This window comes from Rhopalosiphum maidis, chromosome 3 (genome assembly GCF_003676215.2).
Source record: "Rhopalosiphum maidis isolate BTI-1 chromosome 3, ASM367621v3, whole genome shotgun sequence".
Classification (NCBI taxonomy): domain Eukaryota; kingdom Metazoa; phylum Arthropoda; class Insecta; order Hemiptera; family Aphididae; genus Rhopalosiphum; species Rhopalosiphum maidis.
Genome location: NC_040879.1, coordinates 18603248 through 18675336, shown reverse-complemented (window position 1 = coordinate 18675336; position 72089 = coordinate 18603248). Strand labels below are relative to the sequence as shown.

At 26.5% G+C, this 72089-nt stretch overlaps 3 protein-coding genes and 1 pseudogene across 7 annotated transcripts; 3 read left to right on the top strand and 1 right to left on the bottom strand.

The window, feature by feature from the left end:
* The first annotated feature begins 31122 nt into the window (after positions 1-31122).
* On the top strand, positions 31123-33229 carry LOC113557787 (annotated as a pseudogene).
* A 4480-nt stretch (positions 33230-37709) lies between these two features.
* Positions 37710-45327, bottom strand: LOC113556309 (zinc finger CCHC domain-containing protein 8 homolog). Of its 2 annotated transcripts, none has more exons than XM_026961170.1 (8): positions 44946-45327; positions 42843-43143; positions 41967-42169; positions 41551-41780; positions 40620-40738; positions 40381-40531; positions 39055-39182; positions 37710-38283 (listed from the first exon to the last, which is right to left on the bottom strand). In XM_026961170.1, exons 2-8 carry the CDS (start codon positions 43122-43124, stop codon positions 37924-37926), a joined length of 1473 nt encoding a protein of 490 aa, XP_026816971.1. In that variant the 5' UTR covers positions 43125-43143; positions 44946-45327; the 3' UTR covers positions 37710-37923. The 2 variants fall into 2 exon arrangements, with proteins under 2 accessions (XP_026816971.1, XP_026816970.1); XM_026961169.1 differs by having other exon boundaries at positions 37711-38283; positions 42843-43146.
* A 226-nt stretch (positions 45328-45553) lies between these two features.
* On the top strand, positions 45554-48860 carry LOC113556310 (protein C10). Its single transcript, XM_026961171.1, has 3 exons — positions 45554-45840; positions 46689-46865; positions 48613-48860. The coding sequence occupies exons 1-3, from the start codon at positions 45801-45803 to the stop codon at positions 48744-48746; spliced, it is 351 nt and encodes a 116-aa protein (XP_026816972.1). The 5' UTR covers positions 45554-45800; the 3' UTR covers positions 48747-48860.
* Positions 48861-57360: 8500 nt separating this feature from the next.
* On the top strand, positions 57361-71444 carry LOC113555550 (F-BAR domain only protein 2). 4 transcript variants are annotated; one of them, XM_026959967.1, is made up of 20 exons: positions 57361-57694; positions 60604-60695; positions 60801-61017; positions 61094-61351; positions 61433-61531; positions 61657-61753; positions 63084-63359; positions 64676-64765; positions 66233-66332; positions 66396-66520; positions 66583-66722; positions 66777-66850; positions 66926-67089; positions 67156-67277; positions 67977-68179; positions 69595-69750; positions 69821-69953; positions 70015-70220; positions 70287-70513; positions 70844-71444. In XM_026959967.1, exons 1-20 carry the CDS (start codon positions 57665-57667, stop codon positions 70915-70917), a joined length of 2883 nt encoding a protein of 960 aa, XP_026815768.1. In that variant the 5' UTR covers positions 57361-57664; the 3' UTR covers positions 70918-71444. The 4 variants fall into 4 exon arrangements, with proteins under 4 accessions (XP_026815768.1, XP_026815770.1, XP_026815769.1 ...); XM_026959969.1 differs by having other exon boundaries at positions 57362-57694; positions 63084-63266; XM_026959968.1 differs by lacking the exon at positions 64676-64765 and having other exon boundaries at positions 57362-57694.
* Positions 71445-72089: the final 645 nt, after the last annotated feature.

Genomic DNA, 72089 nt, shown 5'->3' with positions numbered 1-72089 from the left:
AATACTTCTTTGTTTTATTGCTTGTGCTTTCTCTTTACGACCCAAGAGTTTGTATACCTGCGTTATAACTGTTATGTAAACACGCGTTTAACCCGATGCATGAACTACTAGGAATAATAGTGATACGGGAAATTTATACAAGTGTCCACCGAATTGTTATAGATGAGAAAAATGATATATAGGTAGGTGCAAACGATGAGTCTTTCCTAAGAAAGTACAGGCGGGCTTATTCGGGGATTGGGAAAGAGATATTTTAGATTACCCGGAAGTTGAAACGGAAGTAGTTTGAATAAGTGAAAATATGAAATAGTAACGTAAACAATTAATCAGTAAATTAAGTATTAGTTAATTATTAAAACATTTTTAATTAGTTATATTGGTGTTTTGTAATGGAGAAATATCGCTTATATAGATTTTGTAATCACTGAAGTTATACCGATGAGGTGCGAAATACCGATCAACGAGTATAATGATCGAAACCTGAACAATAAAATACGGGTAGACGACACGGGAATTATGTGTTTTATGAGGCATGATATTAACGATAAACCATTATTTTTTATGAATAAGTATTGTAGTGATTTTGTTGACGATATAATTTAGCGAGTATTTCTACGCAAGTATAAGTATAGCTACAGAAACGCTAATATACTAGTGATGTTACGAACTGTTTTCAAACAAAACCTAACTAAATACTTGATAGATCTGAAACCCAAACCAGTTATTCATATAATGATAATTATTTATTTTTTTGTTAATGATAAAATAATTAAGGGGCTGGAGCAACTATTTTTTAATACATTTTAATATTTAGCTCATTATGATTATTGTCGTGATGAATTTAATATAATTTCGTATTTTTCACAACATATGACTATGTTATATAACATATGAGTATATCATATGTTTTCGGAGTTATTAAATTTGTTTAAAAGTTCGATTTGAGTTTGAATAAAAAATTACAAGTTTGATTCAGTGGTTCAAATTCATTGTATTTATATATAAAAAATTACCAAGAATCCTCAATATTATCATAATTAAAGACCCGATTTAATTGATATAGCAACTTATTTGTATCATCAAATAATTCGAATCTGATCAAATATGTACACGATTTGTATTAATTATAGTCTTTCTATTTAATTTTAAGTTGCATTGTAATTTTTAATGTTTTTGCAATTTTTTACAATTTTGTATATTTTACGTAATTAAATGTACAAACCAATATTTCTTTATTAATTTTATAATATAAAAAAAATAACATTATTATGGATTTTCATTATTGGTTAGATTATATGATCTATGAAGTATAAAGGTGTAATATAAGTATAGATATACGTGGCGATATTGACTTCTATGGGTCATTAATGGTATATATAACAATTATTTATTATTATTTATTTTTAAAATATTTTTATATTTTTTTATAATTAATTTACGTAAACAATAACAGAAAAATTATTATTTAGGTTTGAGTATTGCTAATTTATTAATTAGTAAATTAAATGGAAACCCAGGAAAATCATATTTAATTTCATGTAAAGAACTAGTGGATACCAATGAAACATGATTGATAATCAAACAATGATTCATAATCAATAATCGTATTTAAAATTATAAACTGCTTAACTTTGTATGTAGATATGTATTTAAATTGCATATCTAATTCATATCAAGTGGTAACTTTTTAATTCCGAGATGAGTATAAGGGAGCTATCGGATTTGGGTATAATCATGTGTAGAAATTTATATTCCTGAGTTGTTTCGAGGTGTAAGTCTCAAGAACCATATATTTAACAAAAATAATTTTTTTAAAAAATAATCATTTTTTTTAGACTAAGCTTTGCATAATGGCCTATAATTATTTTTTTTAGTGCTATAATTTATATATTTTTTTTGAATACGAAGATATTTGTTTCAGACACCTAAGCTGTATATTCTGTTTCATGTTAAAAATTAGTATATTATTATTAAAAATTAAATAAATACAAGTGTTCAGTAAAAAAAAATAGCAATACTTATATAGAACAATTTCTGTTCGACTATGAAAATAATGAGCCTCAAAACCCTGAAATCTACAATACTTAAAACTTAGCTCTAATTGTGGATATAAAATTAATCTAAAATATCAGTAAAAAATAATTCACATTAAAATTTTAACAACTTTTGAATATAATATCATTTTTGAAACAAAGTCTAACATTATTAATGATAATAATGTTAAATATAAAAAAAATTATTGACTATGAATAATTATTCTACATTTTTAAATTATCAGAAATTTTGAAATTCGCCGTTATCTACGTATGATAAAGATATAGACTGTATAGTGTGACGTATAATACAGTTTCGTTTAAGATAAATTCCTGCTCGGTTCAGATAAGACGATTAACTTAACAATGATCATACGCTAAAATTCGGCAGACGCAGTATAATGTGTTGGAAGTTTGAACTTCGTGATAATAATGTATAACGTCAATAAACGTAAATACGACACGCGTGATTTCCAATTTATAGAGATCCTATTAAAGTCATTGAAAAATGTCACGATGAAATACTACCACCACGTCAAAACGCAACCGTTTATAATATATATTTTATCATATGTATCAAACGCCTATCTGTGGCGGACGATGGCCGTCGGGGAGTGTTGGCGCGTCGGCGGTCGATATGCGGCGCATGGGGGGGACGTTATAAATTACCACAAATCAGTATACTTATAATAATTATAATTTATGAGCCCCTTGAAAAAACATATGCATCAAATATTATTATCGTATGTGACGGATAAACTTAACCAGACAACATCGGCGCCTCGACAATAACGCCGCAGTATACCGCCGACCGCTGCGGCCAATCAATCACGGACAACTCTCTTGGATAAACCTTGGTGTCAGTTTCGCGTCGGCGAACACCGCCAGAAACATTATTGATCTTGCTCCATCTGTTGTTTGTTGTGCGCCTGGTTGTAGACATTAAGAGGGTATAAAAGGTTTTTTTTTTTAAGTACTTGGTGGGGGGGAAACAATTGTATAGAACAAGCGGGACGAGACGAACAAATGTCTGTCATTTTGATTATACGGAATTCACTCGCCGGTCATTTTCGATAAAATGTAATATCAGGAATGCGCTATGCGCGCGATACGCCCGCACGCCATTCATAACGGTAGCGTTGACTGTAATTTGTCGCAAGTGTGTGTGTGTGTGTGTGTAGTTCTCAACAATGATTGTTTAATACCTACCAAACGAATTACCTAATTAATATCGAATCGAAATTAAATTTAATCGTAAATTACGAAACACATATAAATACAATATTATTTGCATGTACAATGAAGGTATCTTCACCTACACATTTTTTAGTTTGTTAATAGTATGGTAATTACGAAATTTTGGGATTTTTTTCATTACATTATACAACAATACTGCACACTACAGTAATATACTAATATGCATAGGTACACTGAAATGTATAATTTTAATGATCGTGCAAAAATACTTTAAATTGTTATATTGTTATATGTACAGTTTTATAATAGGTATTATTATTTATAAACACATAGCAACTTTTAAATAAATGCATTTTTAAGTGGTCTATATGAACTTTAAAAAAAGATCAAAAAACTCTGTGATAAATATGACTAAGCAATAATTCTATATTTTTTTACTTAAATAAAAATAGTACATTATGATTATTCAATTTTTGAAGAAATTGATCTTGATAAAAATGTAATTCTAGCATAGTGGTAAATATTATTTTAGGCTTCGCAGCCACCCATTTGAAACGCCAGTAAGATGCTTGAGATCTGACTATTAACCTTCATATAGAAATATGGCTAAATAGTGATAAAGTGCAAACCCTATGAGGTGACGGATGATTTCATGTGTTCCTATCGTTTCAGCTGTTTATGGTTGTTCGTCATTCCGGAAACCAAAAGCGTCGTAAATAGATTTATATTCTATAGTATATTGTACCATGAATGTAAATAACTACTTTCGGATTACAATTTATTATTATTCTATGTATAATATATTTAGTCAATAGCCTTCGATGACAATTAAATTAATATATACAGTTATTAGGTTTTGGATAAAATACATTTTAAGTCGACGTTATAAACATCCAAATGTCCTCATTTCATTCGTTTAATAATAAAACTCAGTGAATAAAAAAAAAATATATTTTATTATCATTAACTTTTATTTATTCTTTTTTTTTTAGATTATTAATGCTCACACATGGACAAATAAATACAAATAGATAAATATACTTCATGACCCCTATATATAAAGTCAGAGAGCCATACTTAAATAATAATTTCTTGACGGGGTCTTAAATAAAACATAAAATATCTTACCACAAAAACATTGAACAATACATAATCCAATACCTGAGTAAAATTTAAAATTAAAAACATAATTAAATTTATAAATTAGACACTTAATTTTCCATAATTTGATTTTAAACAGACTAAGAATTTGTATGCATTTGTATATATTTTATTAGAAAAATAAATATATAGAATACACTTTATTCGATACAAATTTTTTTTTATGATAATATCTGTAATGTGAAATTTAAAAGTTTTCAGTGCATATTTTCGTTTCTTTTTCTTATAACTGTATATTTTTAAGATTTTATTTTAAATCATTCACATTTATATTTTACACGAGAAATTTTAAGTTATAATTAAATAATTAAATATAATTGTCGTTTCCAAAAATATTATTAAAATACAATATTTAACATTAAAGCGTTACCCTGACTTGATATTTTTATTCTTAATGGTAAACATGTTGATTAAATCTATCTGAATTAGTTGTACTTGTTCTATATTTTTTCTCGGGTTTTTTTGTAATTTTTAACTTGACTATCTATTTAATTTTCTAATTAACTTAATAACTACTATACTAATTAATGTATCATATTTAATAACTTTTAGCTTTTTCCGAGTAATTTGAAAATGTAGGTATATTATGTAAAAATCATGTTTATACATATTTATAGGTACCTACTACAATTGTAGTCAGAACTAATTAATTAATTATTTTGTTTTATTACGCTGTTTATAATTATTTTTTACGATAATTTAGTTGGCATTAACGACAAACGTGTAATTATCTAAACTTACTTTAGTACTACAACAGCTAATGCGCAATAAGAATAAGGAATAGTTAGTTAGGTGCACTTTTAATAAAATGTTTATTTATTAGGTATTTAATATCTTTAAAAGTTGTACAATCACTATAACGTGCGTATCACTAGGCAGGTAGTTGGTAGGTAACTTAAATAAAATTATATTGTGTTGAGTTAGTATTTTTTCTTTATATTAAATTACGTTTTTAGAGTTAAATATATTATTATATAACTTATTAACTATATATATATATATATATATTGGCTAATCATTTAACGTTCTTAACGTTGACTTAAACTCGATTAAATTCAGTTATTTTTTTTAATTAACTTAAAATTTTAATATGCACGATTGGAAACAAATTTAAGGGGCATAATGATTGTAGTACTATATGCACTATATATGCCACCGTTCCCCACACACGTTTTCACACACACACGCGCGCGCGCGCGCAAACACAACACTGATTATAATATAATGATGTCGCGATAGTGCAGTGTAATCGCTCTGAGAAAATAGAATACGCGAAAAAAAAATACACTATCATCGGCGGCTGTCCCGCCGTTGCTGCAGATGACACCGTTTCGTTCCGGTATTATTATTGTGTATACGATCGACGGCGGCGATCCATCATGGACGCGCGCATTGTCATGCGATAATAATAATAATAATAATATGGTGGCGGTACGGCCCCAAAACACCTTGTATACCATTGAAAACGTATATTATTATATGAAATATATTATCATAGGTAGCTGTATTACAATATGTATTATAAACGTATATATATGTGCCCGCAACGGGTGTTTGTGCACGGCCAGAGATATAATATAATATGTATTCATTGCTGCAGCGGTGTTCGCCGAGAGGGGTCCGCGTGTAATTCTGCGGCGTGTGACAACGTGTCACGCCGGGAATAACCGAGTGAAGATAGTATATACTCGTTTATACATAAGTATGTATATGTGTGGTAAAAAAAAAATATATATAATAATAGCCGATGAGATGGGGCTCAGGGATGGGCGTAGGTGCAAAAATGTATCATAATGCGCTTTGGCTCCCATCGCGGCATATTTTAAAAAGCGCCAAATCGTGTTATCACCATCAGACGTTTATTATACTTATGTACACAGTATAATTATTTCTTTTATAAAATGTTTGCGTACCTTATATACCTATAACGCAACGTCACAAAAAACCTACCTGTTAAAGTGACTTTTTACGTACAATAATTTTAATTTTACTATATTAATAATAATATAACTGCAAGATAAATAAGTCTCTCGTTACCGCCAAATTATATCTCTATAACCCTCCTTCCACTCACATGCAGCCAACTTGCCAACTATAGTCATCTCTAAGAAGACGAATTACATGCTTATCCATCCCTACGTTATATTTATATATGTGTATAAAATATAACATCATTGATTACTTAACATTAACCCCTTACACCTTAATCATACTCGATTATATTAGACAATATACAACTGACCTAAGTATACCTAACTCACTCTTTACCGATTACTTCTTGTCATATATTTCAATGGTATAGATAAAATCAAATAAAAGTACAACAATCTACTGTTTTGACAAAATATGTAACTGATCAACCAATTCCCAGTCAACTGGCACTTATAGGCTCATGCCAAACCACTATATAAATACATTATTATGGACTTTATTAGCTAGTGAATGAAAAAAATAATTGTTGGTAAGACTTAGGGTACCCAAATTCAAATGCCTATATATTCACGCCAATGTTTTTATATGCAGACGTTAATGAAGTATATTTATTATGGGTGAGTGAATTCTATATACATGATGAGCATATTATTATATTAAATACGATAGTGCAGATATTGTATGCATATTTTATTACTTTAAAAATAAATACACTTTTAACTCTATTTATTTTTTTGATAATCAATAATCATGTTAAATTTTTTTGTACTTAGGCATATTATGTTTTTTATATTCTCATTAGAAAAAAAAATAATAATACATTGATCTACGCATTTTTCAATCTCGTCAAAATATGATAGAGATAACCTGTCATTACGAAAACTGTTGAATGAAAAAAATTCTAATCTTCATAATTATTATGGTAAACATTAAACAATGAATTACCTATCAGAAATATATATTATCAATAAATTTTGGATTCATTTTTCTTTTACGTCATTGCATTTTTTAGACTATGTAAATTCGTAATATAAACGTTTATTGAAATTTGTGAATTTGTGTTAAAGCATGTCGTATAAAGTTGCAAGATAGTTGCGAAATATTGTGATGGATAAAGAATGTGTAGCGAATGGGACCGTTTGTACTGACTTTAAAACATTTTAGGCAAAATTCACATTTGAAAACTGAGGTTTTTTGGTGGTAAAGGGTAGACTCGAAAATTTAAAAAATTGGTTTATAAATTATTACTATTATGACAATATAGACAAATAATAATAGATATACGAATACAATACCACTAGCTAAATATTTTGTACATTTTGCTACACCTCAAATGTTGTTCCTCGTCATATGATGATTGCTAATTAAATTAGGACAAAGTCAAATCGTTATTTCAAATTTATTGAGTTTAATTATTCGACTTACTTCATTATACTTATAATTATACTTATACCTAATAAAAGTTTTACGGAAAAAATAGTTAAATAGTGCTTTTCCAGAGCGTAATTAATAACCCTTGAACCGGGCCTTGTGCAGCAACAATCTAGATAGTAATTGAATATAACAGCATTAATCAAATCATATATAATAATATATTATGAAAAAATATCGCACGAGTCGACGAATACATATATATATATAAATAGAATGGATATATTATACATGTCGCGCGCGTGTGATGCGATACCGAATAACCGACTAGCAGATATCGCGTATTATATCAGTTACTATATATATATTACTATATAGGCGTACCTCTATATACTCGTATAGGTGCCGAGTCATATTGTGCGCACTGTGGCGGTTATTATTATATTATTATAATACGGTTTCGACCTCGCAACGATGCGCGTGTGAGGTGGTTTTTTTCTCGGTTCCATCACAAAAGGGATGTTTTGACAGCCTTTTCCGCGAGAGACGAGGGGACCGACAGATCGACCTATACCTACCCCCATCGGTCATACGGACTGACAAGCACTGCACGGCCCTCACAAGTCGCGACTGCACACGCGCATATATGTATTATTATTATTAATATTTCGCCGGTAATCGGTTCTTAATAGTGCGTATATATATATATATATACGTATATTGTATAAAAGTACCTATATTGTTATGTGTATGAAATACGCGTGTACCTACTACCTACGTGGCGCGCTAAATGCACACAATGCATATCGTGTTCCGCGAGTGTGAGATGGGGTATAACGACAACGGTCTACACAGCCAGTGTACGAGTATTTAATACTATAAATAGGTATATAATGTCACGGTAAAAGTATAGGAACCCCAAACTTATTGAACACTACTGCTGGCGAACGTACAATTATAGGTATATCCTAGTCTCAAGCTCTTACCGATTGGTTTTAAGTGTAAAGAATATAAATAATACATTCGGTCTGACTCAAATGATTACATTATTATAGTTTGGACCTTTATAAACGACAAATGATAAATATTAAAAATGTCATTGCTTAGAGTAAAATTCATAGCTCACGCAAAAATTATAATTTTAAACCTTCACGAATAATGTTTTTGAATTAAGCATAATCAAATAATTAACATTATTATTTTTTATTAAAATATATAATTTTGTCCAAATTTGAATTTTAAATGTTTATAAAAATTAATTGTTTTCGTATATTTTTTAAGTTTTTTCAGTACGAACTATACTTATTACAAATATTGTATATAATTTTTAGACCTCAGCTATACAATTTTAATTTTTTTATGAATTTTAGACTATAAATTACATTTAGTTTGTACTTTTCTGTGATTTTGATAAATTTTGTAAAAATTAAATGCATATTAAAAAAAAAAATGTCTCCTTTATACAAATATTAGAACAATTTATGTGGGAGCTTGTATTAAACTTCCAAGAATCTTGATTCATTAAGATTAAATAATTTTATATCATAATTTACAGAAAAAAAAAATAAAAAAATAAATGTTTATATACATAGCTTAAAAGTAGTCGAAATATTCAGAAAATTATATCATGTATAGACTATGAACAATAAATAGACAATTAGTAAGCAATTTAAGTATATATTGTCTAAAATTTTAAAGTTAAGGGGATTCCATCCCGTGATTTTACGTCTTTGTCTAACACACGCGTGATATAGTATTTTAGTCATTTTTTTTTGCCAAACATACCAATTGATCTAATGAAACGATAAAAATTCTGAAAACAGATTTTAATTTGTCGTCAAGTCTATTTGGAATTAACTTTCTCACAGCTTTGATATTTTCCTCCAAATTCCTAAAAAAATTATGTTAAAAAAGAGTAATTAAAAATTGCTGTATTTCAATTTTTGGAGAAGCTAAAATCAAAAAGTCAAAAATCTGGGAAAGTCAATTTTAAGTAGACTCGACGAAAAACTCAAATCTGTTTTTAGGATTCTTATCGCTTCATTGGATCAATTGGTATGATTGGCAAAGGATCCGTCTAAAATCTTATGTCGCGCTTGCGTTAGACAAAAACAGATAACCACGGTATCGAATCCTCTTAAAAAAGCGATTTTGTCAAAAACTGACAAACGTCCGTTTTTCTAGATTATATTAAAAAGTACTGAGAATTTTTACTTTTGATCCATTTAAAGTATAATTTAGATTAAATTGTCTATCAAAAACAACCATCAAAGTTGAAAATCAAAGTATTTTTTTAACAATACGTTTATATTTATCCTATATACCTATGAAATATACACACTTATCGTTGTAAAATTAAAACATTCATCATCCGCTTAAAATGTAATATATTAAATATATGAACTATACAACTTTGATTAGTACTTTTCAGTTAGAACCAAATGAGTTGTACTCAATGTACTCCAACTGCAATTGAATAAAATTAATTAAGAGAAAAAGTACAACATATTCGTGGACATTGGGTAAGAATAGTATACCTTTAATGATAAATGTTATTGATTAAAATTAAGTGTAATATCAGTGTTTTTCTATTTTCATCTATCGGTGAATTATTTATTAAAAAGTCAAAATTATTGATATAATACTTTCTATCAGATATTTTCTTATTGTTCAAGAAATTCTAATTAAATTCATACTTTTATTTAAATAAATATTTGTTTTATACAAAATATTTTAGACTTTAACTTATATTTAATAAAAAATTTAATTAGGATAATAAATCAATATATATTATAGTACCTGCGTATACAAAGAGTTAAATATTAGGTATCTTGTCATACCCCAAGTTCTTCTATTGTAGATGGAGATGGAATATGTTTTAAATTTCAGCAGTTCTATTGTTCGGTATACGGGTTGATTTTTTTTTTTTTTTTGATGTAAAGATTAAAGTTTGTTTAAAAAAATCCCCGGTCGTTAAAAGGTTACAGGAAAATATTATGTAGTTCTTATCGCGGGTAACACACACACAGCACGCGCTTTATTGCTCACACAAGCACACGGGTAGTACGTTTGTATAATATCACGATCAAAACGGTCGAAACCGTTCTTTTTTGTGTATTCAAAAGAAAACACACCGATAAGGCTAAACACTATAATTTTTTACGTACCGAACCTTCTTTTCGTGTAATAGATACGGCAACGTGTGGAATTTTCTTTGAGTTCCCGAGACCCGCCTCCGACGAACACATTATATACATCACCTATATACAGAACACCACGGCGCACAACCACCGTAAAATATACGTATATATATATGTATCGGGTGCGCCTATTACATTATAATACGATATTATATCGGATATTGTATATGTCATTATGATATTATCCTTTCCGCTATTAATTTGACGTTGCGGGACAATAGAGAATTAATATCGGGTTGGGTGAAATTTTCGTACAAAAGCAAAGTATATATACATATTCGTATACGTACCTGCCCATTCCATTCAACGAAATTATATAGACGTTGTCCGCCGTTGTTTGTATGCTGTAGGCATAGGAAGGTATGGGTGGGTATATTAATACCAGTCGGCATATACAAGTGGAAAATAACATTTTATTTGTTGAGCCGCCCGACAAAGTGCGTTTGTAGCAGATGGGTATACGGGGTATGTAATACTATTATATGATGTACATATTATGTAGGTAAGCGCGCGTGTGTGTTGCGTAATAACTACACACGCTTTTTTTTTACCCGTTTCATTATGTTGATTATTGTTATTATTATTGTTATTTTATTAAAAAGCCGGTATAGCCTATGATTTTTATATTTAGTCCGGTGCAAAAATATCCCCAGGGCGAGGGATGATCCATTCACACACTGCAGGCACACGGATAGTGCATCGTATATCTTATACACATGCAGTACATAATATACAATGTCTTTTATGTAAGTATATAGGTGGTACATCGTATAACAGACGGGTGTGAGGCGTGTATAATGGTAGTATGGCTGGTACGATGGTCGTGTTATTATTGCAGACGTCACGAACGTGAAATAACAGAACGAAGGACAAACGTGAAATTTCAGCTGAAAAGGATTATTTTGTGCCATACATTAAAATGCCAAATTAAAAGGTACCTATAGAACGCGTTTGCGTGTCGGCGCGTATATACATTACATCATATATAGTAGGAGGTGTCTTATGTGCAGGTATACAACACATGTATATATTTATACTTCTAAAGACCAACTGTCATATTATTATTGTATTTGGAATAATGCGCGGCGTTATTGGTGTGTATTATTAATTTTAAATGGTTTTTTTTCTTTAATAATATTTTTGAGATAGGTATAATATCCCAACATTACTGCCGAAGCCCGTCTTCCATTTCCATTGAATACATATACGGTGACAACACATGTATAGTGCTGCAGTGTGGATCATTCTTTAAACTTTGTGTTTAAAGAAAAGATTTTTTTATAAAATTAGTTTTAACATTATTTTCAATCGAAAAAATACACGGAAAACAACAGATCTTACAAAACGACTTAGTAGAAAATAATACATCGACAAAGACGTTTATCGAAGCTCTACTAAAATTCGTTTTTCGAATTTGATGACTTATCAACATATAAGCTTTCAACATCACATTAGTGTGTCACTGTTCTTCCATTAAACGAGTCAAATGCATTATGAATGTCTGATTTCTACAACATGCAGGTCGGTTTTTCAATATCGCACTTGTTTATTAATTGTAAGAAATTTTAATGAAGAAACTAGAAAAAACAGTTTAAATCAGTACCACTGTATTTATGATTGTGTAAAAAACTAATATATTTTGGAGACGAATTGAACACATTGTTCTTCTGCAGCAAAAATAAAATAAATATATACTTAATCATAATCAGACGGCTGAATTACTATGTATTATGTGTAATAATATGATATATTGCTACTTGCCAGTATTTTTATTTTTGTTTGAAAATAACGTATAGGTATAACGATATGAATGAAATTATATACAAATACATTTTAATCATAGTTTTGTTTAACTCGATTTGTCTAATGTCATATTATTTACGAGTATATACGTGTTATTTAATTGTTTGTATTTCAGAACTTACAAAATATGTTATCTACTGAACAGACAATATGTGTGATATACAAAGTATACACTTTCGGTATAATGTTTTTAAACGATCAATCTACCGTCAGAAAAATTCAACCTGTATCAGTGTAAAGATAAATGTTAATATTATTATATCATTTACATCTAACTCGCACTATAATGTATGACACAACGGTAGATTTCCTAATATTATTATTTTTCATTTAATGGGTCCAGTGATGGCAACAATCGAAATATATACACACCTAATGTATTGCTCTAGAGTACGGACGAACGGTTATACATATATAATAATTAAGTATACATAAAACATATTATTATATGAATATACATAAACGCGCGTACCTATATATACACATAATATGTTATCTTTAATGGTGTGTTTTCAAATGACACTTGACCGGAAGCTTACTGTGGAAACCGATCGTTAAATTCAATATCGTATACGTCATTACCTCCGATGAATTATTCAATAACGTAGTGTACAAGTGGTTCTTGAATCTCTACAGGAGAGAACGCGCACGCCACAGCAGCAACATCACGACGGCCATCTGTCTGTATACTATTTTTATTAATCGGCTTATCAGAAATTTGTTCAGCAAACGACTGTGCACGAGGAATAACCCATTCAGCGTTATAAAACCCGTATTTCTAGGCCCCCCACAAAGAGGTTTCAGGTGATTAAGTAGAAGAAGAAGAAAAAACAAATTACAGAAAATCGCTACCGATGGTTACCTACCCACCTCCTATCGGCTACGCGTTTGAGCTGCAATGTCATAACAGCTTAATGACAATATTCTGTACAGCATAAACGGAGTAGCTGCTGCACGTCTGCATAGCAGTTGTTTTAATCTTACATTCTTATAATACATCGAAGAAGTAGCTGCTTACTATTACTACCTAACGTCATGGTGTCGTATACTTCGTATTCAATAATCGCGAGCTTAGTAAAAATAATAAATACATTATTAATAATAAATTGTATGTTCAATGACAGCAATCGCTTGATGTCATTTTCGTACCTATTTACGTATATGTATAGCTATTAGCTATTAGCTATGCATATAGTGATATTTTCGACTATAAAAATTTGTTAAGTCCCATAAGACGATATACTTAAACGCGTTGATAGTAATATTACCTAAGTATACCAATACCATATAATATGTTCATACACGAATAATAAATTGTTATCAGTTACCACTCCAATAATATTATTATACAGTTAGGATAATCGCAAGAATTCGATAATATAGTCGTTCTTAAAAGTAAAATAAAATATTCTACATATAGAGCTATAAATTATTGTAGGTTAGGTACCTACTTTTCTCTTGATCGTAATAAATTGTAATTTGCTTTGACGTGTAAAGATACCTATTATACCTAGGTAAATATTTAAATATATTATTATAATATATAACCACGTTCTTACAGGTAATAAGATGATATAAACGAATAATAATAATAATAACACAATATATTATAATAAATACAGACTAATATGAAGGTCTTCGTCTGATAAAAAAATTTACATTTATTTCAAAAACGAAGATATGCATGACGAAGAGATGGGGACGGTTTGAAGTAGAAAATATTCTTAAAATAATCTAATTTTAATATAGTGAATTAATGTATAACTACAATTAACAACTAAAAACTTATGTTCAATATAACAGTGGAGGACTGGTCATATACCCGACACATGTCTATCGGTGAACGCAAAGCTTTATGTTGCAGTCACCATTTCGAAACACTAACAGTATCTATACCTAATTCGCTAATCTTTAAAATCGTTCACAAGACAAATTTATTAGCAACGAATATAAAACTAAAACTTACCGAAAATTAACCCAACTGTCTTATCTTTATAACGATAATTTCGTATTTATGATTTAACCGTTATTTTTGGACTTCGATAACTATTATGTATTCGTGTATCACAGCGTATTAATAAAGTGTAGGTTTGAAATAAATTATACGGTTAGGTATGTTTGATTTCCGCGTTCCAACAGTCGCATGATGGATATAATTTTTAATTTTAAAACTGTGAGCCGGATACAGAATCGGTTATTATCGCTTCACTCTCCTGTATATATGTGTAATAATATATAAAATGTGTTGTATGTAATTAGTTCTGAAAATTCGAAAGCAATAATTGCATTAATCGCGACGTTTTTAAAAACTATTTCGAGTGGATCTCAGTACTTATATTCTATTGTGTTCCGAATACGGTCTTATATAAACAATAGACCATTGTAACTGGGCAATCAAAAATCAGCCATGTGCTTGACTGTTGATTTTTGATATTTTATATTATATACATTTAGAATACCTATAGCGAGTACCTATAGTAAGATTGCAATCATTATAAACTATCTTCACAGGTATCATCTATTGAAGAGTTTTTCGATTGAAATCTGTTTATTGTAGAATATTTTATCATACACGATCTCAGTGTTGATTACGAAAAACAATGTCTTATATTATCCGAGTTACCCGTGTATTTTGTATGTGTATTTGTATATAATATTGTATTGATTATGGCACTTAATAATAACATGAAAACATATTATATTATATACCTACTCGTGAAAAATAATTTTATGAAATTGTAATAATCAATAAAGATAAATTGTGAATAGACTTCCTAATTATATATTTAAGTAAGAATAATAGTATAATATTTTGTAGTAGTTGAAACTAATACATATATTACAATTATACTTATAGTACTTATCATGTTAAAAAAATTGTTGTTCATTTTTAAAAAGTAAAAATATTTTAAATTACTAACTATTAGTCCTACTGTTACATACTCTATAGTCTATATTTCTCACAGCCGAAGAACCTGTAAGTATAATACATATCATGTACATAAAATAAATAATCCAAATTAAAATATACCTAAACTCAATAATTTTATAGAAAAAAATACAATCAATTCGATTCCAAACAACACACATATTGTTGTATCATATATTATTTAATAGCAAATATAAAAAAAAAAAACTGTTGTTCAAATAAATTTATTGCGAGTTCAATTTATGATGACGTTTGGTGCGTTACTAACAAATGCATCGATTTCGAGAATTTTATTTTTATACAGAATTTGTCATGATTAGAAGGGACAATGAACGTTATATTTATCTCCTTGACTGACTAGTGACTAACATAACAATATGAATAGCAAAATGATTGTATTAAAGTATTTTTATTATATTTTTGTTATAACTTTTAAATATAATTTTTTTTATAACAGTAGCTTCTCTCAATAAATAGAATAATAATATTAGTGTACATCACAATATCTTATATTCTATATCCTATATTGAACCAAAATTATAATTTATTTTAAAAATGAATAATTACGATACTACAACTATATCAAACAAATGCACAAAAATAAAAATCTTTCTCCGACGCATAAGTTCAACGTTGTGATATTACATAATAAATTAATATTTTGCCTTGAGAATCAAAATTAACTACCAATACTTAAACAATATTGTATAATATATCAATAAGTTAACAATTATATTTTTTATAAGGTTAAAGCGAATTTTAAAATTTTTTTTTTTTAGGCTATAAGGCCATAAACGTAACCTGCACGGTAGAAGAGCGTAGAGACTATAGAGGACTTCAATACCTCCAAGTTCATCGGAAGCCCTCCCAAAATTGGTTAAATACTATTGTATTTATTTAAACTGCTCAAATTATAAAAAAATATTAAATTGATTATTTTCTATAGACATTTAAATTAAATTTAACTTAATCTGACTTGAAAACTTTAAACGATATTTATACTATGACCCGCTTGGCATATTTTTCTATCCAAATTATAGTTGATACACTATATACGTATACATATTCATCACTTTATCTTAACTGCTGTGGGTTAATAACCTATACCTTTATCTTACCTATATAGATATATAGTCGGTTTTTACGTTACACGATAACAACTATATTTGGTAGGATTGCACTATTGACGATTTTATTACGATTATTTTTCATAATAGTCGTAATAGTTAATTTAAAAAAAAAAAACGCCACGCCGAAATATCCATCGCCGATCTATCTTCGCACCGAAACACCCGTGCCGAAATGTCCTAGACCCGTGAAAACATTCGATGAAAAATTACGATTTTCATAACGGTTTGGTAAATATTTACGGAAATACCAAAATGTCTAGAATTATTTAAAAATGATTTAAGTTCAAACTTCAACTGCAGGTCAGCACGGGTTAACTTTATTTGATTGACCTAAAATTTCTTACAGTTCATTTTTATATGTATACACGTCAATTTAGGGAGCAAAACCAAAAATATTATAAAATTGAAAATTAAGGAACACCCTAACCTACAGCTATGCGGTCTTTTTTTTTTTAAATAGTAAAGAGATATTTTTTCTAAAAAGTTCCTCGTAGTATGATATTATTATATAGAATAATAATAGAATAATAGTATATTATTGAATATACGAGTCTATTCGATAACACCAATACTGGGAAGAAGTCATTATCCTGCGCGCGTTAATTATTGCTACTGTAGAGGCGCTTTTTAAAGGAATCGACCGACAGCCGTGTCAGCGAACGCTAACCCGCAACATTATACTCGTATCTCTCTACGGCAACTATAATACATATATCTGGCACTAATTACCACTTCTCGGTATTCCGCTATAAATCCAAAACTGTTTTATTACCATTCCGAAGTAGTTATCATATTATTATTACAATAATGTGGATGATTTCGTTTGTATAAGTTTCGACATCTACGTATCGTATCGTATAGTAATAATTAGTGGACAATAATTATAACCGTTTTGACCGCGCGCCAGGACGACGAACTCGTCGAGCTATTTACATTTTACACATATTATATTACAATAATATCGCAGTGGGCATGTACTATGTATATATAATGTATATAGTTTATCAGCACGGTTGAATATTATATTGAGAATATATATTATTAAAATAATAATAATATTATTATACTGACGACGACGCGAGTTAGTATAATAATAATAATATACTATAATGCTAAATCGTAACGCCGTAGGGCGCCCCCTCACGGTTCGGTTTTAAACAAAAACGAAATAATAATAAATAGCCCACAAGTAGTCTGGAAGCTTTGTCCGGTCCGAGCGGGCAGCACGTGACGGGGCTGTGGTCAAACCAGCACCGTGTCAGCGGGGCGCCCGCGAGTCCAGCGACGCGGCGATCGCCACCACCGCCGTCGGCGACCGTCGTCGTCATCGTCCTCGCCACAGCAACGGTCACAGCTCGACGTGGCATTATTGTCGTTATTATATATTATTTTATAATATTCTTATACATATATATATATATATATAAACCGCGTCGTCGACGAGATAATATAATAATAATATGATCGTATTATATCGGTTATACATATATATATATATATATACCTGCACACATACAATAATAAAATCCAGCTGGACTCTGTGGTGAATCGGTTTTACATACATTATTGCCCACAACACACGCATACTCGTATATACGTATAAGATATACACTTCCCTCTCGCGATTATCATACACGTGTGTATAATGTGTGTGTGTGTGTGTGTGTGTGCTCGCTGTTACAATGTCGTACGCTGCGATGCACGTTATATATATTATGTCGACGTCAGAATGTGTTTACCTCGTGATATTATGGCGCAGTGTGGTGTGGTGTGGTGTGCGCGCGTGTGCTGCGAGTATATTATTATTATTATTATTATTATTATTATATAATATATTGTTGCTTTACATACGTCGTGTCCGGACTCCGGAGAGACCGTATCAAAGGCCAAAGGGATGATTTACGATCGTTATAAAACAAGTATATTTTCTTTTTTTTTTTCCATTTACGGCGACCAACCCCGTGCAGTATATTATATGGGTAGTCGTCCGTCCGCATCGGTGCCCGTCGACAAACCGTTTTTTTTTCGCACTCGACGCGCGACCAGTCCGACGACTTTCGCCATATCAACAAACCGATAGGTATAATAATACGCACAATACACCAGCTACATTGTGATAATAATAATAATATTATGTATGCACGCGTTTTCGTAATGGACGACCACCACCATCGAGGCGCGATCTGTTGTTTGTGTATCGCGTATGAATATAATATTTAACATAAACATACAACCGAAAATGCCCCTCACCCTTTCATAATATATGTTATTGTTTAGTCGTGTTTTATCGACCGAGGGTGTACGTACATATAGTCCAGTCGACGCGCGTCAATAGGTCAGCAGTCGCGAGTATGAATGCTGCGGCGGGCCACCAGAAATGCTACGAATTCGCTTACGTTTTAGGACTTTGTGATTTCAAAATAAGATTCGCAAATTATTTGAAACGACTTGGTTTAGGTACGGGCACCGCAGAACAACGCAGTCGTCCATCGGATTTCGTAAACGAACTTATACGCATTCGCAATTAATCCAGAACTTAAACTTACAATTTATTTTAAACTAATCGGTCATGGTGGGGTGTGCAGGGGCAGCCGCAACAAAATCTGATTCGCGTTAAAACTAAGAACCGGCTAATTTACAAACGTCGCATAATAGAACTAATACAATTACAAACTTATATTATATACACGAACACGAAACACTATGGTTTATTTCAAACGATTTGTTCGTGTTGTGCGAGTTGGAGCCCATTGGTGGTATGCCATTATGCCAAGGCTTTGTGTTTTTCTTTTAGAACTCGTGCTTAGGAAGGAGGAAGCGATCGCGTATAATAACTATTTAATATTTCAATCAATTTTTAGATTCGAAACGGATGTAATAATGAATTGGTCTTGCGATAATATGTGTATTTTTAATTTTTTTTTTCGTCTGAATACACTTTTTATAGTCTAAAAATGTTTCAGTCATTCACTTCGAGAATGGTTTCTAATACCTAGCGAACTTAATCTAGTTTGTCTCTATACATTTTTAAATAGTCAAAGATAAATCAAAAATGAATAGCTATAGATACTTAAATTTTTACCAAATACTTACAATAATAAAATTTAAAAAATATATTTTATATCTTTTTATGTCTTTATTCATGGACATTTGATGTTGGATTAAATTACGATTTATTGGTAATCGATTATAGTTATTTGTCTATTATTCAAAAAATATTGATCATGAAAATGGAAACATTCCATTGTTACTTAAATAATACACTAAAACATTTTAGACTTATTAATAAGTATTTAAAATTTTTTTCTATAATAATGTTAATAAAATAATTTTTGCTTAGTTAAAAAGTTTTAAAATTTAAAACAAAATTTCTCGTTAATTACGTATTATATTATAATGTTGCAAACAAATCCAAATTACTCAATCTCTAACAAATAATATACAAAAATAACACTTACGATATCTTTGAGAACCTGTTACCTATAAGTACATAATAATTTTTATGTGCATATAATAACATTGAAATTTTCGTATCTATCAGCTGATATATAACATATATATATAACATTATGTGCTTTCTTCGCTAGTTATATTATAATATTTTGTTGTAGTCTTACAGTTGGTGTAATAATACCAACATTCGCATTAAATAATATGATTTATGATGTCCAGACAGTTTGTTCGTATATAATATCATATTATATAGTGTAGTACTGTAACTTACTGTACAACGCGTTATACGTATTGACATGCATTCATTCGATTGCGTTCTGCATAATATTGGCTCGAATTCCGTGTACGAAAAACATTGTGTCCATTCACTATATATTCGTGCATGTTATTTTTATTATATTTTATAACACAATATTATAATCGTGCCAGCGCGTAACGGCCACACATATAATAATGGTCGTCGTCTGATAAGTCTGGTCATCTATATAAACATAATATAATCACTATTATAAAACACACACACATACACAATATATTATATACTTTACTGTCATTATTATATTATAATATGCATACAACATTTTGTAAGGCCCAGCTGGAAGCGATACACATATTATTATACTGCTGACCGCACGCGAGCTCCCGTGTATGTGTATATATATATGTATTATAATAATATGATTTGCCCACCCCGAACCGACTTAGCACCGGCTATCACGGCCGGCGACAACAATGATAATACCGCGACTACTTATGTATACCTATATACATATAACAGGACACGAGAAGACATCATTTATTATTTTACCAGGACGCTCTCTCGCCCGCGGAGGTATATTTTAACGACAACAACAATGATGTGGTAATAAAACCATAATATTATATTATAGTGTATACAGTATATACAGTATATTATATCATATATTATAATATAATGAACTATATTATATTATTATATAATATAAAATGTGGGTCCGCGACGCGCCGTCCGATACGCGTGGTCTGGTCCGGTCGCGTCTCAATTGTTGCTAGCACACCCCGTCCACCACTCTCGCGACTATATCTTATCTCTTGGTGTGTATCGTATTGTTCGATTCGGTTTTTATTATTATTTATTTTATTATTATTATTGTTTTGTTGTCGTTTGTCACTACACACGATCTACTTTTCACCCGCGAAAATGCGTCTGCTGCAGTTTTTTTCCGTGTGGAACGAATATTACATTACACATCGTCGCCGGAGCCGGTACAATGATCGACACACGACGACAGCCGTTTTCAAGTGATATAATAATTATTATATAATATTGTATTGCCATTTTGTTAAATTTGATTCTGAACTTTGACTTAATTGTAAATGGTTATAAAAACGTTATTCCTTACAATGTATTCATCACTAAATAAATAACAATCACTGAAATGGAGCCACTTGTAAATGACTTTGAATTGGCATTTAAATATATTTAAGATTTCAAATTTTATTTTATTTTAAATTGTATTAAAATTGCCTATATCAAATCCCTTATAAAGTCAATGAATGGCGTACTCACGAGGGAGACGCTACGCGCACAAGCACGCATTAATCATTTATACTGAAAGTAGGCATTTTTAATACATTTTTATTATTATCATTTATCAATAACAGAGTAAATACAATTTAACACAAATAAAATGACGACATTATCGGTGCTCTCTTGTGGATTTGTTTTTTCGATATTTTATTTATAAGCAAATTATAAGTAGGTATATTCAATTGTTGTATAATATTATATCTGTATGTAGTATGCGTATATCTACATATAAACCACTTAAACATTAAAATAACCAAGAGAGTTTCTAGTAAGGAGACTTAGGGACGACCATCTAAGCCCGTATTTCTAAAAAGTTGTATATTGTTAAATACAAAAAAAAACATATAACATCGGCCATTATAGACGACATGTACAAGTGTGTAGTTAGGCCAGTTAGGGGTGTGTACATTGTACCTATATTATCTATAGTTATAATAGTTATAGTATATAATATATACTATATATATTAAGAAGTATAAATTAACTAAAATAATATAAAATATTGAATGCTATAATTTATTATTATTTTTTATTAATATTCTGAGTTATGTCTAAGCCCATCCTTTACAACCAAGTCACTGGACCCCTCCCTGAAAATAATGATTAGCACCTACATGGCTACATGATAGAATATGGATTATGTAACTGTTTTTTAAAGAACTGATAAAACAATTTCAATAAAATTGTGAGAAGAGTTTAAATTTTAACATTTAAACAATACCTATGTTTAAATACTTATTAAAAGTATCTCCACAGTCGTGGTCCTATATCAGTCTCATTACTATTTTTAGCTGTTGCGTAATAATTAATATTAACAAGATTATAAAGAAAAATAGTTTTACGCGAAAATTAACCATATAAATTAAAGTTATAGTTAAGAAACCAAATGTATGTACGACAAAAAAAACCAATATTTGTGGTGATAAAATTGTTTTCATTATTTTGTTTTTGTGTGTTGACAATGTAAAAAAAAAAAAAACATTTCGGCACAGAAAATATTGTCTACTTAATCGTGTACAAAATATATTGTTTTTTAATAACTACTGAAGCATCTATAGCTTTACATGTTTAAATAATTTTATTCAACGAAAAGCTATATTTCAATAATATAATCTCATAATTATTGTCAATAAAAGTTATGTCATTTAAGTTGCCTATACCAAACCCCTTAAAAGTGAACAGTGACATCCTCAAGACAGGAAAACAACAGACGCATGTGTAGTTGTTAAATAATTTGTAAATTTAAGTATTAGAACAAATAATAATAATAAATAACTTATACCATATTAATATAATATAGTTATATATGGTATAACTAAGAAATTGTTTCCACAGTTCACAGTTTTTAATTATTTAACGGTATAAGTAGAGAATAATTTATTTTATAAATTTTGTAACTAATTCAAAAAAAAAAGTAATTGGAAGTGATTTATAGTATAAATCGTACCTATAAGATTATAATAAACGTAGACTTTGTTAAATTTTAACAAATCACACTTTACGAATATATTATAACTTATAAATTAACGTAAATGATATAAATTGAATATGTACTTGGTTTTTAATAACACACTTATGTAATAAGTGGTTAGTAAAATCAACAAACAATTTGTTAATAACTTAAGCTAGCAGTTTGTTGAATACACCATACAAAACGTTTCGTTCCGTGATCGATTTAGAAGTCGATTTACAGCAAAAATAAAATTATAAGTTGAATTATGAATAGATAATACAAGAATACATGATTATTAATCGTGCCAATGTTTCAAGCTTTATTCATATAAAACAATAATACTCGTCAAAAGCGTGGACGCTTTATTGTCTTCTCTGGGGCTTTGGAAATAACAGATGGAGCTGGGTAAACTCCGCAAGGTCTGTCGCCCTGTCGGCCATCGTCCACATTTCGATCTCCACCCAAAGCCACTGAACGATATTCTAACGTTCACACGCAAAACTGCCTATACGAACCAAAATTGTAGCGCACAACATCGCCATCGGGACGCCGCGACGGGAAACGGAACGGATAAAAAACGTACACGTGCCATACGTTTGACAATATAATATGTTATAATATGGTCGCACGATTTAACGACTGTAGAACGAAAACATCGGGCTGTTTTAAATCCGTTCGCGTTTATTAGCCGAATTATCCGCGTCGTAGCTGGCGGTGGCCCCGCGGGTCGGCTGACGTATCTCGGCGGGAAAACATTAAATCAGAGCCCGCGCTCTATATACGAATCGGTAGAGAGCGGTATGCCATTAGAATTATGTACGAGAGATAAAACTCGTGCGTTTTTCGGCGCAGCGAGTGGTGGTTTTTTTCACAGTTTAATTTAAACGTCACGACAAATCAACCCACGAGACCGACCGAGAGATAGTGTTGAAGAGGAAACTGCAGAGAGCGGCGAGGAAAAGACGGAGAGAAATAGAGAGAGAGAGAGAGAGAGAGAGAGTATGTGTGAGTGAGTGAGCGAATAAGACAGAAATATAGTATATACGCATGTATATATTATTATATACTATATAGTCATCGTAATCGGCGAACGGCGTCGTAGTCGTCGTCGTATTCGTCGTAGTCGTGTAGTCGCAGTCGTCGTCGCACCGAAACGAATCCAATTACACGGTACGCTACATCCGATCGCGTTAATCCTCTCGTTCGGCCTTCCACCACCACCTCCCCTCACCCCTTACCCGAAGCCGCTATGTTTATATATACACACCCTCCCGTCGGAGGGGTACTAGGCTTACGCGAGAGCTCCAGTCATACACAGACACGCGCGCACATCTAATACATATAATAATATGTTCGTATATATATACATACGTACGTATGGTAGACGCTATAGTATTATAATTGTGCGCTTTTACATGCCTGTACATATATATATATATACACACACATACACACGGTTTGAGTGCGACGTGTATGTTCCGACGTAGGTTCACCCCCTTCGCCCCGAGGGAAGGATTTATAATATACCGTGCCACCCTTTCCACGTCTACTAAAAAGCTCGCGTCGCCACCGGGGGTCTAGCCGATCGTTTTTAGTCGCACACTAAACGTATTGTCGCGTTTCTTCGAATCAACAACGACATTATAATATAATTTAATAATTATTATTATAAACATTAAATAACGTTGCGCGCGTACGGGATTTAGAGTACAGCCATCGTTAGGTCATATAGGACGGCCGTTACAGTTTGCACACACTCTACACGACTATACATCGGATATAATAATAATTGATAATATACGGTTTACCCGTAATTAGGTATTATCATAGGTGTAGAAAAATGTTTTCGTTTGAGCCGAAGACATCAACACGCTTTTTGATAGGAGATTATAAACTATCTCGGATCAACTCAACTTCACCTCGAGTATTAAATTTTTAAAACCAATTTAATTACACACTTCGATATATTTTATAATTGACATTTTTCATATTTACTTCAACCACTATATTAATTGTAACACAGTCACACAGTATTCACAAATAGGCAACGATTTTACTTTCCCATATGGATCCAAGAAATTTATTTTCATAATGAAGAACAAAAAACAGATGGGGGACAGTAAAATTTGGTACTATGAAAATTTGATTTAATAAAATTTAAAGTAAATTAATTATTAAATATTATCAATATGTATGTGTTTTGTCATTGTAATTAATGCGTAATTTAATTTCAGGTTTTGGTGGTTTTACTATGCAAATTTAATAAAAGGTAATGATATGGATTTGTATGGCTATAATGTTTGAAAGAAAATTTAGACTAACTGGAAAATTCCTACCTTGAATACTTAAAATACATAAAATAATGTGAAAAAGGTCTGGTTAACTTAACTGAACCGTGTAATGTTTGATAATAAATTAAAGAGTCTTTAATGGGATATATAATATATAAATAGGGCCTTTCATGTAGTATTGTAGTCACTGAGTATTCAATAGCATACCCTCAAATAGTCAAATAACAAATCTGGTTAAATCAACTATTTTTTTTAACTAGTTTAAGTTATTAAACCTGTTGTATTACATTATGAATATAAGTAGATATATACTTACCTTGTAAGTTTTAGTATAGTGCTGGATAAATCTAAATGACAGGTTTTTCATACTTCAATCTTTCCACGTGATGGTTAATAATATAAATTAGAAGATTATTAATTAAATTTAATAATTAGTATCAGCTGTTCTTTTTCAGTAGTTTGATGTTCATCATATAGAAAATATTCATTCATTCGGCAATAATATATTTGTCATGTATGTAAAAAAAAAAAAAACGTGAATAAAATATAAATGAATCAGTAAAACTGACCACATTGAAAATCCAAAACCTTTAAAAAATTGATTTAAAATATTAAATAACCTAGATGGAGATTGATAAATATTGGAAAATTAATTCAATAGCAATAAGCCGTAGTATATTTAACTCACGATATATATATACAATCAAATAAAAATTATTTTTTTCAAAATTCCATAAAAGCACGGGCGGGGCTGAGATAACCCTGAGAAAATAATAGGTAAAGTAATACCGCTTGTACATTTGTCTGAGTCAGACATTCAATATAAATAATTTGAGGTTTTATTTATAATTTTACCTATACTTACGTCGTTTTATATCCTTTTGTAGGTAGATATTAACGTTTATTAAAAATAACAGAAAACGAACTATTATTAATTATAAACGATATTATTCCGTTTTTGTACTAAAAGTATTATATTATATTATATTATAATAGAATATTAATAAATTACTTAATATAAAAATATAGTATGATTATAAATTATAATAACATTTAATTTAAATCGATTAATTAATCATATTTAAAATATATCTATAAAGGAAACTTATAAGTTATTATTAATATTATTACATAAAAATAAAATGGTATATAGGTATATAATAATTTAAAAACTTTTGTTTATATTAAACACCTATTATATTATAATAATATCTAAAATAAAATATAATAATGAAATTATGATTATGGATATTCGATTAACATTTAATATATATAAATAAAAATATAATTTAAGCTTATAACTAGCTAAGCACTTTTTAGTTTACTTGCGTATACAATAGAGTCTTAAAATAAAGGAAAAAATAATATTACTTTTTTTTTTACAAATAGCTGTCTCAGCTTACTTGCGTCATCGACTCTAAAAACATGCTTATAATAAACAATAATTTTAATTGGCTACTGAATTATTTTAGTATAATATTTAATTAACTATATTTTGTAATATAAATATAAATGGTAAATATATACCAGATCAGATACGGAGCTTAGTAACATTTCCATACTAAAAACTAGGTAAGAACTCCTAAACTCGCTTTTAAATTTAAAGGTACCAAGATTAAAAATTAAAAATTTTTAAATGCACATAATATATTATTTATCTACTTGGACTACACATTCACATGAATAATAAATAATATGTGTATATGTTTATTTAACAATAATATAAATTATATAACAAGAACATAATAAAAAAAAAAATATTAGATTGCCCGTTATATTTTAACTCCAATAATCATTAATGTAAAAGAAATATTCATCCCTCTCTGAATCCAAATCTCAAAATAGATATCATAAATATTATTATTTAATATATATAAATTGTACTTGACTTCTTAAATAGGTCATATGATCTATAAAACCCAAGATAAAAGAATCAAAACATTCGAGCCGATTGAATTTAACACAATAAAAATTATACCATTACTTTTTTATATAATATGTCTTAATTAACATCATTGTAATGATGTGCAACTAAACCATTATATCATTTTTAAACTTAAAATAGTAAGTAAGTAAGTAAGTAAATAGATTAGTAAGCATGCTTAGTATAATAATTTTAAAGTGTAAACAATATGTTCTTTTTATAAGTTTCTGCATCTCTAAAACAGTATGAAGAATAAGCAAAGTTAGTCATATGTGAGTCTCCAATTAAATATATACTGTGTGTAAATAAGTGATTTAATCAATAAATGGTTCTAAAAAATATATAGACAAATTGTGTCGGTCATTGAAATATATCTAAAAGAAAAATGAGCTCTTGAGCTCTGGGATGAGTTATAACAATATGCCATTTAATTCTATAAAAATTAAACAATTCAGTAAAGAATAGGATTTTATAATAAATACATCAAGTCTAAATTACCCAAAAAGCAATGAGTTTGCAGAACAATTTGAAGGAATAGTGAAAAAATTTAAAAAAAAAAAAGTAATTAGTCAAAAATCGAATTACAATGATGGAATATAGAAACACACAAATTTCAAGAACAAACATATCACCTGCTCAATTATTATTAAGTAAAATATGTAAAACTACTATTACTACTAATACACAAATTATTAAATCCCAGAATAAAAAACAATTTTAATGAAATACTGAAAGAAAACAATTAAATGAAAAATACAAAAGATAAAAAATGAAATATAGATCATAACACAAAAAAAGTTTTTAAGGAATATAATATCTGGAAATCTTTTTAAGTCATAAAATGTCATAATATTAAGAAATATACTATGTCAGCAAACTCTTATACTTTTAAAGAGTTATTATGTTCCAAATTAATTCAATCAAAAATATTGAAAAAATAAATATCCAAAAAATTCTAAAAAATAAACTACTTAACTTAAATATATCTTTTTACCATCAAAATTGTTCTTATAATCAGATTCATAAATTGACTATTCTGAATTTATCCAAAAAAATTTAAATCAAATTTTAAATTTTATATTTTCAATAATCAAAAGTTATTCCAAAAATCAGTTCTTTCTGTTACACCTTGTATATCAACAATCGACTTACAAGATTTTGATATATCATTACCTATATCAATATTGAAATCTGTTTAGAAATCCCTACCCATAATAACACCTTTCTACATTTGTAAAATATAAAATATCAATAACTTATATATATACTAGAATCAATACTAAGTATCTAAGTTATTGTTAGCTACTATAATTTAAATATAAGTTTTTTGATATCGCGTTTGTTTTGCATTTCTATGACATTCTTAAAATATTATCTTAATTACCTTTGTTACAATTAAATGGATAATTGTTCTAGAATATTGGCACATTTAAATTAAAGCCATTTTGAACTTTTTATTTAACATGCCGTTTAAATTTTGTAGTTGATCAGCAAATAGATTATTTTTTGTGTGAAATACTTCAGCTTGTTCCTCGTTAATAGGTTAGGATTGGTTGTCTCAAAATGTAATTAATATCCTAGAAAATATTAATGATCCAGAAGTTTAAAAACATACTACAGACAGAACCAAAATTGCTGCATACCAACTTGTTATTTTTCAATGTTTGTACTTTTTTTATTTAATACTTGATATTCAAAAACTCATTGATTCAATAGTACATTCTGCTGATAATAAAATTCACCAAGATAGGCTCTATATATTGAGTTTTATAGTACCTAATACATAGTGTCCACTTAGCCTTTTTTGTTAGACCAATAGTCTGATTTAGCAATTCCATTGTAACTTGTTTTAGTATTTCCCAAGAGCTAATTCTTAATCATATTTTACTTCACATTTTGACAGATACTGATTCTAATTGCACATGTGCAAAAATAAGCTTTTATTAGTCTTTAAAAATGAAGTACAAGTACAAATCTATTACATCCATCACTATATGATAATTGCACTCTCCATTGCCTAGAACAAATAAATTACAATAAAGATTAATCAGTAGTAATACATAATAAAAGATAAGATAATTATATCATATTCATTAAAATGGTAATCTCTATTCATTATGTCATTATTTAAATAAATCCATCGAAACAATAAAATTATAATTTCCATACAATCAAATTAATTTAAAAGTTGTAACAGATAAATTTATTATACTCGAATTGGATATTTTTTATTAGATTAATAAAGGCGGCTTAGTTAGGAAATTAAGTAAAGAACCAAACTCGAACTTAAATCTTACAAGAGAAAAATTTATTATTTTTAAAGACTTCAGTATTTCTATTTACAAAACTTAAAATTCTGAAAGCACATAAAATATATAAAACATATATAATTTATAAATACAATAATCTAAATCATCATTTTTCAAAGAGTGTTTGTATCAGCTCCCCATGATGTACCACTTAATTTGGCAATTATACTATGACAGGTCATTATTTTCGCCGATAGTTTGGCTAGATGGTTCTTGAACGTAAGCGTCCTGTATAATACCACACCCAGGTGTTTAAAGAGTTTCGGTAGTTTTCCTAAATGGAGGACGTCGGAAAAGAATGTGAGAGCCATTTAATTGTCTTGGGCCCACTATATTTTATGAACTTCGGGTATATTTGATCAAGTCCAGCTGCTTTCCTAAGTTTTACACGTTTTAATGCTAGTTGTACTTCTTCGGGAATAATTTTGTCAGCCCGCTTTGAATTTTCCTTTGTTTTTAGTTTCTTTACTTTAAGGTCCATAATTAATTTCCTTGATGTATCTTTGTCGATTTTGGCTCTTGACGTTTCTATTAGTCGATTCGCAAATTCATTAGGTTTTATTTCAGGTATACTGCCTCCTCTATTCTGGATGGGATCTAGTCTGCGCAGTACATTCCAGGCTTCTCGGCTAGAATGTTTGAAATCTAGATGTTCTACGGTTTCAGTCCAGCGGTCCTTGCGTCCTTTAGCTAACGATTCTAAGAGTTTATCTATAGCTTTTGCTTGGCCATTCCTTTGATATTCTGCATACAGTCTGTCGCTTTCCTCATTCCAACAAAGGATATATTTGTGTCTATAGCCTAGGGGGGTATAGCGTTTTGCAGTTCCCTTAACCATACCAATGAAGCGTTCATAGATGTTCACTGTTGAGTCAATTCACCTGATATTATCGTCCAGGGATTTTAAAAATATAAAATATATGATTGATAGGAGAGGGTTATCAAACAGCGTTGCGGATAAGCAAGTTACAAATTATACAAGGCAATAAAAAATAATATGTAGGTATTAATATTTATTATAGGTACATTATATGTTTATATTATATACCTACATAAAACTTTTGTGTTAAAATCAATGTCATATTAATTGGAGCGATTTTCTCGAACATAGTTTTTTTTTTGCGTCATCCATTAATACAAAGCTAATAATAGCCCCAATTTCGATTACTTAAGGACTTTAATTATTTATATTTTTTCGAATATTTAATGTTCCGTTTTTAACTGATAAAAAGTTTATTGATCTTCCAAGCTAGGTATTACCCTACTTAGATGGTAGTCCCGGCAGTCCCAACACTCAACTATTAATCACGTCTCACGATATACCCAAATAATGTGTAGGTATTTGTTTTGTGGTTCTGTGAACATAATGGTATTTGGTACCCTAGTATTTGCAACTTGGCAACAATTGCTTGTTTCAGTTGGTAACTCAAAACCAATGATCTGTTGTTATTATTATTGGAATTTCATATTTTTCAACTGCAATATTGTTGAGATTATAATCATGATATTTTAATGCGAGATCTGTCGGAGTCAATATCGTAAACCGTAAGCCTGGCAGCAACAATCGGACGTTATGTGGGTTTCCGTACAGATCATTGCTTATTATTGGTGGGCGATAAAGTCATCAATCTCTTCGTTTTATCATTAAGCTGATTCCTCAATAATCTGTTAAATTTAATTTTTTTCATATTATCTATTTTGATTTGTTATTAAATTTATATTCATCGCGGTTTTGTACAAAATATCACTATTATGAGTGAAACATTAAGAATATTAAAAAAATAAAAAGTATCTTTTATCATCAGTCTTATGAATACTAAATACTTATTCTATATTATTATATATAATTGGACCTTTTCCGTTAATTCACTACGAAAAAAAAACAGTGGGGTACCTACCGACCAATGCTGAATAGCTACTTGGTCGAGTACATGTGGCGTAAGCGTTACGGTCCTAATAATTTATTTGAAACAATGCTACAACATATTGCACACTTCATTCCCCCAGAATCAAAATAATATAATATAAAAATAATCTAAAAAAAACGGAAAACCAAAAAAAATAGTGGTAGTGAATTAACGGAAAAGGTCCATATAATTATTATAAAATACATTTATGATACATACACAAAAAAAACTAAATAACAACATTTTAACAGCAATATATTTCAATACAAATCAATGAAGTTAAAAATAATTTTAACTGACTTTATTATTTACATACTTTATTAACATTTAAATTAATGAGTTATACTAATGAAATATTTATTTTAATTATTTTTAAATGATATATGCTAATTCTTTTAAATACTTGTACTATAATTATCGAATGTTCCAATAGGATCAACTTATATTTCAAACTGCTACTTCGCCAATGTTTCTGTAGTGTAATCTTAGTACATATAATTTAAAAACTTTAAATGTTGAATTTTATGTAATACTTGTTGAACCTCCTCTAGAAGAATATCAACAAATATTAGGTATAACCAATAAAGATCTATGAAATTGGAAACAAGTGAGCTTTTTCAACAACTTTAATAATATGTAATACAAGCCAGATAGCATAAAGAATCACTAAAAAATTATGAACCAATAGTTATCTATTGGTTCATATAACATGATTTAGTGACCCTTAATTGGTTCTTTAAATTTTAGTGAACCATTAAATTAATTAATTTTTTATGCAATCCAATATTATTAAGTATTGATAATTGTTAGAAATATCTATTAATATAGTAATATTTTTTTTTTATAAATATCCTCATAATATGAATAGATAATGGACTTAAAATTAAATGAAATAGCTGCTTGTCTCAGTTTTATTTTTCTCTGGTGTGGTTCATCTGATCTGGTGGTTTAGATAATGGCCGTGATTGTTTACGTTACTGGGGTTTTAGACACTGTGAAGATATTTGTTGGGTTCAAACAAATATTGAAAAAGCAAACCATTTAAAATGTTTTGAACCAAATTCTCTTCTCCAACGTACTAAGGTAAACTATTACATCACAAAATTATAATTTAATTTAATCTCATGTTATAACTATCTCTCTAGGAACATTGTTTAATGGGTATAAAAGGTATGGTTCGTCGATCTAGAGACGGTGATTTTATTCATTTAAACATTGATACTGATTTAATTATTAGTGAAAAGAACGAGTATGGTTCAACAGAAAAACTGATAGAAATATTCAATATTATAGAACACTTTTGTCTTGGGTGAAGAAAGTATAATAAATCTACACGAATATGTTTTAAACATTTTCTAATTCTAATTTTTTGTTTTAATATTACATTTGCTTGGTTGTGATGGTAGTATACGTTCAGGATGGCTAACTTTAGGACAAGAATTGACTGTTATTAATTTCAACATTGATTTATATAAAAGTTATTTTATCAATGGTAAATTAACAACTGGATGCACAGAACGTGTTGAAGAATTAAGACCAAAATCTCTTTCTTCTTTTAATAAATAAGCAAAGATATATTTTCTCTATTTCAAAAATTGAGAATAAAGTGTAATGATATTCACATTATTATGCCACTCAGTCTCATAATTTAATATCATCATAATATTGTTAACTATTACATTTCCAATACTTATAACTTAATAACTGTATTTATGAACAATAAATTCATAAGTCAAAATCTATTACACTACTTTACATACCTAGCCTATAATTAATTACATCCCAATGACCAAAATATTAATAACCAATAAATACTTGTACTCCTGAACTTTGATATTATATAAAACTGCACACCACTATTAATAATTATACATATATATATATTTATTAATTATATCTGTATCAAATAACATGTTTTTATAGCACAAATATACTTCACAAAAATATACAATAATAACTTATAAAGGAACAACAAATCAAAAGGTCAATACTATAAGTAGAGCCCCCATTTTGACTCTCAGGCAAGTCTGCTTATATATATAATCTGTTCTACAGATACACCGTTTTACGTATTAAGCAGAGCTTATTAACTTAAAAAACCATCATTGACTATTTCTCTTGTTGTAAAATTACAAATTAATATTCAAATTCAAACTACTATAGTTTTAATTTAATTTTAACATCTTTTTCAATACCAACGTATTCATTTTAATTCTTCTCAAAGACGATTATTAGGTAAAAATATATTATATTAATGTATAAATATATATCCAGGGTAATGAGATTATTATTGAGTAAGACAACGCAGACTCGGGTGTACTATAAAAAGTGTAAAATGAATAATATTTATAAATTTGTCCCATTATCCCAATAATTTTTAATAATATATAGGCATTAATGAACAATAAACGATTAGGCAAAGTAAAGTTGACACTCCTGGCCTTGTCATTTATTCTTAAAAATACCTAACTAAAACACCTATAGTTTAGTACATTATTATAAGGTAAAGTTTCATCATTAGCAATGTACAAGGTTATTTTTGATTCATTACAAAAGGTATTAGAATAATATAACTATTATTGATTCAATAAACTTTATCTACATACTAATAATACATATATATATATATATATATAAATTTAACATATTTTATTTATATTCAATTTTGTAAAAATTATTAATAGGTGTATACTTATAGTACTGATATAGTATGAGTAGTTTGAATTACCAGAAAAAACTTGAATAATAAAAAAATCTGGAATGTTGAATTCTTCAATATTCATTGTATGCAGTATTGCAGCCCAAATATCACGTTCAAGGATCCAAAATAATATCTCTCCAGATAAAATTCTCAATATTTTCATGATTTAATAATTCATAGAATTCTCAAACTATTTTAAATAATTTTTATAGTTGTAATTTCAATAACTTTAATAAATTATGGATTAAGTATATAGTATATAGTATATAGTATATAAATTCAATGTTAAAAATATAATTTTAATAATATTAATATATATAATGTATATTTTTATATATACTAAGAAATATTATAATAAGCAAATATTTATTAACTTGTTTTGATTAATTTTATATAACTGGATTTGACAGTAAAAAATTATCTAGCACCAAAATTCAATTAAGTAGGTTTGCTCCATAATTTACTCATCATCTTTATTCTTTATGGAATGTTTACTAAGCAACTACTGGATCAACAGACTAATAATGTAACTGAAAATTTAAATTAAAATAATTAAATAAAAAAAAAAAATTAAGTTTAAATCTTTTGTAGTTTAATTCCGACTGGAAATCCTCACATTTGCATATTCATTGAACCATTTCATTGAGAAACTTAATTTTATTTATTAAGCTGCAGAATTAAAGTAATAATAACCAAAAAAATATTGATTCACAAAATATAAAATGTTGTTGTAATTTATATCGAAAAAGAAAAATTACTTAGTTAAAATTCTTTATACTTGTTAGTGAAATGTTAAATTACTACTAGTACAAGTATTATTAGTTTTACATTATATATTATATTATATATATTTTACTTAATCAAAATTAGATGTAATAAATTGTATAATATTTCTAATTAAATGAACATTTAATGTATATTTATATTGAACGTGAATGATTTGGAAGATTTTATCCTATTCCATAAAAAACAAGAAGTTATTATGATGTCTTAAAATTAAAAAATATAATATACAAAATATTTGTCCAACCCAATGATAAAGCTAGTAATATTATATGTTATTAAATTTTTTCGTTGGTATCTTCTCAATTGAAGAAATTATGTTTCATAAATGAATCAATTAAAACAATAAAATATTCTGCCAAAAGACATTTTATTAATATGATTTAATACATCATTTAAATACAAGATATGAAGTTTACATAAAATAGTTATTTTAGTTTATGAAATGCATAAAACTCAATTCTATTATAAAATATTAGTTTATTAGTTTAAATTTATACGGTTGTATTATATTTTATACTGTACAATTATTGGCTTAATAGATAAGACAAAAATATACTAAATATAGTGAATTATAACTTTGTACAATATAGTACAATGTTTTTACACACACACACACACACACATATATATAAATCATAAATTGATACAATTTTTATATTTATATAAAGTTTTGATAGAAAGATGAAAATACAGTTTTAATTGTGAAAATGTAGAAAATTAATGTTTAAAGCTGATTTTTAAAAAGTTACTAATGGGACAATTCAGATGAGACACTTATACACTTTGTACACAAAATACTATTAATACACTTAATAATTTAATATAAGTTACAACATATTTAATTTATTTATAACTCGATTATATAATATATACCAAATATAATAACATATTTTCTTAGTTCAGACATTCTTGTTTTTCAAATTGTTTTTTTCAGATGATAAACTAATGTTTATTTCTCTAGAACAATACTATAATCAGTTTGTACTACAACTCAAAAACATGCCATTATTTTGTGAAGAAAAAATAAACATTTGCTATTCAAATTCAATTATTCCTTACTAAAAGAAAGTCGTAACTAATTTTAAAATTTGTAGTTATTAATTTGATAGTATATATTATTATTACTAATAAAAAATGTTGATAATTAATTGATTAATTTCAACCGTGTAAAATAAGTTACATTATTTACAGATTATGTCTATAATTTAAGAAAAAGTAATTAAATAAATCATTACTATATATTATAATATTCTTATTATAGTTTATTCAGTCAGCGACACGAAAAATGGACAACATACTCCTCCTAGGTTAGGTTAGGTTAGGCTACTCCTCCCGCTTGCCATACTCTTACTAGTATCTATAGGCTCTCAACTACTCCCATACCATTTACAAAATACATGCAAATAGTAAAATATTTTGTAATGCGGTACCTTTTAATTACCAAATGATGCAAAATCACAGATGAAGTGACATCAGTTATTAGCCAAATTTGGTGTCGCTCACTATACATTATCAAATGCTAATACAAAAACAATTTTAGTATTTATGATTTTAATGGCGAAACTTAGATATTATATTTTAATATGCAAAATTCAGTTCTTTTAGATATTAAATTAATATTAACTCAATTTATATTTTACCAATTATTGGAAAATGATGCAGTTATAAATTAGATAATGTAAAGGAAATTGTTGTTAATTGATATAAATTAATTGGTTATTAATATCTTACTGAATAAAACAAAATGTAACAATAGTAATTATAATTATACATTTACATACATAAATACATACATACAGGGTGATTCTTTTATTAAACAATATTTATTATTGCAAAATCTATTACCATTTAAAAAAATAAAATTTCATATAATTTTTAAGTTTTTTAACTTTTTGAATGACAACAATACAACATACATATTTAATTTTTGTTCTGCAGCGAAATATTTTTTGGAGTATCTAGATACATAAAAATCAAAGGGCGGATGAGTAGTTTAAGAATAATAACAAATAAGTATTTAAAATTTAGATGAGCGAGGAAGAAGATGTACATTTTGCGGATTGTTTCTGTGTCATTTTATTCTGCTCAACTAAATTTTAAGTATTACTCATAACTACTTCTCCAAATTTCAATTTATATGTATATGTAATACTATGAAAAATATTGAAATTCAGAATAAAAAAAAAATGAATGCTGTTATTCAAAAAAGTAAAAATAAAAACTAACCATAATAATTAAAATAAATATATATATTTTTAAATTAGGTTTTATGTTATTGGATATTATAAAGTAAAATGTTAATAGCTTTTGAAATACTGTGTTGTTACATAAAAAATTCATGCGGTAAATATCATTCAAATTATGTTTAGCATAATAATTAAGTTACATGTCAATATATTAGACACATTTATACTAGAAATAATCGTAACTAAACAAATACAAACATGATTATATACTAAATTATAATATTAAATATTATAGTCTCAAAAATGTATTTATAATCTCTATAGTTAATTATATTTCTTAAGCATAAAGTGGAAAAATAAGTCTGAAATTATATAATTAAAATTGAATAATTATACATTTTTTTAATATTAATGTTTTATATTTGTCATGAATATATCAATATAAGTTTATAACAAAACAATACTAATGAAGGTATATTGTCACTAATAGTTCATGAATTGAGTTTTTCAATGTAAATATTGATAAAATTATAACTTAATTTTAAGAATGTCAAAATAATTTTGTCTAAATAAAATATGAAAGTAAATCATATTAAATCTTTAATTGTCTTGCGTACATCTTTTAATATTTCTTTCAACTTTTGGAATGTTCCTATTGAATTTGGTAAGTTTTCATGATCTACCATATCAACCATTCCTTTAGCAAAATTTTCATGGGTTGGTCTATTTCCATACGAAGAAAAGTTTTTGAGAACTGGAGTGCCAAGGATTTCAGATTTCACATCACCAAATTGCCTTTTTGATGTTGGTGTTGAGAACAATTCATTTTCCGTCATTTTTGAATCAGAGACATTTGTTTGAGAATCATTTTGAGTATCTACACAACTTACAAAGGACTTTGAAATATTTTGCTCATCAATTTCCGGCACTGTTTCATTAGATGAGAACTGAAAAATAAAATTGTATATTAACATATTAAGTAAATTAATTTTACATATTAGTATTAATAGTATTATACATGTATCATTGTATTATTAAATATAAGATACCGTTTTTATTACAACTTAAATTCATAATTATTATTATTATTTTTTGTTGATAGAAAAACTTCATATACATAACAATACAGTGTATAGTATTAAGATTACATAAAAAATTATAATAGCTAGTACAAATTATATTAAAATTCAATTATTCATAAATATAAGCAAATGGTAAACAAAATTATATAACTGTAATTTACAATCAACTAAAAATTTACTTCCTTAGTATTTTCTATGACCATCAGTCAATGAGCAGGCAATGATCATAAATAATTCTTAAAAAAATTATGAATATAAAAAAATAGTCCTGATTATAAAAAATTATAAAATAATAATAATTATTATAATTGTAAAATTATTATTTATTATTTATTTTTTAGTATTTTAACAAATATGGACAATGTATGGAATTGTTTAATAATTTTAGCAAAAATAATACATAGTGAAGGTAATGTCTTCTTTTAATTAAATTATTTAATAATACTAAATTAAAATACTAGATAATAGATTTTCTAATATTGAATGTTAATACTAAACGCTAGTTGATATTAAGTCATAACCAATTTAAATTACACATTCTATTAGCCATATTTTATTAAAATTTAACTTTGAATTTGATGAACTAATATTTTAACAATGTATTTAACATAACATTAAAATTATAATTAGTCTCACCTTTTCATCATTGTTTTCAGATTTACTTTCATCTTCCGTAATTTCTCCATCTTCCGGCGATGAGGGTGGTCCTTTTTTTAATTCTTCTTTAGTTTTTAAATCCAAGGTGTTTCCATCAGTTGAACATTCTAAATTATTCAAATATATAAAGAAATATATTATTAAAATCACGAAGAAATTAACTAAATTGGTATAAAATAAATACTAATATAATACTGAAGTATGTGTAATCATAACATTTGTATCATAGTCATCTAGGAAATTGACAATTGAATAACAATATTAGTTCTTAATAACTACTCTAAGTATATAGTGAATAAATACTTAAAGTTGAATATATATAATTATACACAGAATTAGACTATTATATGTATAAATAGTTTTACTAAGATTTTAAATATCTAGATTTGAATCATGGAATGTTTTGATTCTAGAATCATTGTTATTTTCTTCAATAAGCATTTATTAGAAAATCAATTCAAGCAATTTTGTTATACATTAGAAATAAATTAAATTTAGTTGGTAATAAAAAAAGTTCTTTTTATTTTATTATTTATATCCACAAAGAACAAATAAAAATATAGAATAATGTTAAATAAATGAAGAAGTTGCAAGCATAATTATTAGAATTAAAATCTTAGAATCATCCTGAGTCAACTTTTGAATATAGTATTATATAACTGCTTTCAAGTTTAATATCATAACATAACACGGTGCTTTTAGAAGACTACACTCGCATGTGTCTTGTCTATCTACAAACATACAACATAACAAATTTTTGTTCAGTACAATCAATTGTATTAGCTTTAATATTAGAGTAAATTTACCTATTATCCGAGTTAAAGGTAAAAACATTATTGTGCTTAAGCATCGACTTTTTTTGATATTTTAAGTTATAGGCATGATATGGGTATTATAAATATAACAAATTAATAATGTTAAAATCTAGCTTAAAAATTAAAATATAGAAAAAAGTTAATACTAAAGCACAGTTATTGAAATTAATAATTTTTATGATTATTAAGTAAAAAGTTTATTATAAAAATTATAGAGGATAATATTTTTGAAGGTTTGACATATCAGTTTTACATATAATTATTTGACTTTATTTTAAATTTAAATTAATATTAAATTATTTTACAATATTTCAACAAATGTCATAACAACAAAAATATTATTCTCTATAGTTTTTATAATGAATCATTTTATTCTAAGAATACTCAAAAACGTTTTTTAAAAAAAATGATTTTGGTCCTGGCTCATGAATTATATTTATGTTGCATGTGGACCAAAAAAATAAAGGCTAACATTCTTTTAAATCATTACCATTTTTGATAGATGCAAGACTCGTGTCTTGACTACTAGCTCCAGACAATGCTATTCCATTTTTACCGATTTGCCCATTTTTTAATCTTTCATACATATGTTTAAGACTTTGCTCGGGATTATATTCAGGACAACCAAATTTTTTCCCTTCCTAAAACAATACAATAAATATTATATAATACAAATTATCAAAAAATTAATAAGATAAACAATTTAACTAATAAAATAAAAAATCATACATCAATAACATCTGGTGGACAAGGAGCATTAAATCCAGGAAATTCATGTAATTTTCTCTCGTTAATATTGCAATGGAAATAATCATTTATTCCATTTTCTCTGCCAGGAAGAGGTAAACCTAAAAAACAACAACAGATATTAATATTTTGTTTGGATGCAACAATATGATATGTAAATTTGAATGATAATTTAAAATAAATAATAAAACCATAGTCAGCCTCAAAAATACAAAAAAATCTATAGGGTCTAATAAAAGCATGATAGAATAGACAAAAAATGTTTTTATCTAAAAATATTTGACTCAATTTAACATATATATTTAAAATGTATATATACAGTAGAACCTTGATTATATAAACCATGTTTTATCTAAACATTAATACATGTCAATACATATCTGTAAAATTTTCTATTATCCAAATGTATTGATATAAAATAATATATATGTATATATAATTTTTGTCACAATTTATTACATACAGGTAAATATAATGTGATAAACTAATAAATTTATCAAAAAATATATTATATATATAATATGTAACCTATAATAATTTTTAATCCACAATAATGTAATATGTAATAATAATAAATATAATTATAAAAACATACATATCCCATATTAAATATTAAATTACATAGATAACATTTAAAAAGTTTCAAATATTTAAACTATGTGTGATTTCAATTAGTTTAGATAATCAAAATTCTACAGTACTGACAATATGGTTAATACTTATCTGAGCATGACTTATTAGACCAGTTATTTCAAATAATTTTGAAATTTTGATTTTATATCATATGTATTAAAATTAAAAATTAAATATGTTTAATTTTTTAATTCAAATTCCAAAAAAATTTTGAATATTGACCACTAATATAAAAATAATTTGAATACTAATATAAAATAAAAAAAACACTTAAAATTACATTCATTTGGTTTAGTATATATTGAAATTCCGGAATATTCTTCTCTAGCTTCTTCAAGCCATCCACTAGGATAACCATGTTCTCGCATTCTATAGATATGTACTGGAAGTCCATTTTCAGGAACACCCAATGCTTTTAACAAATTATCACTTAATTTACCAGGTGTTAAATCACTCCATAGAGTTTTAGTTCCTGCTATAAAGTATCGTACATTTTTATGATTTCCAAATCTAAATTATAACAAATGATGTAATTAATAACTAATTAATTATTATTCCTTTAATGTATGAGTGATTTACATTAAACAATATTTTTGAATCTACACTAATTGTATAAAATATTTATTTAACTGTTTTTATGAATTTCATTTTAAAAAATATCAACATATCAATATCCTTAGATTTTTTTTAAGTTACCGATTTTTGAAGTTTCTACCGCCAGCATTTTGTTGCTGTTGTTTTTGCATAAGAAAAGCATTTCGGTTTTTTGCAATTTTCCATTGAACTCTAGGTTCTGGACAATTATGTAAAGAATGATTTACAGAATTACAATTCCAACACGAATTTTGTCTTTGTGCCGCAAAGTTATTTTTTCCATACTTATTTTTATTAGGCGAAATCTAGAAAAAAAAGATATACATTTTTTTTTAATAAATACCAATTTTATTATAATATCTTCAGTACATTAAATAAATATATTTCTGTACTAAAAATATAGATAAATATTATACCAGCATATTAATAAAATTTATTTCTAAAAACTAAATTCGGAATCATTATCCTAGTAATATAATTAAATTTACTATTATCATATCAACATTTTTTATTCATAGTATTTTAAGTTTTTTTACTAAGGAAATTAATTCTACCCACCATCTACAGTATTATCAATGTCAGAATAAATATTAAAATATTCTTATAAAATAGTCTCCAAATCTTATTTAATATAAAATGATTTATCATTGAATTCAAAATTAACATATCCATTACGGTTGCTTACTTAATATTTAGTACACTTGACACTTACTGAAAAGAGTACCCTGATTTATAATTTTTTTAATGGGAACAATAATAATTTATTATGTTCAAAAATGTATTCATTATTTAAATAAAAATTTGAATCAATATGTTCTATTAATGAGTTTTATTCATTATTAGGTTAATAATATGATAATTGAAAACATGAGTACTAAATTATTAAAACTAAATTTAATTTGAATTTTAAAACTTAATATATCTAATAAATAATACTGACAATTATATACATATTAAAATATGACTATATAAAATTACCTCATATTGTATTGGGCGATTTAGTCTAAAGTTTTTAGTTCTGTCTATGACAAACAGAGGTTCATTTTTTTCTTTTGATTCTAAATCATTGGTTTCTGGATAATAATCTTGTTTTAAATCATCAGAAGGTCCTGAAGCATCTTGTGGTTCAAAATGGTCATAAGTTCTTGAACAATCAAATGGTTCTATACCACTATATCCTGGTTCTACATTATTAAATTCATCATAGTCATCATTTGTAGTAGGTTCACATTCCATGGCTTCCTCTTTGTTTACACTCATGATGAATGTTAACCGAATACTACTATAACAAAAGACACAAACATGTACTAAGTAAAGGTAAACCTACAATATAAAAATTATAATTAACATGGTGATATTATTATTTAACTAATTGTGTTACACAATAACAGTAAAATATTATTGTTATTTGTTACAGTCGTGAATGTAATTTGTTATACTATCTACACAAAAATTTTTACTAACTACCTCCACTAATATACACTTAGACTTAGTCTTATATGATAACCACACAAATTATTGTTAGCAAAAAATAGGTCCTACTCACAATTATCTTATTTCTTATTTGATGCTTTGACTTATCATGGAGAAAAATCAAACAATCAAACATTATTTTAATATAATAATGTGATACCTAGTTTATAACTAAAAGTTTTGGCGATCTTCACATGGGAGACCAAATTGAAATTTTTGAAATTTTGTAACATATTTAAAAAGTTGAGAATGGTTGTATAGAATAAAATAGAGCTACATTCTGAATGACAATTAAAAAAATAATGGTATTGCTCAAGATACTATACCCATGTGTGCTGTCTTCGTCTTACAAACAATCAACATAGTAAATTTGCATTCAATAAAACCAATTTTGTATTTCTAACTTTAACGTTTGAGTGAATTGACTCTTTTATTATCAAACTTAAAAGTAATAATAATATCCGTTATTTATAGTTGCTTTTAATGATATTCGTTTTATAACCAAGTTATTAACATGTATATAATTTAGTATTTTAAATAACTCATAACTCTTAAGAGTGTCCTCTTGATCATATAAATAAATTAAGATATATTTGAGATACATTAAGAATTAACTATATATTATATATACAGGGTTGGGCAAGATACTAAAAAAAGTACCATAATACATAACACGTGCATTTAGTGTATCTAGATACAAGATACAAGATATATTGTGAATGTAGAAAAAATACAAGATACAAGATACATGTATCTTTATGCATTGATATATGATACTTTTATATTTCCAATTGAATTTTATTAGCTATTAAACGTAAAAGGTCTATACATTATACACAACACACTATACTGTCCATACTCTACACTCTATAGTAGTTTAGCATTATAGCCTATAACATATAGGTACAATAAAGTCATAAATATTAAACAATAAAATAAGTCAATACACATTATAAAATGATTACTAATAAATCACTAAATTATGTATTACGTATATAAATATACCAAAATTAATAAATTACATAAAAATTACAATTTAAATTTTACTTATATAATTATACATGTGTAAATGTTATTTTTATAAATAAAATTTTGATTTCCTTTAAGAAAAATTAATAAATAATAAAAATTATCATTATTATTTCATTTATCTAAGTTTTGAAGGGTTCAGCAAATCGAATTCAAATTATAATATGTAACATATAAAAGTTGTTTATTACTGCACTTGGTTAACTAATAGAATAAGGATGCCTATACTTTTTTTCTACAGAAAAGTTGTTAGTATCTACCAACTGTTATTATTTATTATACATTAGTATATAAACTATGAGATACATCGTTATTTTGTAGGCAACATATTAGAAGAGTACTTTTGTTATAATTTTATGTTTCACAAACGTCAACAGTGACAAATATGCAAAACTATCACTTAAATCGCAAGTCACACATTGGTTCCATACAGTTTGTTCTGGAATAAAATATATCATAGTATTTTGGGCACTATGTGTGAAATTGATACAGTGTTCAATATCGCAAGATGCAGATTCAAATAATATCGATTCCAAAGCATTAGTATTAATCCCATTCCAAAATCCCAAACACACTTACCATTAAAATACAAAGTAAACAGCACCCAGTGAACTGAATGGTCTAAATATCCGAACTAATGAACAGGTTAGATTGAGCACGCGCAGTTTGAAATATTAGTATTATTATTAATATTACAGCATTACCGATGGATAAAACATTGTAACCAAATCACGTTAATTATCAATATTATCGCCATGATTTTAGATACTTTATTATAATTTAATGAGATATTTTGTAGAATATGATCTTAAATCGTGGTTATCACTAACGAAAATCGGCGACTGACCTGTCGTGATATCACTGTATCATTAACAACAATAAAACCCCGCGTCATAGAGTTCTAATCTAATAATATTATTTGCTACAGAAAAAAAAAATTGTTAAATTATAAATTTTCAATAAAGCATTGTCAAATACTTGTAGTTTTCTTTTTGAAGTCGGCACAAGCGATGAATTAATATCTCAAGACAAATAATGTTTGATTTCTTAGATTTTGGTTCTTAGTGCTATCTGATGGCCAATATTATCAACTAGCTTTATCAAATTATTCATAATATTTTTTCTATGATTAAATACATATCAAAATTAAGGTGATTTTCTTATATTCGTGTGCTGTGAATACTGTGTAGTGTGTAGTTGTGTATTTCAAATTTCCATTACATTAAGATATCTTCATGCAGACGTATTCCTGTAAATACTACAAATTATCAAATATCAATGCACTTTATTATAATTTATAAATAGTTTAATACAATATCTACATAATTTCAAAAAAAATTAAATAATATCTTACAAGTTTATCCATACAACATTAGAAGTGGTTGGTTGTATTTGGCTTACTTCTGATTTTTAATTTAAAAAAAAAAAGCAATAATGACAACGCCTATACAATTTGATTCAAATACTATGAGAGGTAATACAATATTATGAAATTTAAAAATAATATTTATATTTTGTTGTTATAGAAACAAATAGAAATTAAGGATACATTTTTTTTAAATTCTATATGAGATATTGATTTTATAATTCTACATATTAACTCTATCTTGTTTGAACATATTCATATTTTAAAGTTTATGAAATCTTCAATTTTTGATCATAATATACTAAAATTGATTACAACTGAAATAAAAATTCATTAGAATTTAATACTTTTTAAATTGCCAACAAGTTAAATAGGCCTTTTAAAGTAGATAATATGTAGAAGATATCTTAAAGCCATATTATTTGTTAATTATTTTCCTAATTGAGATAATTGAGTTTTTAAAATTTTTAATTTTATGAGGTTAAACTGTACATACAGTCTAACACAGAGATTCTCAGCCTTTTTATATGTTATTTATTTATTTTATTTTTAAACGCCATACAGCTTTTACAATATATTACTTATGAATGAATATACATTATAACATATATATATATATATATATTTATATATAATACATTGAGTATCAATAAAATTAAAATTAATCCCAGTACCACTTACAAATTATATAAATTTCTACCCACCTCTTAAAAGTAGATGTATATATTGTTAATTATTAATAATAACTCTAATTTGTTTCTTCAAAATTTCATATAACTAATTGAGAATCACTGGTCTAGTATAAACATTCAAAAACTCGTTGGTATATAATGCATCCTAATATATTAATAAACAAACAAGAATTGTAATTTAATCTAATATAGACCTATATCCATAATTGTGTATATGTTTATATGTTTTTAAAACTTTTTCAATTATTTTTTAAAACATTTTAGTTATTTTGGCTGAGATTTTGGAATCTCTTACAACTTGTGAAAATGCATTGAATTTAGAAGATGCTAAAAGTAAGGCTGGCAATGATATGCTAAAAGTTATGCAGTATGTTTATCCAATAGTTGTTAGCACTCAGATGGATGTAATAAAAAAATATGGACTTCCTGAAGGACGAGAAGGTAATAAAAAATATAATATACCATTGATTTTGTAATTCGCTGTACAACACTAGGATATGCTAATCTAAAGTTAAATTTAATTGCTATTAAAAGTAAAAGTTCCTTAAGAAATTTTATGTGAGTAATTATTGACTATAGAAATAGTGGTTGAAGTGGATGGCATGTAAACTTTTTTAAATTTTATTCGACCATTTATTTTAATCAAAAAAAAATGCATTTGCTCTTAAAAAATTATAATTTAAAAATATGTGCAAAAAATAACAACTATAGTTAAAATATTTATTTTACATTCTAAGCAGAGTAGCAAATATATTATTTTTACAACGATGTTTTCTTTTGTCAAAAAAATCTTAAATTTTTAACTTTGAAGGTGGTTTTAAATAGCAAATTGGATTAGTTTGTACTTTAAAGTGGTCAAAATTAAAAATTCTCAGTATTTTCAAAATAATTGGAGGAAAGTAATTTAAAGAAAATGAGAATTTTTATGCAATCTCTTTGATAAAAGATTTTATTTTGTTATTGTAACTAATGATTTTCCATCATTTTTTAATAAAACTAGCATAGTTTTTATTGTAAGCGTAGACAAGGCTGAACATTAATGAGTTAATAAGTTAAAAGTTAAGTTAATTTTAATTTATTAACTTAACTAGTTACATTTGGATTTTTATTAACTTAACTTACTAAATTTATTTTTTAATTAGCGTGAAATTAACGATTTTTTTTCGTTATTTTTTAAGAATATGAATTCTTATCTAATATTGAACTATAAATGTCAATTGTAAATTTTATTGACCTTTTTTTTGTTTTCACTTTGTCACTAGATTTTTACTTTCAAAAAATTGGCCAACTCGTATCATTGAGTTTCCATCTCTACCTTATTAAAACAAATATTTTTTATATTTCTTTATAGGTATTTTTATACCTATTTATAAAAAATTATAATAATATAGAAATACAGTGTCCTCTCGATTATCCATTATCTTCCGCGGAATCATCTACATATGTATACAAAAAATATATATATCTTTACATTATACATAATTATCAGTTTAATTGGGTTGTGATAGCTAATTACTTGATAACAACATAAAATATAATATGCTTATTTAATACATATTAATACTTTTTGGTAATCGTTGATACGTTTAATTCATAATTTTAATTTTTTGGATAATCCACAGACTTATCTTATCCATGAATGCCCTACCACCCTATTCCACAAATAATCAGAAATACACTGTAGTTTAAAAATTTATATTATGTTACTTAATATACTTTTTAATTTAACTACCTCTAAACAATTGAGTTAATATTTTTTTTTATTTTTTGTTAATTTTAGAAACATTTTTTTGCAGGAACTTAGAAGTGTAACTATTTTTATTTTATATATATATACTGTAACTACTTTTAACTTGATTGTATACTTTAATTATAATGTTATAATAAATTTCATTGTCTTTTTAATAGCCATAAAACAAAATACACACACATACACATTGAGAATATACTTTAACTTATGCCATTACTTATTTTGAGCCACTTAAACTGAGTTTCAATAGATAAAATAATAACTAATAACAATTAATTAGATTGGAGTACAGGTTGATTTACAATAATCAAAATATTTATCTTATTCTTAACATGACTTTATATTTCATTTTCCATCTTTATCTTATCATTATATATCTTAAATTACTTATTTGTATATATTGAATTAAAATGTATTGTATTTATTTCTTTCTTTCAGGAATTATAAAATTTACCAGAAGTGTAGTTGCATTTGAAAAAGATGATAGAGTAGTAGCTGATCTTCATCGCCAGATACGATCATTTTATTTACCACCCGTCAATGTTTCAAGTGCTGTAACTTCACATGTGTAGATTTAATTATTTGATTTATGAGAAACACTATGTGAAAATTAAAATAATTTATTGAATGTTATAACTAATAAAAATTCCTAAAAACTTTTAATAATTTAATTTTTCTTCATTATTAATAACTTACATTTTTATTTAATTTATTTTATATTTTTTTACTAGGTTTAAGTTTATAAATTAAATATTTAAATTAACTAATAAAATAATAACCATTACAAATTATGTTTATTTTTTTTATGTCTTCTTCTGTCTTAGTTTTGTGCTAGTACATGCCAATAACAATATATATCCAGATGAAAGTCTGCAACATGTTTTTTGACATAATCCTCCCAGTGCAGTTTATGTATCCTAAGGGGTCTTTACCTTCTGGATTATTTTGTAAAACTATCTTTAATTATGATAATAATTATTAATTATAAATGTTAAATGTTTATTTTATAAAATATAAGTAATTAGTGAGCATAAAACTACATACATTTTTATTATTATTATTAATATAATTTTGTTGTAATTCAAAAACTAATAAACTTAAGAACTTGAAAAATGTAACTATATTACCTTAAATTTATTGTTCTACATTACACAATAAAATTTTAAAAATATTTAAACAAATGTTTGCTATTTATAAGTAGTTGTAGCACGTAGGAACTTAAAACTTTTTGACACTACATATTATTACATACTTAACACAATAAAACTCAAAATATTTAGTTTAATTTTAAGCTATTTATACCATGATCCTATTTATATCAGTTCTATGATACAACAATATATTGACTTAATAACAATTTTTTGAAACATCGAAGAACATTAATCCATATTTTTCGCAAAAATTAATTCAACCTATCGCATACTCTAGAATATGTGCTGAAAAAATCTAAAAACTATCTCCTCTCAAAATCATTATAATTTTTTATTTTTTATAAATCTTAATAAATTTAACACGTCTATTACTTGATAAGTATATCAAGATTATTCAATATACCGACTAATTTTGCTTAAGACTCAATAATACAATAATATTTATTGGCCAATAGGTAATTAATATAGTTTGATTAAATTTTAGTTTAAAAAGTGTTAAATATATTAAACAATAGTTAAAAATAGGAAATAAAATTATGATTTTCAAAAGATTTTTGAAAAATCTTCAATAATTTTTAATAAGCAAATAAAAAGCTACCATTGTTATAAAACTATTAAGTGATTGAAGAATAAAAATTGTAAGCATTAGCCTAATATTTATCATTTGCTTAGAATAATTTTTTGTATAGTTTGAATGATTATTTTACAACAAAAACGAATTGCACCATATCAACGTAGATTATAAATGGGTTGATACTTGATACTTAATAGGTATACTAAAGTCAAAAGTAATGATACGGGAAGTGAAGTATTGTCGTATTGAAATAATGCTCAAACAGTTCACCTTTATGCGGCGACTTAAAATCGGAAAAATATAGTAACTAGTACTTAAGACCTAACTTAACACTTACCTACGTAGTAGTACTAGTAACTACATAGTCTATATAGACATATCGTACCTATATTGATTTATTATTTATTATACAATTAACAGCTACATATAATATACATAAATATATAATATTATTAATATTCTAACGCATTTACACAGTTACATCTATAAGTAAAGGTATTATATAATATCGTACAAGTATTTGTCTACTATTTAATTTGAAAGGTGGCATATAGGCCATATGGTATAGTAATAACAATTTTTAGTTATGTCTTATTTATATCTATCTGTGTCACCATTTTGTACGTTACGTACGTATACGGCTATACATCATACAATTATTCAAAACATTAATTGAAACGGACATTTTCTGATGAAGGTCGTCGCATAGCGCGTGTCTGTCATAGTTTATACAGAGTGATAATTTAACTACAGTGAATTTCAGATAATACAAATTAAAAACTAATAAGTATACATTTAAAACACTCATTAACTTAAGAAATATTAACGTTTTTGGAAATATTTTTTTATACACCTAACTATAAAGTTTTGTTCGTATAATATCATTGTTGATACAAAATTGTATATTTTTATTTTTATCGTTATTATGTACTTATATTTTAAGTTAATGACGTTAATGTACTTTTTTGAATGACATTACGACAGTATACATTGTTAATTTTTAAAACTTTAGAAAATGTCGATGTTTAAAAAATCAAATTTCAAATAAGTATTTAGGTAATGTAAGATATATAATATATTAATATAAATATTTTAAGCTTATGCTGTAATTTGAGAAAATTAAAAAAATTGTTTAACATTCATATTATTATCATACAAGTATTACACATGCAATCGCAATGTAATATTATTATAAATTTACAATGTGTGCATGGTGACGAGTATAATCGTCAATTCAGCAGTATTCGTGTGTTTGCGATCCGATGATCGTATAATAGTGAATAGGTACCTACTTACTATTTATTATAATAATTATAGTTACTGGCATGCACAGTACATTGTTGCGTGTTAGGTGTTACAATAATACAATGTTATACCCAGTACATATGCTGTAGGTATATATTTAGTATTTATATAAATATACCTAAACCCAAGTCATAATTTATTGTTATTTAGGTATATAATATATCGTACAAAATATGTATTTTGTATATATGATAATATAATTATAGACATATGCCAGATTGCCATTGATGCGTATTTACTATTTATGCATCGCAGTCCGTTGATACAGTGAAATAGTAAATAATTCAATAACAATTAACGACTATATTACTATAATAAAGGTACATTATGTTAATATGTGCCTACGCGTGGTCGTGCGCCAATTAAAAAATAAACCATTCATATCAACGATAAAATTAACAGATAACGAAATAAGACTACCGTACACATGGTTTAAAAATTTAAAATTTAAAAATATATTTTAACCATAATAAAATCAATAATTTGCCTATATTTTTCTCCTTAAACCATGCAGTGTTTATACTATACATGAAAATATTGTCGAAAAGCTGAAAAACGCATTAGTTCTTGTTGTTTGTTCCGACTCTCGACCAACTGACCAAGCACATATTTAGGATCAATTTTCGGAGCGGAGGAGGTTAAAATATTTATAATATATGAATCAAAAAAACATTATTTTATTATTATTTTAATTTTAATGATAAAAAATGATTATACTATAAACATTTCTGGGGGAGGGTTAACGACCTATTGGTATTGGGTATTATTTTTGACACTATCATATAGTTAAATTATTATTATTTATTAGTTTATTATATAATAAATTACAAACACGGTGTTCTTGTAAATGTAAATTGTAATTATAATACTATATTAAAAAATGCATAGTATTTTTAACGGTTTTAACTAATTAAATTATTGGGAGTGGTTGTTTTAATACGTTGATGTGAAATTCAAATAATAAAAACACATTTTCTATTTTCCATTGACGATATATACCTAATGGCTAATTGTATCATAAAAAACAAACGACTAGAGTATTAGTTGTATATTTAATACAGTATGTACGGTTACAATACCTATGTATCAAAGTGCAAATATAAATAAACTCACATTACATATTATAATATTAGGTATATATTTATATTATTTTATTATTTTTATAATATTTGTATATAGGACAATTACGTATATACTATATAGATTATAGGTAGGTACATATGTCACATAGAAATTGAATACATTGAGATATACAGGCGCTAACTATATTCAGCATATATATATTGTATTAGATACTTTAAGTCTAATAGTATCAAACATAATACATAATAAATTAATAATATCCATCATCAACTAGGGAGGTTGGTAGGTACCTTCAAGTGTATTAAAATAATTAAATATCAAAAAATATTTGATGTAGTTTTACACTTATTAATTAAGGTGGAGTTTTTACATTAACATTTAATACCTTTGTTTATCATTATTCATGATTTATAAACAACATTATAATTTATATCACTAAACACGTTCATAAAGCTTAACAAAAATTAACATCAGCCATCAATATTTTATTTTAGACAAAAAGTAAGTCTAACTCAACTTGCAAACAGCTTTTTTAATGTTAGTTAATCTATTATTCTTCTTTTAGAATATAATAATTTAATTATAACATACAATAAGAATAATAAATATAGATCTATGTAAATGTAATTCACCATATTATAGTTAAATGTATATGTTTATGTATAGGAATTTTACCTACCTACTTACACAGCTATTCACTAAGTGTGGATATAACCTATACCTACCTAGTAACAGCGAAACTATTATTAAATACATGTTATAATGTATTGTTTCAGTATAACATATCCTTATGACCTTATATCTCTCTTTCATAGTTTGGTAATTAGTATAAGTACATCCATCAATAATACTTACGTATATTATTAAAATAACAATAATGTATTATTTCAGAAGAATAGAAAAAAATTATTTACTTTTCGTGATATTTTTTAGAGTGAGAATGGACGAACACTGACAGTATTCACTATTCAACAAACAATAAAAATAAAAATAAGTTTAAGTAGTGTTTACTGTTCGTTAAGTAGGTATACAAGTATTGAATACACAACTAGTATTTTATTCTATACGTAATATCGTAATACGGTTCGTTCTAAAATTCAATTTGTAGAGGTAGTACATAGTTTTTCTTTTTATTCCGCTCATTCTTGACAATATCAAAATATATTATTTGATTCCCCGAGTATAGCCGGAAATCCATAACCCTAGCTATTTAGCTGCATGATGTCTATCCATTGACCATTAGTGATCGGACAGTCTCATAGGATACAATCTTATTATAATAATCCGTTTAAAACACCTGTCACTATTTTATTGTACAGCATGGTTGTGTGAATTTTTAAAGTGTGTAACTTTAGTAGTTTAGTCATGTAAATTGTAAAGGCATACAGCAATAAATGAGTTTCTACTGTTTCGGGCGTCTTTATATAATATTAGGAATTAGCCATTAGGTACTCTTTGTTGTTATTATTGCGTTAATTTTTTTTTCCAGACAATACGTTTTTAAATTAAATTTAATATCGTGAAAATTGGGTAAAGTGAATTCCAGAAGTAAAGCTTTTGCAAAAATTTTATAACAATACCTTTTAATATTATTTTTTAATAGATAGATAGACATTAAAAGTGTATTAAAAATGCGATTAGTTTATTGACTATATAATATATTATTATGTAGTATATATATATATACCATTTCGACCGCATGTACATTTGCGATTTTTTAAATTTTGTTATATGTGTTATTTTATTTTGCGGATAATAATTTGCATAATTTTGTAGACTTATTTTTAATTTTTGCAGACAACCAGTTTTTTTAGCAAATCAAAAAAGGTAGGTACTGAATATTTTATATAAATATACATATTAAATTATTTATTTTTAGATGACAGTTATATACAGACCAATGGTAAATGCTAATGATAATAGCCAATAAGCCATGTCGCGATCATCTCTATCAAGTTATTATACGTTCAACTATCGATTATGTTTATATACATAGACTATTATATCATATTATATTTTATTCGGTTAAAAATGTAATATAGTGTACAAATGTCCACATAAATTATTCATAGATCAATTAAAAAGTTTCAAAGAAAAAATAATATAACATTTTTAATAAGCGTTTAGTTTGAATTTTGATGTAATACATCAAAATCTCAACAATTTTTACTGAAACCCAAAAAAGTAAAAAAAAAAAGTGATACAATAATATAATATTTAATAATAATTCAAATATCTAGTTAGTACTATGGGAGGTCAAATTTAAAAAATATTTTAACAAAATCGGAAAAATACTAACAAAAATCAGCATAGGCGCATAGGCGGACATTTAGTTGAATTTTTAGGGGGGGGGTTATAATCAATGTAAAGTGACCCCGCACCCACTTTCTATACACCAGTATAACATATTACATTCGATTTTTGGGGGGTCTATAAACATAGGCGTAACTAGGATCTAATAGTTACAGAGGCTAGAGTCCTAGAAAACTCCTAAAATTGAGACTAAAAAGTAAAACTTTATAGGGGGACTAAATACAAATACAGGGGGCTAAGCCCCCCTAGTTAAGCCAATGTCTATAAGCCCCACTAATTCCCCTCGATGTCCGCCTATGCATAGATGACTAAGTTAACCTATATAGTTAATGCTAATTAGCATTCAATTTGATAAATAGAAAAAATATTGCAATGTTAATATATCATAAACATCCAAGAACTATAGACTAATTTATATGCTTGCACTAGTTGCACTATGCATAAAGAGCAAAGACTTGTAAATTCCAAAGTATTGTTTGAGCAGTTTGAAGATTTATAGCCACGTATAAATATTTTAATATACTCGTAATATACCTAATAATTATATGTTATTAGTTATTATACCAATACGATATAATAGTTTTTACGGTTGGTTAAAAATTTATAATTACTTTTTATTTTTTAACTATTAATTACTTATATATTAATAATACAATAGATTATAAACAATATTAATATATTCAGTGGAATAACACAAATTAGAGGCCTCCACAAAATAAAATGTCCCGTTTTTTCGAGGAAAGACAAAAACATCCATCTTATTTCATTTGTTTTAATCTTTCAAAAATAAAAACAGATGTATAACTTATTTTTAATACAAATTTTGTTGTCTGGTGACAATTCAAAAAACAATTCCATCTATTTCATTTTTGTATTAATTTATTACAATTTAATATAGTGATATACCGTCATACTGATATTGTTATCCACATAGATATTAATTGTTTTAGGCTTTAAATTTAGAGTAGGACGACGGACGAGTAGGTAATAAAACGCTTTATCGTAAATATTTCCGTATACGCGGAGTAGATAATAAACAAGAATGTAATTTTATCAGAATACAATAAACAAGCCAAATATAAAATAGTGTCATTAAAAATCATAGCATAAATAAGAAAACAAATTAATCCTTTTTAAGTCAATCCCTTGATATTTTTTTATTATTTCTTGGAGTTTTTCCTTCAGATGATTGCGCAAAGGCCAAACATTTTCGTGCTCTTCACCTCTTACCACGGGTTCTGTGGAGTGCAGTTCTCAGTTATGCCACTGTTTATAATTATATTTATGCAGTAACCTGTAGGTTACTAGTAAAGCAATTACATTAGGTAAACAATAAACATATTTGTTTTTAAAACGACAAACGCGTAGCCCAACAATAATATATATATATAGGTATATTATAATAACCTAGTCTTTAAAACGACTATTTTTATTGTTGTAAATTTTATTATTTTTTGAGGGAGACAAATTATATCTCACTTTCAGTGGCCTTGGCATATATGATATATAATAATATAAAGGTTCGGAGCATCCGGACTCCGGAACTAAATATTGCGCGTTGGCTGGTCCCTCGCACACTCGTTCAGCAATTCAGCATCCATATATTATCATATCATAGCAGGCGGATAAGACGTAATCATTAAACTCTGAAGTATGACAAATGATTTTGGCGATCGACTTAATGACACGATGATAATCGTTATTCATTATAATAAATAATAGTCATAAACAGGGAGGGCTCGGGACTTGACGGATTTGCTTATTTTTATGGATTGACTTAAAATGTAGCAGCGTACTAATTGAAGTGTATGTCATGTTAAAACACGTTCATTTATGAAATTTGAAAGTGCTTTTTTAGCTTTTTTCAACAATTTTGTAAAAATATACTTATTTTCAGTTATTCTGATTATTTTTGTTATTTTGACCAGTTTTTCTACTTTTTAAAGTTTTTTCAGAAAATCTTTTTTTTTTGTTTAAATTGACGACGTCGTGGGGACCGCTTACGCATTATTTCCACGACGCAGAAAATCTATAAATAATAAGACAAAATGTCTCGAAAGTGAAGTTTGATTTTTTGTATAAGATAAAGATTTTTTTTTTTTTTTGATTTTTTAGTTAGAAAGTTTTCTTATGACTAAGTTTAAATTTATAATATGTAATAATTATTATTTATTCGTAATGACTGTAATAAATAACAATATATATATATATATATATATACCCAGTCAATAACAATAATATAATATATATCCGTGCTCTAGACTAACATTTGCACTACACAGGTATATTGAGGAGAAGTATGGCGCGTTTGCTGTTTTTTAATCATAGCAAAATTCGTATGGGCGCTAAACTAGATTATTTTTTTATGTCATAGTACAACGTACAACCATAAACTGAATTTGAACGTGATCGAATTCATTTTAACCACGGCCTACGAAATCAACAACAACAACAACAACAATAACAATACCTCATAATAACAAATAACAATATTGCACGCGCACCGTAATTATTTAACAAGTGCCGTACGTATATCACATAGACACATACCGACGGTGGAGGCGGCAACGCGGCGGCGGTTACTGTGTCAGTAGTAGGCGTTTGCCGGAACGCTTCTGGTTTCTTCCATGACCGCATCGTGGGCGTGCTGCACCGCGGTGTCGCAATGCCGTGTCGTTGCACCGGTGGCGGTTCGCGGGGCCGTCGAGAGGGCGTAAACCGTTTTTGGCTCGAGCGGTGATAGCGAGTCCGATAATTTTTTTTTTTTCCACAATCAGTCAACCCCGTCTCCCTCGCACACAACACTAAATGTTAAAGCGCTATCAGTCCCGTCGGTCGGTCCTCCTCGGCGTCGGACGAAACGACTGAATTCCGGTCCGGAGCTGCGTTTTTTCCAAAATCACTGCAGTCGTCCCGCTCGAGGCGTTACATCATTTTACGCGGATTACCGTTCAGCAATCACTGTAAGTGCGATCACGCACACTGACGACAACACGGAAACGGTCCCACGTTTTTGTCACTCCCGTTTCAATTTTGGAATGACCAGTGGTACACGGCGTTCATCATGACTGTTGACTTTTGTGATTATTTCTGGGTAAATATCTTTCTTATCGATTGTCTCCGTGTTTATTAGCAATAATTGTCCAATCTACCTATCCTTATCCCTCGTCACCTAGTGTTGGATTTCACGGTTCTCGACATGACTTAATCGTGTAATATACGTTGTAAACGCGCGCGCACACGCACACCCACACATTCATACTCAATCTAAATTGTTTCTTATAATATGTGGTTAACTCCAATCAATACTAATTATATTTTTGACCTCCCTACTGCGTTTGATTTTTTTATTTATTCTATTTGATTTTGCTATACCTACTTAAATGTTTTACCGAGCAATAATAATTTTTAGATTGATACTATACAGCGTCTTATTTCATCTTCGTGTTTGTACGTCATATATTATTTATTCCCTATGATCAAAACTTAGGTTTTATTGTAGTGTATGCATTTTAACCAACTAATAAAGAATCTATTGCCAGAATCAATTCATTAATATATAATGTAAATGTTAAAAGAGACATGGTATTTTCTTTAAAAAATATAGATCATGAGATAATTCTAATTATATTATTAGGTTTTTCTAGGACTCACTAGTTAGTATTTTTATTAAAAGGAAGTTAATAATGAGTCAAGTACTGGATTTTAACATTTAAAAATATATATGTTTAATTATATGATTTTTTTCGATCTATATAATAGATAATAAGATAGATAGATATACAGTGAAATTATAACAAACTGCACATCTTTTTATAAATTATAAGTATTAAAAAAAAAATTGATAAAATAAATTTACTAATTATTTACTGTTTATTTTAATTTACTCAAATATATAAACCTAACATTATACTATGTTATATATGTTTTTCATATCAATAACTTTGAAGCTCTCTACCCTTCATCAGTGATAGGTCTTTTTGACTAATAATTTTCCAATTTCTTCAATAATATATGTTTGGAATCTATGAATATTTAATTAATTTTAGTTTTTTATCATATAATATAAGAATAATACTTTTTAAATATGGTATATTGGTCAATTTGATTATTGCAAATTTGCAACTAATAGATTTTATTAGTGATGGGTCGAACTGTTCAAATCTCAAATCGAACGCTTGATGTTCGGTTCGGTTCGAAATTCGAACTCTGCATGAAAAAAATTCGAACTATCAAACATCTTTAACTGTTTGAAAATTGAACTTGAAAATATTTTTCAAGCCAGATTTTCTAGCCACAATAGTTCCAAATATTTGTACAATTCTTAAAAACTTATTTAAAAAAAATAAAAATTGATAATCATTATTTATAAATAATTAAACTATTAGCGATAGAAAGTTATAAGCTGTAATGGGCACTTTATATACCATTTATAATAATAATGATAAAAAGTATTAAGTTTGACTTAAAATGATTTTAGGTTCGGTTCAGTTCTGTTCGATTTAAAAAATCAGGGTTCAACCTATCACTAGATTTTATAAATCAAAATATATAAAATATATTAATAAAATGCAAAAAATTACATTTATGTATAAAAGTATATCATCATATAATAAAATCATTGTGATATCACTTAGTTGATTATAGATTTAAATTTATTATTTATCATAATTCAGTTAAGGATAGGAGTTTAGGATGCTAGCATAGTATTTGTTATTTCTCTTCAACCCACGCGCAACATAGCAAATTTTACGTTCACATAACTTACTATAACCATATTAATTTCTCAAATTGAGTGAAATGATCTATTATAGAATTTAAAGTTAAGAACATTATCTAGGGCATCTCATAAGCGTTTTATTATATTTTTTATTTTTAAGATGTATGAACAATTTACAAATTTAAAATACTAATAACTTGCTTTATAATAAAAATATAATAAAACGCTTATGAGATGCCCTAGATAATGTTCTTAACTATAAATTCTATAATAAGTTATTTTACTCTAATTTAAGAAATTAATATAGTTATAATAATTTTTGTGAACGTAAAATTTGCTATGTTGCACATGAGTTAGAGAGAGATAACAAATACTACGCTGGCATCCTCTTAAGAAAATCAAAGATACCTATTGCATAGTTTTTCAGGATTTCTCTGATGTTGGAGTAATTATCCAATATAATTTTATATTATTTTAACATTCATGAATCATGATAAAATTTTACTTTGTCTTTATTATAGAACATTTATTCTTATTTAATTTAAATTTATAGTTTGCCACTGTGGTTAAGAAGACTACAGTTGGTTGTGTTTTAAGGAGAAAAATATAGATAAATTAAAATTATATGATGATATTTTAATGTCTTATAAGCGTGTGTCAAGTAAATGAACATAAGTGTATGTAAGTGTATGTATTATAGTTATTAGTAGACCATCGATTAATGACTCATCATACATTTGCTATTATTTTAAAACAAATTAATATGAAGATTCTATTTCTTGACTGCAATTGTCTGACTTTGGTTGAAAATTTTTTTATTTTAATTTATTAACAAGCATAAGTATTAATTTCAAGTATTACTATTTAGTATAATATAAAAATATAATTTTTTCACTCATTAATGGTTTAGTCGAAAAATAAATGTTAAAAATTGTTTTGCTTAAAACATATTAACATTCTTATTTTAAGATGTTATATTTTAGTATGTACTTCTTGTATGAATAAAAAAAGTTCTTTGTAATTCATATTTTAAATGTTAGTGATAAATTCTTAAAATTATTTTTAAATTTAAGTTTGTTTAACATTTGTTTTGGATATCAATTTGGTACTTAACACTCATTAATAAATATAATTGTAGATTAGTTTCTTGATCTGTTAAATAAAATATACTAGGTCAGAGTACATAATCAGAGAATAAACTATAAATCTAAATCCATAAAATGAAAAGAGAAATTTAGACAGTTAAACTATGTATGCAAATTTTAATTTTCCAATTGTTGCAGGGTGAAAAAAATAATGGATTTGACATTTTGTACCATAATATGAAACATGGGTTGATTGCTAATAAGGATCTATCAGATTTTTTAAGAGAAAGGTAATTAATTTTTTTTATGTAAATATCTGAATAATATCTGAAAATATAGCATAATAATTACCTAAAGGCATATATTATACATAATGTTAATATTATTGTTATTAGGACTAACATTGAAGAAACATGTTCAAAATTACTTGCAAAGTTAGCTAAACAAACAAGTAGTAGTTCAAATACAGGAACATTCAATCCTTTATGGCAATTACTTCGTTTATCTATTGAGAAACTAACCACAATACATATGCAGATGGTACATAAAGTTTGTGAATTAGTAAAGGACGTTACTAAATACACCGATGAATTGCACAAAAAACATAAAACTGTAAGTATAAATTTTAACTTATGACTGAAATTGTTATTTCTTATAATTTTTTTTCATAATATAATAAATACTTAAGGTTAAAGAAGAACAAAGTGGAACCTTAGATGCAGTACAAGCCATTCAGTCAACCACATTGGCCTTACAAAAAGCTAAAGATATTTATTTACAAAAAGGTGGAGAATTAGATAAACTCAGAAAAGATAATGCCTCTGCCAAGGAAATTGAAAAAGCCGAAGTAAAATTAAAAAAAGCTCAAGATGATTACAAAGTATTAGTTGAAAAATATAGTAATGTAAAAGAAGAATTTGAAAAAAAAATGAATATAGCGTGCAAGGTTATACATTTTTATTTTTTTTAAATATAATAATTATTGTTTCTTATACCAATTTAATTAATTAAATTTTTTTTAATATAGCTTTTTCAAGAAGTTGAACAATCACATCTGAAACAAATGAAAGATTTTCTCAATATCTATACAGAGCTAATTGAAACTAATCATGAAGAAATCGGAAAGGTTAATTAAAATTATAATTTTAATTTAGAATACAAGTCAATTTGACTGTATAACTTTTGTAATCTATTAGTTAAATCAAATAAGTAACATATTTATAAATTAATGTTATATATTGTCATATCTAGGTACATGTTGAATTCAAAAAACAATGTTTAGAAATGACTGTGGACAAATTATTGGAGCAATTTGTTTTAACAAAATATACAGGATTAGAAAAACCAGGTAATTTATATTTTACACATTATTAGGATTAGGATGTTCATGACCTTAAAAACTCAAAAAATGTTTGAGCATATTTTAACATTAATTATCAAGGTGTGCCCTTAAAATAGTCAAGTATGACATAAAATGTTTTAAAAATTCTATTATTTATTATTAATTCAAAATAATATACTACCTATGTACTTTTAGTGGTTCTGGGTCAATCAACCGATAACTAAAATACTGACAATACTACATAACTACTAGAGACTACTGACTAGTTTCTGGAACATGATTATAATTTTTGTTGAACCTCAGCTTTTGTCTTCCATCTATTAAAATTGTTGAGACTTGCCCTTTATACATATTTATAAAGAATTTTTTTTCACAATTTAAATTAAAGAGATCATCTCTATTTTTATCATGCCCCAGGTTAGGTTAAAAATACGCTTTGACAGCTAATTTTTCTCGACCTTGTTATGATGGGACAATATTTCTCTATTTTACCCTTATTATATAAAATATGTACAGAGACTGAATGTATCTTCAATGGCTCAGTTAAATTTACAGTCAAAAAAAGATATGTTAAATGAGTGTTCGTTGTCCCTCTATAAAATGTTTTGATTAGATTAAAAACATAAAATGTATTTGGATAGTTTAGTCATTTTATAAACAGTTTATTTTTGAAATGTTATAATCTCCAATAATTTTGTTGTTAACCGGATTATTTTTAATATTTATCAAATATAAGTGCTAATTTTAAAAATTTTCAGCAATATTTACTTTTATAATATTTGGCTATCTAAACCACATTTAAATATTCATTTATAATATTAATTATGAGCAGATATTTTAAATAAAAATATAAAATAAAAGTTAAATGAAATGACTACAATACTACATATTATATTATTGTCAGTTGTCAGTTGTCCTATCAGTCAATTGTCTCTCGCTTTTCATAGATTATGAATATGAATTACATGTCTTATATTTATGTGTTTGCATGAGCCATGAATATGAAACTTATGTAGTATACCTTATATGCTAAATTCAATAATAAAATATTAAATGTATTTTTAAAATATTCTTTGAAATTTAAATTTTAAGAAAAATAGCATAATATTGTATAAAACTATGTATGGTAAATATAATTATAACTGCTTCAAAGTCAAACTTTTTGTATTCATAATTTTTGCTACAATAATTTATTATGCTCGAATAAAAGAAAAATAATAATAATAAAAAAAAAAAATAATTTAGTAATAAACATACTAACCTTACACATTATTCTTAGTAGATATATGTTTTTAATTGTATTTAACTTATAATAAATTGTATTTGTCTTTATAAGAAAACATCGAATTTGAAGAAGTTTGTCTGAATAGCACTACTAGTAGTTTGAATCAGGTTCCGGACTCGTCAAGCGATTCAAAATCAATTCAAGGAACCAATTCACCAGTCTTTACGAGTACACCACAAAATTCATGTGCAGCTAGTGTAGCGTCTGAAAAGCCTTCTTCGGCAAAACGTGAAGGTAATTGCCGTGTAAGGGACAAGAAAGATGCTACCAATTACCAGTCCTCCAGAGCAACATCCTTACTCAATATCTTCATCTCCAACTCCCATGGTATGTTCATTTAACAATAAATTTTTTTCAACCTCGCAATTGGCCTACCGGAACTGCTATTATAGTAGAATTTTTTTCTGCACCGTACCAGCAATCGGTAATATCAAACATCTTTTTAGTTGCTTTATACGATTATGTTTGTATACTAGTTTGTATTACTTGACCAATCCCCTTAATATATTAGTGTTCATTTTCTTCTGTCTTTTAAAATCAGTTTTTCATTTCATTACTCACAAACACTTGAAATTTAGTTGTATTAAAATTATTTTGATTTTGCCAACATAATTTTTATTCTACCTGTATTGATAATCAAAACAAACATTTATTTGAAACTGTACTTGCTTTTTTCACAAACATTTTTAATACAAATTTTATTACCAACCTATTTAAATGCAAAATTGTATTTAATAAATCAAAACGATCTCTCTGCTATGTTTAAATAACAAAAATTAAATGTAAATACTATTACCTATTATTTTTTTTCTCCTCTTGAGTTAGGTATAATTGAAGTTATTTATCTTAAACAAAAAATTATAAATGCTTGGTATTGAAAAAAATGAAAATGGTCTACTAAAATAAAATTGTTTTGATTCATTATACATTTATGGTATATTATTATTATTTTTTTTTAATATTGTAAAAGCATTGTGTAAAATAATTATTTAATGATTATATCTAAAAGGAAAACAAATGTATAGAAATAAAAAAAAATTAATACAACATTTCTAAATTTGATTTTTGGTGCCTTATTATCATATTACATTTCTGCTATATTGAAGTATTCTATACAATATATCTTATGTTGTTGTATAACTAATGTATATTCATTTACAAATTAATAATGAAATTATCACACATTCATTTTGTCATTGCTCTATATTATTTGTTATCTATAAACTGATAGTATTTTGTAGTAATTTGTATTTGTAATAATTGTTAATTTGATTTCATAAACTACATTTATCGGTTTTTAAATATATTTTTGGAAAGAAAAACATTTACAATTTCTTAGTGATATTTCTTCATTTTATTATTTAAATTAGGTTAGGTTAGCTTAACCTAACCTAACCTAACCTTTATTTTTATTATTTTCATTAATCGTTTATAATAATTATTTTATACATTTTTATTCATATTAAATAACTGTTATGACACATTACAAAATATTAAGTACAATATTTATACTGTTCAAAATGTACTTATCGTTGATCATTATTCATTATTGTCCTGCCAAATTATGTATAATGCATGCATATTATTTATGTAAATTAATTATAAGCTTTTGTGTTGTTATTTAAGTAAAAGCTGTGTTACAGGTGCTTTTTCAAAATCAAACAGAACTGTGAGTTTAAGTGCTGATCACACAGCTTATTCACTTCCTCAGAATTCTATTCGTGGATCAAAATGTAATTTGTGTTTATTATTATTGATCCTTAGGTGTAAAGTTTCTTGCATGTTTACATATTTTTGTAGCATTTTCCTTTAGATCAATGAAGTATGCTCCCTTCTTAAGCGCTATATTCAGATTTATTTGAGTTCTTATTCTTGATATATACTGTTTAAGCAAATATATGAATGAAGTAAGTTTCAGATAAATTAAATTTGATAGTAAATAACTAAATAATTGAAATAATAATTTAGGTATATAATATTTTTTTAATTTTGTTTAAAATATTCAATGGGAATACAAAAGTATGTTGTTGACAAATACATTAGTATTTAGTTGTTATTCTGAAACATATTTTATACTTATACTGTTTATTTATCATAATATTTCTTTGAAGCAAATTATCTATGTGTAATACAATTTTATAATGATTAAATGCAATTCTACACTTATGTATTTATTGTTTCTACAAATAACATTTTTGAATACTAATACATTTTTCTATCTGAAATAGCATTTAGATTTAAACCATTAATTTTTTTTATATTCTGAACTAAATTAATTAATTTAAAATACAATATGTTTTTTATTTTATTAGAAATTATATTATGCGTTTATTATTGCGTTTAATCATTAAGTAATCGAATTCATTAATCAAAAATTAGTCACTTTTATATTAAGGAGAATGGTCAAAATAGTATACAAATTTTTTCTGTCGTTAAAGTATTTTAGGAATATATTTTTATGCATCAGTTATATTTAATATAAATCATTAAAAAATTTTTTCACATAATCTTCAATAAAACTTTAACTTTGGAATGATGTTATTAAAACAAAACATTAATTATTTAGTTTAATTAGTACTTAAATTATATTATTTGTTTTTAAAGTTATCAATAAATACACTAATTCATATTATTTTTTAAACATATTTTTGGACTATTTTTGCGAGTTAAGGCTCATATATAAATCATTACAGTTAACATGCTTTAATACTAAAAATTATATCTTTTTTATTAACATATCTTTATATTTAGCATGCTGTCATACAAGTACACAACCTTCAAGTTAACTAATTTCAAGGTGGCCAAATATATTATAAGGGCGGCTATAAGTATATTTTTTATTTCATATTAACTATAGAACATTCCAAAATGAATTTCTTTTTATCCTTTATACATCCTTTGAAATGGCTTTTATTGTTGCATTTGTTATAAATTATTACATATATTATTTATTTAATTTTTAATACAATTTTATTTTATTGTAGTTGCATGTATGTTTTTCACAGTTATTTTATCATTAGTATTATTTATTGAGATGATACTTTAGTGCCAAATACAAAGAGAATGTTTAGTATTTTTAAATATTAAATTTGTTTTTACTTAACCGTTATTATACTTTTATACTATCATCTCTTTGTATTATTTTCTCAATGGTTTGTATTTGCCGAGTAATTTGGTAAAAGAAATAAATATATGTTCAGGGTTTTTAAGAAGTAGAAGAGACAAACGTAAAGAAAAGAAAACAAAAAAGAAAAAGGATTCTGGTAGTGAAACAATTGGCAAAGAAGATAAATCTGACAAGTAAATAAAAACTTTTTTATCAGATAAATTGTATAGTAAATTAAATTATGGTTTAATTTTCAGTGAAGAAAAAGAAGAAGAGTCGAAGAATTGTGCTCCAGAAATAGATGATGAAGGATATTGTATTCAGCCATCCGGACAATGGACTGTTGACAAAGAAGAGACATTTGATTCTTCTTCAGATTCAGGTTCCTAGTTTTTACTTTTAATTCAAAACTATGCATACTTATTATAAATAATAATTGTACAGATGAAGAAAGAGATAAAAGACTACATGTTGAGATAAAACCATTAAGCAATGGGGCAGGTCCAATCAGTGCAAGTGTTGATGAATTAAGAGCCACTGTTGAAAACATATCGTTATTACCTTTAGGAACACATACTTTAAAGGTAACTAAAAAAAAAAAAAATGTATCAAATCTTACTTTAAATTATAATTTTTAGAATCGGCGAGGATCAGTTAATGATGATGGTACCATGAAACGTTCTAAATCTGTTTCTCAACAATTGAATTCTGCGTAAGCAATATTTAAATAATACATTTATTATTTGTTATATATATTATAATAGTACAATTATTATTTACATTTTAGGAAAATAAGTAATGATCTGATAGGACTAAATTTGTTTCAACCCAGCGAGTCCACTCCAAACCCAGTTCAGCAGAGTAATTCATTGAATAGTCCTACATTATCTTTAACTAATAAATCCATTTCTCCGCCAAATGTTTTTCCTGTGGTTTCAAGATATGCTGCAGGTAATACAATTTATACAATTCTATAGTAAAAAGGTAATATAATAATAATAATATAAATGTTTATAGACCTAGGTGATTTGTTTTTTGATGTTGGAGATGCTCAACAGTCTACTCCAAAACAGGGGCCTCCATCAACCACTCCTCCAGTGTGTTCTATTTCTATTCCTCGTCCTCCTTCAAGACGTGAGGTAATCAGAATTATTTAAATAATAATATGATGGATACTAGATATTTTACCAAGATTTATTTTTAAACCTTCAAACAACACAAATGAATAATGTGTCACATCCAATTCCCAGAACAGAATTACATTTTTTTTTTTCTCAGCGCGTAAAGTAAATACATAATTTAAAAATTTTATCATCATAAATACAATCATTTTATAATGTTAGCTTTAATATTGGGGTCAATTTAACTTAATATCAAGAATATTATTTAGGGCATCACAAAGGCTTTTATTGATTTTTTAAATTTTAAGAGAGTTATAGTTATTTAAAATATGAAAACTTTAGAATGATCTTAACTCACTTTAAAATAAAAATATCTATAAAATCCTATGTGATGTCTTAGATAATAATATTACCATCAATAATATACAGTCTCGATCAAGTATTGAATATCACAATTGAAAGTTGTTTTTAATTTTAAAAATGTAATACCTATGTACAGTTTGTTTTTGTTATTTGGATATACAAAATGATGAAACAAGTTCTGTGTTGTAAATTTCTGTATACATTTTGTAAAAATGTGTGTGTAATTATAAGTGTGAAAATGCAGTTTTTGTGAACTGGAATTTTCAAGTTTTATGAAATGGATATGAGATATATATTGTACAAAAATTATTTATTTTTAACCAGTTAAAATAAATTTTTTGTTATTGAATATAGAACAATGGACCTCGTAATCAACTTAGTCCAATAAGTATTGGTAGAACAGACAGTGTGTCAAGCCTTGATTATCGATCTTCCGGAGTTTTAGGACCATCCAGAGGACCATCACCATTAACAATTGGATTATGTGATTCTATTCCACTGGCAGTTGCGTTTCATGAAATAATCCATGCATATTTCAAAGGATCAAATGAATCAAGGTGTTATTTTAAAATATTTTAAAAATATTTATTATTAAAACAAAAATTATGATGTTTAGTGTAAAAATTAGATTGAATAAATAAAAAAATCTTTTAGCACTTTAACATTGTGATATAATTGATATTTTTGTTAAGTAAAGCGAGAATATTTGGTACTCAATACTGCTAATTATTTACTTATTAAGAAAATTTGTATAGAGATATCGAATTGTGAGATTAATATTTAATATATTAATAAATATTTTAAGTTTAGTATAAAAATAATCTCTCCAAGTAAATTTTTAAAGATCTGAGTCCAATAGTTTTGATTTACTTAGTATAATACAATATATAATCACAATTTTATAATGATATATAATTTTTTTCATAGAATATTGTGAAGGAATTTTATTGTGATATCATTAATTTAAATTTTATATTTTTTTTTTTCATTTTTCCAAGTATATTCTTTATTGAAACTGGTTTGTTATAAACCACTTATATTAATGTAAATAGTTATAGAACAACTACAGAATTGACCAACTTTCGAGTAAATGATAGCACCATCAATATTGTGGCACCCCTCACTTTATGGCCCGAGCATATTGAGGATACAGAATAGTTTATATTTACTGTCATATTGTTCATTTTTATATTTTTTTCCCCATAAAAATAGTCACATTTTGCTTGATAACTCATAATTCTATTTATATTTTCACTATTAAGAGAACATTATACTCGCATGTGTTGTCTTTGTCTTGCTAACGTACATCATAGCAAATTTGCGTTCAGTAGAACACATTTTGTTATTAGCTTTAATATTGAAGCCAATTTACTTATTGTTAAACCTAAAGGTAAAATTAATATCATCTAGGAAATTTTATATATTTTTATTGATATATCATTTTAAAGTGAGTTAAAGCTATGTAGAATATTACAACTTAAAAATGTTCATAACTCACTTTAAAATGATAATATCAATAGAAGTATATGATATGTTCTAGATAATATTCTTAGTTTTAAGTTTGATAATAGATAAAATGATTCTAATATTAAAGTTAACAACATAAAATGTGTTCTGCCGAACAACAATTTGCTATGATGTATGTTAATAAGACAGAGACAACATATGCGGGTATAACGTCCTTTAAACAAAATGTTTACAAAAGTATAATTTGCATAATATTTCTAATATTTTGTAAAATATTAAAAATAAATAAGTTTAATGGTTGGTTAGTTAATGAACAAAACAACATCATTTACACAGTTTAAATTGGCAAACTATGCTTCCAGATGTGTTATAGTCAAATTTCTATCTTTATTTTTATATAGCTCATATCAAAATTATTTTTAGATAAATCAGCATCATAATAAAATATAAACAAATTAATTATTACAGTTATGTCAGTCAGATTATTATTAAAATGTTATTTCAGATGTCAAGTAAAAATGTTTGGAGATATGATGGTATCATTCCCTGCGGGTATTGCAAATATTTTAGCAAATAATCCTAATCCAGCAAAATTATCATTTCGTTTGAAGAACACTGCTCGGGTAGAAAATATTCTTCCAAACAAACAATTAGTTATAACGTAAGAAAATAATATAACAATAAATACCAAAAATAAAATTTATTTTCAATGTTTTTTTTTGTTATTTCAGTGATAGTCCATTTACATCTACTGAGTCAACTGTTTATGAGTTCAATATGCCTGCTCTAACTTCATTATTACGCAAACAATTTGAGCAAAATCCTTCTGCATCTTATTTTAATGTTGATATCCTTAAATATCAAGTTAGTGTTATTAGTATCATGATTAATTAAACATTTTATAATTTTATATTTTACTTAATAGGTAAAATTACACAATACTGCAGCCGCTTCATGTCCGTTCCAATTAGTTTCATTTTACAAATGCAGTAATACTTATACAGATCTTAAGATTGGTTACAAGTTTAATAGTCACTCCATGAGTGTTCCTTCCCCTTTGCTGAATGTTACTGTTTCTGCTAATTTAAATTCAGCCATACGTAATATGCAGTCCAAACCAACTGCACAATGGTAATTTTGATTTACTTCAATTTTGGGAATAAATATTTTTTTAAATTGTTTTAAACATATTTATAGGGCACCAGATACCAAAACAGTAAGCTGGAGGTTTGCAGAACTTGCTCAATATTCTGAAAGTCAAGGTTCTGGTTCACTAAAAGCAAGATTTGAGGTTGATAGCTTATGCCCTATATCAACAATAGTAACTCAGTTTAACTGTGAGGGTACTACATTGTCTGGAGTAGAATTTGAACTAGCGAGCAGTGGTTATAGAGTATCGTTGATCAAAAGACGTTTTGTTGCTGGTAAATTTTTAATATCAATTATTCTACTTAGCTAAAAAAATAATCTTAATTAACTTTTTAGTATTATAAACTGGTATTAATTAAAGTATTTATTTGTATAGATATTGGTTAAAAATTCTTTTTAATTTATTATTTTTATTTTGCAACTGAGATCCATTTTAGACTTAGATAAGTTAAACTCAGGTTATTTTTATATATAATATAACAATTAGTTTTATTTCATTTATTTTCTAATAACTAAAAGTTTTCACTAATTTTTTACATATAAAATAATCATGTCCTGTTAAATAAGAATATATTTGACTAATTTATAATTATTAATTTTTTCAGGTAAATATATATGTGATGGTGAACCAGATCCCAAAAGTTCTACTCAACATTCCACTGTGTCATCAGATTGTTAATTATCAGTTACTTTATTATTTGTTTTTATTTATATTTTTTATATTATTTAAACTCGAGTATTATAATCTCAACATATATTTTTTGTTGACAATGTTTTTCTTTGATTTATCAGAACACATCTTTTATTTTCATAAAATAATTAACACTATACAAATTAACTTCACCTTTAAATTATTTTATCATATTCTTTTAATTCAAAATTATAAGTACTGTTAGTAATTATTTTGCTATTAAATAAAACTGTCTGATAGTAATTTTACAGTAGTATATACCAGTTTCAAATTACATTTTTTTTTTTTTAAATGAACGTTATAAGAAAAATGATTTTAAATATTAATGTTTGTGTATTATATAAAACTATATTTTAATTCCATTTTAATATACATTTCTAACTGACTCGGAGACCGTTAATTACTCAGCTTTAGTCAATTAAAACATATCCTTAAAGTAATAATAAATAAGACATAGTTGAATTAAAAACAAATTGTTTTTAAGTTAATACATATATAAACGTTAAAATCCTGCTTATAAATGTGTTTTTAAAATAAATACTGAAATAATAATACTCTTCTGTGTATTTAAACTAATATGTTTTTACTTATTTTATATTATTCCATTTAAAATTAGCAATAATCAAATTTATCTTCTAGTTAACTATTTTATATGTAAACTAAAACAAAATACAATAGATCTGATTGTAAAATCTCTTTTTGTCATTATTATTATTATTATTATTATTATTATTATTTTTATTGTTGTGATAAAATTATCAATATTAAGGCTCTATTTATGCTTCCTTGTTAAACTAGTTAGTTTTTGATAACAATGTTGCATGTTATCTAATTTTGGATTTGTGATTACAATGTGGATTTACAGATAATACCTTTTCAGACACCTGTATTTTAGGTTAACTGTATTTTTAATTTGTTAATTTGGACCAATTTATTATGTAGATGTACCTAAAAGATTTACATTAATAATTTAGATTTAAAAATCAAAATTTTTATTTAAAATTAATTTGTTGGTATTTTTATTTTTTAATACAATAGTGTTACATAAAATGTTCTGTGCTCTGAAACAATATTTATTTGTGGCTCAAAATAAAGTTAACTGGTATTATTATAATATTATTAATGTATGTGAAGATTACTATTTTTTTAGATTTAATATA

What these genes read in the sequence shown, in the direction of transcription:
- LOC113556309 (XM_026961170.1), bottom strand. Translation starts at nt 43,124, where the DNA reads ATGAGTGTAAACAAAGAGGAAGCCATGGAATGTGAACCTACTACAAAT. An exon ending in ATCGCCCAATACAATATGAG is followed by an intron (nt 42,170 to 42,842) that starts GTAATTTTATAT and finishes TTTTTTTTCTAG; the next exon opens with ATTTCGCCTAATAAAAATAA. An exon ending in GGTAGAAACTTCAAAAATCG is followed by an intron (nt 41,781 to 41,966) that starts GTAACTTAAAAA and finishes GTTATAATTTAG; the next exon opens with ATTTGGAAATCATAAAAATG.
- LOC113556310 (XM_026961171.1), top strand. Translation starts at nt 45,801, where the DNA reads ATGACAACGCCTATACAATTTGATTCAAATACTATGAGAG. An exon ending in TGATTCAAATACTATGAGAG is followed by an intron (nt 45,841 to 46,688) that starts GTAATACAATAT and finishes AAAACATTTTAG; the next exon opens with TTATTTTGGCTGAGATTTTG. An exon ending in ACTTCCTGAAGGACGAGAAG is followed by an intron (nt 46,866 to 48,612) that starts GTAATAAAAAAT and finishes TCTTTCTTTCAG; the next exon opens with GAATTATAAAATTTACCAGA.
- LOC113555550 (XM_026959967.1), top strand. Translation starts at nt 57,665, where the DNA reads ATGACTGTTGACTTTTGTGATTATTTCTGG. An exon ending in TCAGATTTTTTAAGAGAAAG is followed by an intron (nt 60,696 to 60,800) that starts GTAATTAATTTT and finishes TATTGTTATTAG; the next exon opens with GACTAACATTGAAGAAACAT. An exon ending in AAAGAAGATAAATCTGACAA is followed by an intron (nt 66,333 to 66,395) that starts GTAAATAAAAAC and finishes TTTAATTTTCAG; the next exon opens with TGAAGAAAAAGAAGAAGAGT.